The 72,089-nt window shown below is 39.0% G+C and overlaps 1 protein-coding gene across 2 annotated transcripts; it reads left to right on the top strand.

Annotated features, from left to right (window-relative positions):
- Positions 1-41,114: 41,114 nt before the first annotated feature.
- EGFL6 (EGF like domain multiple 6) lies at positions 41,115-71,635 on the top strand. 2 transcript variants are annotated; one of them, XM_068180055.1, is made up of 12 exons: positions 41,115-41,304; positions 45,278-45,387; positions 47,576-47,668; positions 50,467-50,586; positions 51,408-51,527; positions 52,222-52,356; positions 54,086-54,208; positions 60,962-61,288; positions 67,312-67,392; positions 68,565-68,651; positions 70,003-70,268; positions 71,454-71,635. In XM_068180055.1, exons 1-12 carry the CDS (start codon positions 41,237-41,239, stop codon positions 71,547-71,549), a joined length of 1,626 nt encoding a protein of 541 aa, XP_068036156.1. In that variant the 5' UTR covers positions 41,115-41,236; the 3' UTR covers positions 71,550-71,635. The 2 variants fall into 2 exon arrangements, with proteins under 2 accessions (XP_068036156.1, XP_068036155.1); XM_068180054.1 differs by lacking the exons at positions 41,115-41,304; positions 67,312-67,392 and having other exon boundaries at positions 45,074-45,387.
- Positions 71,636-72,089: the final 454 nt, after the last annotated feature.

Genomic DNA, 72,089 nt, shown 5'->3' with positions numbered 1-72,089 from the left:
CAGCAACACCCTAGAGCTATTTACTCACGTGTTCTCGAGAGGAGGTGATTATCATTGCTGGTGGCTCTCAGAAGAAATGTATGTGAGATAAGATCTAAGGAGAAAATAAACAACGGTCATTTGGAAACAGGCTGTTCTCTGCGGGTGATATTTTCAAGCAAGTGTTGACTTGTGGAGGTCAGTGAGAAGCTGAGTGGGAAGAAGGTTGGTACAAATAAAATACACCCAAATGAGAGGCTTGACTGAAGTTGAAAAGTTTATGGGCTTCCTCATAAAATTTCCACTGCTCCTTTACAGGCCACGTTGGAAAGATCATATGAGCAGCTTATGGTGAAACAGTTCATGTCACTGTTTTTCATCCTGGTAGAAAACAGAAGAATCCGTGCTTATTTTAAGCAAAGTTTTGAACCCAAAGACGGAGGGAAGTTTAAAAAGTAATATCTTTGAAGAGAATAAAAGAGAAAACGTCATTGCAGAGTGGCATTAAGAATGCATAAAACAGTATTTGAAACATGAACAGTTAATGCCTGTTAAACCAGGCATTCACTGTGGGTTCTTCATTTCCCCATTTTCCTTTTTGTATTAATCTCATCTGCATGGCTAGGGCCCACGGGGTGCCTCACACACCTGTGACGACACATTCATCCGTCCTCCTGTGTTCCTTGAAGGCTCAGCGCTGAAGGAGAGATGCTGCCTGCTGCCAGGACAGAAATGAAGGGGATGCCTGCACAGATGGGCTCCAGTCTCAGCCAGGACATGCACAGATGAGGGGCAGCCAGAAACTGTTCCTCAAACCCCATCTCAGCTGTGATTTGCCTTTCAACCCACAGGCAGGTAGCTAGCTCCCCTCTGAGCTCCAGGAGCTCTGGGAGGGTCCCAAAAGCAAGTAAAGGGATGTCATGGGCCTTCGGGGTTTGCCTAAGGCTACAGGTGGGGATTTAATGTTCACATAACCTTTATCAGCCTTCAACACTGCAGAAGGACCTGCCCAAATACCTTTGAATAAATTGAACAGTAAATTCACAGAGTACGTTATTTGTGTTTCATTACTGGGTTTGCTGTATTGCTGTCTGACATATTTCAGCCTCTGTGCTTCAGTTTTCCCCAGAAAACTGCAGAACAATATTTCTGTTCATCCTTTTTTTGCATATGGCATTTTCTTAATGCAGTTTTCAAGGATCAAAGCTGTGGTCAGGATTCCCAGTATGGCAGTGTTGTTTTTTTTGTTAAGTACCTGACAGCACACCTAGTGCACATTTGGCTAGGTTGACATCCGCTTTCTTGTCTTTTGTGGTAGAATATCAGTTTCATCCATGTGAAGCTTCAGGAAATGATTGATCTAAATGTATGTTTTTATAGAGCATGTGCACTACTGCAATATCCAGATGTTATGGGCAGTAATTAGGAATTAATTTTAACTAGTTATAGTAGAATTTACTAAAGAAATTACTGAAGTCGTTTGTAATTAAAGTAATATACTAATAAAATTTAAAAGATACTTTTGCTTTTATTTTAAAGAAACAAGCCATGGCAAACACCAAAATAATCAGCTTTGTTAGATCATCTTGGCTGTACTAAAACAGTAATTAAACCTAACTGTGTTCTTTATATCACTAATGAGAATCTTCAAATTAATCAGATACTCTTTTTTTGCCTGTTTTGCAATGCAAGCCACATAATCAGATTTTTGAAAACTGAAACTTTATTCTCTCTTTCAGTGGCAAAAATGGATACAATAAAGACAGATGGATTTTCTTAAACTGAAAAGTTTATTGAACACCAAACACTTTTTCAGCAGCGACACGTTCATATTTCCTGGTTGAGAGGTAGAAGCAACCAAAATATGTAGTAAGCCAAGCACTGTTGTTTTGTGAAGCTTAGTTGATTTGAGTAGGTTCTGTATGATACTGTTAGGCTATTTATGTGTAGAAATTACATACCCTGAGCCACTGCTTATCATATTTCCAAAAGTCTGGTTTAAACATAAGCAAAAGAAAGGAAGTACAACAGAGATATTTGGAATCTATCTATATTTTGGGGAGATTTTTGAACCTTAGTTTTGTGACAGTATGGACATGCTCAGGTCCAAGATGTTTATGAGCATCTTCATCCAGGATATCATCATAGCCAGGGAGGCAGATAGGAGAAGGAGACTGCCAGTGAAGAGACAGTCAAGCCTGTTCTTTTATTTAGAAGTGTTAACACAAGACAGCAGCCAATGTCTGTGCAACACACTGCAAATGCATACAAAAAAGCCTCTTCTGAATGGACTTCTCCTTCTTCCAGGGAAGCATACGTAGAAAGTAGGGGTCAGTATAAGCTCATCTGGACTCTCCATGACCAATGACTGTTGTATGACTGCAGCATCTTATGCTCAAGGACCATGGTAATGACCAGGGTAATGACCACATTTATTTGCTTGCTAGAAGAAAACCTTTCCATATTAAAATAGATGGCTAATTCACTGGGGCATGTTTAATGTGTTGGGGGAATTTGCCCCCAGTTGCAGCATCTGGAAGTTAACATTATGGAATAAATGAGACTTAGAGGTGCCTGGGTGTCTCTGCTGCCAGTGAGAGCACTGTGGGCAGTGTGACTGGTGCTGGCTGGTGCTCAGCACACACAGCTGAGAACTAAGTCTCCAGGCATCCATTTAGGTGCTTGTAAACAATATATTCTTCTTGCTCCTCTAATGATGGATGATTTCTTCTTCATTCTGCTAGAATAAGGTATTTATTGACCAACATCATCTTGTAAATGGTCCTGCTCATTGCAGGGGCGTTAGACTGGATGACCTTTAAAGGTCCCATGGAACCCAAACTATTCTGTAATTACAGGATTTACCTTCTTGCAAGACCTCCAGATTTGTGGGCATTGCAAAACCTTTATTAGAACTGCTCCAACTTGCAATACATTAGTAGTGGGCCACTCAAATTTCTTCTGTTTAGGATAGAGTGTGGACTGGAAGCCAAGGAGTGAGTAAAAGTACATTTCAGAACAAATATATCCATACATGTAAGTCAAGACAATTAATGCTAAGGCATAATCAATCCTATCTGATCAGTGAATAAACTCACTAAGCAGCTAATAGAGAAGAAACTGGAATTCCTTTATGCATACAAGAAGAAATCTATTGCATAGAGGTTATGGAGTTTTTCTCCCTTTGGGTTTGTGAGGGAAATAGCCTCACCCTAACTTCCCATATACTACTAAAGATTTTCTATTTCATTTACACATTTATATTCTAATCTTATATGCGACAGTTACCCTAGGAAAGTAACCCAAGTGATAAATCTGGGCAGAGAAACCGTAACCTACACCTCAGTTTTCTTCCCTAGGAATCATAGTGTTCACTGCTCTGCTAATGCAGGAGCTGAGCTGGAAAAGGAGCTTTGAGCATGTGTTTGAGATGATAGCAACCATTTGCCCTTGCTTGGGTCAGTCCACTCCTATCCCTGTATTTTAATAACTAGGTTTCCAGTGGGGCGGGATTTTTGCTAAGATAGAAGATCTTGTCCTTATGTTTGTTTTCCACATATATACTCACTTTTCTTGGGTGTTTCTTTTTAAGATGGCTTCACATTTCAATCACTACAATATATAAAGGTCTCAGATGATTTTTTTTTGGCTTCTGTATGAAATGGGAAAGACGTTGTTTGGTTTTGTTTGTGTGTTTGTTTTGTTTTCAAATCCCAGTTACATGGTGAGAGACCAGAAGCAAAGAGATTTTACAGCTCTGATTCTCAAACACAGTGAGCTGCCCAACTCCTACATGGCAGAAATTCCTCTGTGTGTTGGAGGGTCTGAGCATGACTTGGTTGGAATCACTCAGAAAACACGTGGCTGACTGGGGAATCTGGACAGTGAATTGGCCTCTTGTGTCTCCAGTGAAAACAGGCTTGGTGTGCACGCAGAAGCTGAGCTGGAAAAGGAGCTTTGAGCATGTGTATGAGATGATAGCAACCATTTGCCCTTGCTTGGGTCAGTCCACTCTTATCCCTGACTGGGGAATCTGGACAATGACTTGGCCTCCTGTGTCTCCAGTGAAAACAGGCTTGGTGTGCATGCACTGAACAGCCTTCCAGCAGCAAGAGGTGAAGATAAGTGACCAGAGGGGTTTGGAGAGGGTACTACATCTCAGCCTAGGTCCTTTAATGAGTCCAACCTGATCCTCTCTTTCAGCGTGGCAGTACCTTATGGCATGAATTATTAGATTGTACTGAGAGGAGGCAGTTCACTGGTAGAAATTAAATTCCAAAATAGAACTGCATTTTCAGGATTTGTGAAGCATAGAGAAAGGAAAGTGTGTTCATACCAAACATGTTTTAAGACAAATACATTGATGTCATTACTCCTCATTTCTGACTCAGTGCCCCTATGTGTATGAAGTGATGAATTTTTCCTGACTGCACTTGCTGAAAGAATTTTTTTAATCTTCATTTTAAGCATAAGAGCACATCTGCTACAGTCTTTACACATCTTGCTTTTCATTTTAGCCCACAAAATATTCCCTTTAAATTTTAATTCTAAAGACTACACTATAAGAAAACTTTTTAAAATGGGACATACTTTCTGGACATTTTAATGGAACAAAATCTTTGCTAAAAATCTGCTGTAAAGCTGGTCCTGTTTTATTTAGCAAAATAAGCACAGCATTGAATACCTAATTTTTGTTTTTTTCTTTGTAGCACAGATTTCTCAAAACGAAATTTTTTGAGCATTAGTGTGACAAGGGGGCAAAAATGCACCATCAGTCAACTGCTACCCATAGAAAACCTACAAAGAGGTTTATTTAAAAAGCAAACACCTTGCACTTTCAGAGGCAAAGCCTGAATGAACAACTGCAGTCTCCATAATGCCTTAAACTGAGGGGTTCTGCATTCTCTAGGTCCACTAAAAATGTGAATTCCCCAAAAAAATAAAAGCTCATGCATTGAGACCATTCTGCTACTAAGACACAATCTGCCCAAGACACAATCAGGACTGTTACCTCTGGGTCACCAGCCAACACAGACATTCATCCTGGTTAGACAGTGTGCCATGCACTTAATAAAGGTCTTCTTTCATCCTCTGCAATCTTGTGTAAACTGTCACTTCTCCGGAGCTTTGCAAAGTGTGAATTCAAGCATGCAAACTCCTAACAATACAACAGGAACTTGTACCAACACAATCTGGCTACCACGTTAAGGTCAGGCCTGGAGTTCACTGTCAAACTGTTGGGGACACCAGTCACCAGTAAACTCCCAAATAATGTGTTCATTCAGGGACACAATAAAATAAGGTTCACTTGAGTGACAGGAGATACCAAGATTTACATATATTCTAGTACTATCAAGTACTGAAACACAGTAAAAGCCTTTGGAAATGAGATATATAGGAGACTTTTCTCCACCAGCTGAGTCTGTGCTGAGGCGGACAGCTCACAATTAAGTCTGTGGTGGAAAGAAGAATAGAAGCCCTTACCTGCTGTGCCTTCCTGATATATAACTGCATTTGCTCTGTCCCTACACATGAGCACCCCACATCTGCCACTCTTACCCACACTGTGTGGGAAAAAGTAGTTGTGCCACTTGTGCTAGTTCATTTTGCTATAGCTTGGTATTAGATATATTTAGGATGGTAACAATACCCTAACACAGTTCTCTATTACCCTGCCCCAAATCCTCAGATGAGGATTTATTTATTCTCTGCTTGGACATGTTTACTCAACAAGTAGCAATGATTCTGCACTGCCAGCCATCCATGACATTTGTGACACTTTAATGGCAACTGGGATTTCCTTTCATGCAAATAAAGAGCTCTGGCAGCACAGCTCAGGAAAAGGGACCATCTTTTCTAAAAAAGAAACTGCCTCAAGAAGAAAATCTGCATTTTGTGATTATATTTGAGATTATTTTTCTCAACAAGAAATTCTCAAAGTTTTGAATTAAATAAAATTAAGACAATCAATGATAAATTTTGGGATAGACACAAGTTTTGTGCTTGTGGTATACAGCAAGGATATAAGAAGTCAGTGATTAGTCCTGAAAAAGAGACTTTGGATTCTGTCTTTCCTCCCTTCCTCTAAGTCTTTGCAGCCCTGTGTTTAGATCCTTCACACACAATACAGGAGAGTCATGTTCAACTCTTTGCTCAATGTATATTTACATTATTTAAACATAAAAAGCTCCAACAAGGGCAGTAAAAGAAATCTGACACACTAATCCCTAACCTTTGTCACCCCCCCCTTCTCCTCCCTCCCCCTGCCCCCAGATAATAGTCTTTGTGGTCAAAGTGACTTCTAATGCCCTTTGCAAACAGTGTCACAGCAAGTGTTGGATATGGAACTCACACCAAGCAAATGTGCTGTTCACCATCTCACGTGCCTGTAAGAGACTTGCTCCTATCTGGATATTCCAGCATGGAACAAAGAAACCCTTCCTGACTAAACTGACCAAAAATATTGACATGTTCCCATGAAACCCTTCTTTTGACATATGAACACTTTTAGTTTTCACAAGAGAAGCCCTGTGTCAGTTCTAACCACCACCTCTTTGCACACTAAGTATTAGACATGGCACATCTAAAGGGAACCCATCTTACCAAGAATTCTGATGGTTTCTGACTTTAGGGGTTGTTTTTTCTGTTCCCGCTGTAATTTTCCCCTTATCCCAGATGGGGCCAATTTCTCATTTCTCCTACCATCCAGGAGAAGAGCTTAGCTCCTGGGACACTAACACCCTTCAGCCTTTCACTATTGTCCCTGCAGGTGCAGCAGACACTCTGCTGTCACTGGTACAGGGACCTTCCTCCAGTTTTTTAATAAAAGCTTTGTTCACCCTGTCTTCTTGACTTGGCAGTCTATAGAAGACTCCTACCACTCTGTCTCCTTTGTGACTCCCCTCCTGATCCCATGAATTGTTGACAGACTTATGAACTTTTCCATACCAAAGCTCCATGCAGCTGATCTGCCTCGCTGTGTGCAGCACAACCCAGAGCACTGGAGTCTCAGGGGATATCTCACAGCATCCTGGCAGCAGCACTGGCTGAAGAAGCAGATTTGATGCAGTTTTGCAACTAGGCAAATGGTTCACGGCCCAAAGGGTTTTCTTAGAGGTCTCCTGCTTCTTAGCTCTGACCCAGAGATGATCATCTGGTAACTGGTTTGATAAAGCCATGCAGAAAGATGGCACTTTTATGCTTCCCTCTACATACAGAGCAGAAATCAACTGCTGTTAAGTTGCTTTTTAGGCAACAGCTCCTACAGCAGTTCAACAAATGGGAGATGTTCTGATGAAAAGCAGACTAAATTTGCTCATTCTGTAGCTAGTGGAAACGTAACTTTTCTTAGTTGCTTTCAGATTGTGAAGTAGCTTTTCAAAAGAGCATCTTAATCCACTGTTTGGCATTGCAAGTTTCACACATGGACCATCTGCCTCTTGTTTACCCTCTTCTCTCTGGTCCTTCTCTTTCATTCTCACCTCCTATTAAATTTCTGGCTGAAGATATGCTGAACAGTTGGTCTGAACAGCAGAGCCACCTGACATCTGTTTTCAGAAAACAAAGCTAATCAATTGACAACTCAAGGACCAGACCTTTTAGGTTTTTTATATACACTTCTGAGCAGCTACTGACAGCAGTGCTGCCAAAAAATCTGGACATAATGCTTTATAAGAGCAATGTCTCTTTAATCTGAGAAAACTCTTCATGACCCTATACTAAGCCCTCTTGAGCATTACAACTATCATACTCTTACCAGTATTAAGGACTATGATACTTCCTTCTTCATATCCTATAGAAAATAGCATTATGCATCAGGCATGGAAAACAAAGGTCATTTTACATCATAGGTGATACTGTATCTGTAATTCCAGTGTGCACACAAATGCATATCAACAGCTTTCTGGTCTCTCTCAAAACAAGTACAAAGGCATACATATATGCTATAGGAAAAGAGGCCTTGGGAAAGTATTTGGTCACAGTAGTTTTAGAATACATCTGAAATTTCAATGTAATATAAGGAAAAATATTCAGAATTTCCTAATGAGACATAGAATAGATGGAAGAATAGGAGAGTAGAACTTAAATTTAGTCCTAGGTCTGACTGCTCTGACAAAAAATTGCCTGCCTGCACAGCAGGTACTTCAACTACAAAGCTGACAAAATACTTGGCAAGACTCTTGGGGACTGAGTTACTTGGTAAGGCTCAAAGCCAGCATGAGTGCCATAACTACAGCTGGAGAGTTGCCTTCCTTTACTAAATTAAATATGCATTGCCACCTACTGGCTATATTGATATGTTAATATAACAAACTGGCGATTTCAAGGGTGGTACAAAATGAAACACCTGTGTTCTCTCCTTCTGAAAATTATAGACACTGATAGTAGAATAATTAAAAGTTTGTTTCCATCTTTTTAGTGAGGAAATTATACTTGACAGTTTTTTCACTTTTACAAAGTATATAAATAAAAACAGTTTGGTACATTTAGAGGTTCCATCATGTGGCCATATTTGGCTATGCTAGAAGGTATAATGTGACTGTTAATAAATGTAATTAGTGTTCTGGTCTGCCTGTACCTGCCTCTTTTCTTAGACACACAACATGTCTCAGGGAAGAGAATATATTTTTAGTCTGTTTGACTAAAGCAGAAGAGATCCCAGCAGAAGAGCTGGCTGGGTGTAGGTACTAGAAATATAACCAGATTTAAGCAAGGCTGTGGTCACAGTCTAGCTGAAGAATGGTCATGCATCAACAAATCTACTGTATAATTTCTGCTGTTAGCAATCAGTGAGTTAAACTGCACTAAAAGTGCTAGTGCTGCTAATTATCCTAATCTGTGAAGGAGCAAAGCAGACTGGCATCACATTCTGGAAAAAATATTATAAGTGCAGAGTTAATCTGCAAAATAATATAATACTGCAATAGTGGTTTTTCCAAGAAAATCCAAACAAGGTCTAATTCAGGGATTTGGTAAGTAGTAAAGACAAGTTTAATTTGATTCTGGTCCAACCTGAGCTTTGCCAATAAAAACCCAAAAACTGCCCAGGATGAAGAAAATCGCCTTCATTTACATTGGCTCTAAATTTATTCTGCCACCTTCCTCCAGCTGATTGATGCTGTATCATATAAATGTTATTCTACCAACTGAGCCAGTAAAGGGTTTTTTCAAAGCTTTGATGCAAATTACATCACTTAAAAAAAATAAAGTTCAAATGTGGTTTGCCTAAATTTATATTGAAACAGATCAGAGTGCTCACTGAACCTGCACCAATTGAATGGATAAAGGCAATAACCTTTGATAATGGAGGTAAATAGTTGCAGAAAGGAAATTTTTAGTTAAGTGTAACTAGAATCACAAGAGGATGTTTTTCACACTTCCTAAATTATAGCCTATTACATAGTGTTGTAAATTAATTTTACTATTTAGCTTAGTCTGCAGTAAACTGAAATATCTCTACTCAAAGATGAGATTTCCTAAAGAGGAGTTTCAGATACTGTAATCTAGATGCTTTGACTTTATCTGTTCACTTGATTTCCTTACATTTATAGACTGTTCCTGTGCAGACCACCCCATGTATAGCTGTGTCTTCAGATTTCATTAATGTCAAGCAGAATGCAGTGAAGGAAAATTACATATTCAGCAGAAATCTGTATTAGACAAGTGCATAAATGCTCACTTCAAAAGTTGGCAGCAGCAGTAACCATTTCTAGTGGGAGGTACCAACAAGCAGTCTCAAACAAACAGCAATTTGCCTTCCATAAACAGAAAACTGCTCAGTGCTTTCCTCCAATTGTTGGGATTTACTTTGAGGATTTCTATTGAAAACAGAAACTGTATTCTCAGGTTAAGAGTGCTCTGAAGCCATTCTTCAGAAAACACTTGGAGAATGAGCAGTTGATATCAACTTATCTTGGAAAGCATCTGTAAAAACATCTATGAAGGATAATCTCTCATGGGTCCCTAAACATTATTAGGTATTAGACCATCTCCTCTGAGAAGCTACAGTGCACTGAAGTACTATGCAAACATGGAATTACTCCAGCCTCACGGTCTGCCTCTCTGCCAAGTACCAGTAAGGTTCTGTAAAGACACCAGGGTTAGATTAGATATCAGAAAAAACCTCTTTACTCTGCAGGTGATGAGGCACTGCGACGGGTTGCTCAGAGAAGCTGTGGATGCCCCATCCTTGGGAGTGTTCTGGGCTTGGCTGGATGGGGCTCTGAGCAAAGTGGAGTGTCCCAGCCCGTGGTGGGAGGTTGGAACGAGAGGCTCTCTAAGGCCCCCTCCAACCCAAACCATTCTATGATCCTGTGATAGCTCTGCTGCAGCACTTAGCGTGACAAGCAGCAGCATCCAAAATACTTCTTTCAGGGTGACAAATTATCTATAATGTTTTACCCTGGGGGTCTATAATACAAGTTCCTTTTAATCTCTCTGTGCTGTACTTCTGTTTCAATCTTTTCCCTGTGCTCTCTTACCCTTTGCACAGCTCTGAAAGTTACCTGTGGTAGGCAACTAAATGTGCAGATTTTTGGCAGCTGGGAAGTTTAACACAGCGTGCAGCGTGGCAAAACAGGATATTTAAATTATGGTGAGGTCAAAACCTTTTGTTTCAGTAAAAACGCCTTTCGAAGAGAGACGGTGAAGGGAGCAGCTGCTGTGTGCTGGAATTCCCGTGAAGTCTAAGCTGTGAGCAGCCATGGGATGGCGATCTCCAGTCGCACAGGCACAGCCTGAACACCAGCCTGCTGAAAGACTTGCACGAAACAAACACACTTCCTCTTCAGCCAAATCTATGGCAAGTAATGCCACCAAGACCCACAGGCTGAGAAGTCTGATGTTTATCCACCATACAACAAGGGGGATTTTCCAGAAACATGTTATTAGAGACTTCAGAAGTATTCAAAGAGAATTTAATAAACTGAAAGAGTTTAAGGTGCATCCAGTGGCATAATGAATAATGGCACTTATAAAAACCAGCGATCAATTTTATATTCAGATTCTCTGTACTATTTAAACTCAAGTTTGTACACTTTTTTCTATTTCAGGTTGTTTCTTTTTTTTTTTTTTTTTTCCTTGGGCATCAGATTAAAGCCAGAGTAGCTACTGTAGAATAGATAAATTCATAAGTATTTTATCAAGGAGAGAAACTGAGTTGTATTACAAGTGACAGTAAAATAAAGGAAGATAATTTTTTTTAAAAGTCCAAATCTCATCACACAACCATGGTGATAACCTTGTAGTCCCCAAATCTGATTTGGATGAGTTTAATAAAGCAGGAGCTGAATTTTCTTCAGGCATGTCACAATCTGAGATCTCTGTGCATAAGCAGGGGGTCAGACAAATATGAATCACATCAGCAAAATCACAAAAAAAAAAAAAAAATAAAACCCAGACAATGCATCTTAAAAAATATTTCAAGTTGGGACTCTACATTCTGAAACCATACTAAGTTTTTTAAGTGCTTTCCATCTTCAGACCTGTTTGAATTCAAATGCCCTTTGTGGAAGACCAGAAGACATCAGTACAAGAAATGACAACCTACAATTGTGTGGGGACATGCCAGCTCTCATTAACTGAGTTTAGCATTACAGTATATTATACAAACTTCCAACTGAAAGCTCAAGCATAAAAGCCCAAAGAACAGGCAAAGGGGTCTCTCTGAGAGCTGTTGAGCACTGATTGTTGCCGGTGCTGCATTCAAATTTTTAGAGGACCTGCACCTTTGAGAAATGCTCCCACAATGTGTGTGCAGCTAATTCCACCAGTGGACTGGTTTTTACCTGTAGCATACTACAGTTAGAGATCATGTTGAAAACAGCAGAAAGGCTGAACTTCCTAGTCATGACCTGATGTTTAATTTTGTTAAGCTCACAAATTCTTAGAGAAGTATTATTTTTTGGCTTATTCACACAATAAAGTTAAAATACAGATAAAGAAGTGTGTGGATTTACAGCCTGTTATCCATTGGAGTCTTGGAGCAGCTCTCTCTATGTTCTAAGGTATATTGCTTCATACAACGCTCTGTAGGTGTTCAAGCAGAGAAATATCACAAGATGTCTAGACAGTTATTAAGTTCACAGCTTCATTTACTGTGCACTGACTTCTCTACACAAACAAGCTTGGCTTGAGCAAGAGCAGGAGAAGAGGGTGTCTAATCAACAAGTTACCAAAGAACAGGAAAATAATGGAAAGTAACAAAAGAGGAAGTTGCAACTAAGTTGCAGGGGGGTAAGGATCATCCTGTTGCCTTCTTAAAATGTATTTTTCATGGAGCAAGTGGCTGGCTGCTGCTTGGACTTTCTGACTTCAGTGCCATAAACAAATGCAAGAAAATTCCCTGATCTAATTCTTTGAAGCTCTCTGAAATGCAAATTATCCCTCTAACAAGCAAGTCAAAGGCTTCTCCCTTAGCAGGGAACTGGAGAGGAATGGAAAGGGGCAAAAGAGAAAGTTACAACTAACGCAAAACAGAGAAAGTTGCCCTGGTTCTCAGCACTAAGCATCATTGGCACCAGGCACAGAAATGCACATGCTGTTATGTCCTATGGCATCTCCTGTGTTTGTGGGGAAAGGGGAATAGCTCTGGAAATATTCAGAAAGGTTCAGTACAGCTCAGGCAAGTTAAGTTATGGCAGAGGCTTTCAACATGTGGTCTGTGAGATCAGGAAATAGCTCTGCAAATGTATCTGAGAAGAGTGCACTTATGTTAGGAGGCTGCAGCCTATCCTCAGGTCTGAACTTGCACTGGGCAAGCTGGTGACAGTCTGCAAAGCAGCACTCCATGGCTGGGGAGAGGTTCTTACAGGGCACCTGGACACTTCAGCAACTGCCTAAGAGTAACCTGTGAAATACCATAAACAGGACCTGCATGAATATGGTCAGCAAAGAAAAGCAGCTCTGTGTTTGCTGTGTGGGGTCATGAACACAGGCAGCAGCCAGTGCTTTACAGATAACTTCTCTCTTCTCCATTTATACCTTAACTTGCTCTCAGCTAACATCTACCCCTTGCAGCTTCCTCTGCCTGTATAGTTGCACCATTACAATAAAAATGGTACAGTTTTAAAACTGCTGACTTTGCAATCTATGCAAGATCCCTCTGACCAGGCAGTTCTGTGTCAATGGATAAATGGACTCACAGCACACATGCAGACTTCAAAAAAAGCTTCAAAAGGTTTCCGGGTAAGGGAAAAAAAGCAAACTAGGAAAACCTGAATATATGATACCTCTATTCATACATCAATTTCAATTTGCCATATCAGATTATGTTGCACCTGGATGTTTGATGTTGTCAAGAATGATTTAAATTAAAGTACAGTTTATCTGTTAACACAAACCCTCACATTCCCTCAGACTCTTCAGTGCAAAGATTGTATCTTTGACTTTCATGAAGTGCCTGAAAAAGAGCCCTAAAAAGCCATGAAAAATGTATTATCTTTGGAAAGAGTGATGTGATATATGAAGTGAAAAAACATTGAATATATAAGGGAAAATTCTCTATATTTGAGGACAAGATAATAAAAGCAAATAAAAACAGGATAATTCCATTTTCCCCCACAATTTCAACCCATACAATGAAGCTATATTTCATCTAAGCTGATGTCATGTTCAAACCATAGGCAAAAATTTTCAGTGTCAGAAAGTGAAACTGCAATTTTTAGACATTAGATTAAAAAACCGATACTGTAGGAAAAACTGATACTTTAGCTGATTAATCTATGAATAATGTTTTTGCTTGCTGTAAAAAACATCTCTGCTTTAATCTGGTGATTCTAATTATTAAAAACTCAGCTTTAGTATGCTTAAGTCATGTTGCCTGTGGAGACTAGGAAAAAAATCACACTAAATATTAATTACTCTTTACAATTGTCATGTTTCAGAGCTCTGGAAGCTTAATCCTCACATTAAAAAAAACCTGGTCTACCCCAAAATTCTCATCTTCAAGGCCAAAAACCAGAAATAATACAAGAACTCATGAACATGACATGAACATTAGCATATTTAAAATGTAAAAACTTTATCAGATGGCCATAGCAGATGTTATCAAAAACAGAGCAGAACAAGCTGTGTGTAGAAGTAATTGAACTAACACTTCCCTATCTGGAAGCAGTTGTGATTTGTAGAAAATCCATAACAGCTGCTTTAGAACAGGTTAATCATACTGCTAGTCCAGATCCCATCCCAACTGTATCCCCATGCTGTTATTTTGCAGTATTTAAAACAACAAATTCTCAGCAGCCCCTTCAGAACCTGCAATGCTGGACCTTTACAAGGAAACACAAAGAATGTTGACAGTGCTTCTCAAAGAAAGAATTCCACCACAAGAGTCCCAGGCTCCTCTTGACACTCAAAAATGCTGCTGACATCCCACGAGGCAGCTTCTTACACAAACAAGGAAAAGACAGACATTAAGTAGGATAGTATATCATCAAAAGCTTTTTGGCTTTCCATGTTTAATAGGAAACTTAATTGTATAAGTTATGCAGTGCATCAAAAATTGAATCGTAGAATATTACATTATGGGAAAGATTTTAAGTTAAGGATATTTTCCTTAAGAATATGGCCACAATATCATATTCCAAAATGTATTCAGGTAGTCTGTAGGGTGAAAGCACATAAAGTGAGAGGAAAGTATTTTGCTACCCTAGTAATGAACTAAAAATGTCTCATGGGTACTTGAACAGACTCATGCAACTTCTGGTAAAATCAGGAGTAGAAAGGAAACAGAGACCACTCAACCACTCCTGGAAACCTCCTCATTTTCTTGATTTTTGGTCTTTTTTTCTTTTTTAATAAGAGTGAAATTTATGTATTTAGGAGAGGCTATGGAAAGAACATGAAAGCAACAAGTGTCCTGATGATTCACACTAATCAGGGACTCTGTCTTTGTGGCCACCTCAAAGATGAAGGCTGAGGGCAGCAGCCAAGTCACATGAGATGTCATCATGCACTCACATGCTATCCCCCAAAATCTTCACTAAAGATGAATTCTTGTCTTCCCACAATTCTGGAAGGAGTGCAGCACTAGGCTTGCCTTGTAAAAATTGAGACTGAACTCAAGAAGATTTAAGATTTACCACCTGTGATTCTTGGTATAATTTTCCCTGAGGCATTCATGAATTCTAGAATCTCAGGCAATAGTACTCTTCTAGCCAGGAGTATAATTATCTGGGAGAAACATCAAAGGTGTTTTTCACTTCCTACAGTTACCTTCCAAGCAAATGACTGCTTCCACGAAAAGCTGCTTGTAACACAAGCGCCCTGCCCAGCCCCTCCATTGAGAGACTGAAACGTACACAGGGAAGAGGCACAGGACAAATCATGTGTGCTGCACAGGACAAATCATATGTGCTGCTCCTGCCTCTGAGCAGGAATCCTGGCAGGCACAGACTGACCACAGGACCCCCGGCAGGGGGAATGTGGTGGGTTCAGGAGTGGAGGAAAAAAACGGAGCTTCTCACAAAACGGCCTGCTCTTAGCAAAAGGAGAATAGGGAAGAGCAGGCAATGAGGAAGATCAGAGACAGGAGCCAGACCCAGTGTCTGACACTCAGAGCATCACCCTTCACATGGAGACAGTGGGATGCTGCCAGGGAGCTCGTGCAGTGGAGGCTGAAGGTATGCACAGAGTGAAGATATGCAGAGCAGGCTCTTAGCGAGCCAAGAAGCAGGGATGCATTTTGCTTTCTCTCAGCATGAGAGGAGGGCTGTAGCTGAGGTTATGTTGCCATGGAAGCACAAAAAAAAAACAGAGCAAAGCAGCTCTCCTATGAGATTGGCTGTTCTTTAATTTGAGGTGTTGGCCAACAGACACTGCTCTGTTGTACTTCCACAGCCGTGCAGCTGCTAGCACAGCTAGCTGCATTTCAGGAATACTCAGAACTCAATAAGGACTCCTGAGTCCTTCTCAGTCCAGTTTACACTGCTCCTAAGTGTGGGAGATGTGTTTTGAGATCTTTTTTTTTTTTTAAGCTACCATCTGGAAATTAATTTATTGCTTACTGTGCCTATTTAAAGCAATTGTGGCAATTGAATGCACTTTGAGAACTCTTGAGAGTTCTCACTTTTCAAAAGCCACATACAAAGCTCCTCACTGGAAGAAGGCCACATTTTGGCAGAGTTATCAATTGGTTAATGGCTTTGTTTCATCATAGAAAATGGGGCCAGAGACCTGAGATATAAATGAAGTCTTTTAATAGCAAAGCAAAATGAAAGCTGGGAATTGCTTCAACCCACTAGTGTGAAGACTGCATTTTTTTTTTTACAGTGTAATCAAACATAGCAAGTTCTATGCTTCCATTCCTTACTATGTTTTCTTTAGTCACTGTATTTTCAGTTACTTCAAGGCCCATTAGTTTATTTTCCTCTCAGATAATTTTGTTTCAGCTCTATGTCCTTCTTAGTTAGACACAGGATATTTTTAATCATCATTTTTGTGGACTGCTGTGGATGAACCCATTTAAAGATGGACAAACAAACCACTACCACTAGATTAATCCTCTAAACACATTTCCACTTGTGCTATTTCTTTCACTTTCATACATATCTATGGTCCATTACTACTCCTGACAAGGGAAATGTATCCACTACCACACCAAAAGGGTACAATATGCATATCTGTAGATTATTACTTTCTTTTCTTATCTAAAAAAGGAGTAACTGGTTATAGCGGAGTTAACTGTATGTTCATTTATTGATAATTCTAATATGCATGATAAATAACTGCAGCTATCATGGTTGACAAATAGCCATCTTTGAATGCAATAATGCACACATTTCCTAGATAAGGTAGAGCTAGAGATCAGCATTTTACTTTTGAGTACAGAGTGACCAGAATGAAGAGACTAAACAGCTCAGCTTCATTAACTTGCCTTTCATAGACCTTTTAAATCATTATTATGCTTTTATCACTATAAATTTTCAGCAAATCACCATTTCATTTAAACTGAAAGGAGCTGTACAAATAAAGAAAAATGACTTTTCTGAAAGCTGAATTGCACATCCTCACAGATGACAACAAGTGCTAACACTCAGGAGCTTCTTCTCTCCTACCCATTCTTTTTGATTCTTGCACAATTTTCCTCTTAAAATTGCCTCTGACTTAAGCTTAACTCACTGTAATAGTTGTTGTGGTTTATGCTTTGACAAGATGCAAGATTAAGATAAATAAGTTTTTCAGATCTTGTTTTCTGATTTCCAGATTACTGGTCTTAAGATAAATTCTGAAGTCTGAAAAGCAACCAAAAATTTAAAAAAAAGGTAAACTAAACAAGCAATAGAATATGAGCATTATTTCTCATAGCACTAACAAAAATGGATACAGCAGAAATTAAACTGACAACAGATAAGAGGATTTTTTCAGGACCCTAAGGGAGTCTAATTAACTTATTTCCAGAAATGGGATAGAAGCATGATACTGATTTTACTGTCAGATATTTGGCTAGAAATCAAGAGCTTCAAAAGACATTAATGGGCAAAAAGGTAATATCTGACAATATAGCAGACAGGCTCGTATAAACTTTGGGCTCTTTAATTTAAGAATTCCTGAGGACACACTGGGAGCAGACAAATTATGGGCTGCAAAAAGGAATCTGAAGTAAGTCCTAAAGATTAATCATACCAAAAACAGATTATCAGCAATTTCCTTTCCATGTAGTAAGAGCTACCAGCAGTCTGAAAAATGAGCAATAAGGCTCAGAAAATAGTTTGCAGGGTTTGCTCTAACCTGCTGTGGCTGCAGTAGGATTCAAGCCGTCAGCATTTCAGCATTGCATGTAGGTACATGAAATCATTACTGGGTAGATACACACAGACTCCTCATCTCCATTTATTACTTTTTCTGCCAAAGTCATGAAAAAGTACCTGATGAATGTGCAATATTCCAGATGATGTTACAACTGACAGAGCAGGCCACATGCAAGACATCATTTATTATTGCTAACCAACTGATGCTCTTTTCAGAGGTGAATTTGGGTTGGTGTTAATTTCTATGATATTCTACTTTTGATTAGCAGTGTTGCCAGTGCTGTCTCCTACAGCAAAAAATGGTCCATCATCTTCAGGATTTTAACATAGATAAGCCAGAAAACTTAAACCATGTTCATTCTTTTTTCCACAAAAATATATCAGAAGGGGAGAATGTTGTTAATGGAACAATACACAGTTCTCCTGAGACAAAAATCTTTCTAAAGGAATGATATTTATAAATAAAATCTACTGTACTATGCTAATTAGATCTGGTAAAGTACAGACCCTTTCCAAACATATATCTATATTCTCTAAGGAGAGTAGGTTTGGGGAATAGAAATTCCAAACCCAAGATATTTCAGAACTATGATAGAGATACTGTGGGTTTCAGCAATGCTCTACAAAGAAGCATGGAACAAGGACCACTGAATATTTCTGGTTTCAGCAGATGTAAATCTAGTTTTAACATACACAATTTCTAAATAGTCCTGTTGTTTCAACTATAGCTGCTATGATTCCAACTCTCTCTGTGCAAAAATTTTAACTCTTAGAGCAATCAAATACAGAAATTATGTAAAAGAGGATCCCTTGAGACCTACAAAGTCACCATGACTGCAAAGCAAAATTCAGAATGATACTCAAGGAGAGAACTTAATGCAAATGACCATTGTAAATATCAGAACATTTCAGTAAGCCATTATCTCTACATATCAATGTAATGGCTCTAAGAGAAGAACAGGAGAGAACACCCTCAGATAAAATCACTGTGAATGTAGTTTCTGTTTCAGGAAAAGGAGATAAAAAATGAGTATCACTACTGTCTTTTTTAAAGGATTAAAAAACAAGGGATAAATACCCAATGACTCTTAGTTCATTTATTCCACAGCATTTCTTCAAGGCTAGGATGGTATGCAAGATAATTGCAAGGAAAGTGGCTGACTACTCAGAAAAAATAAATCCTCTAACATCATCTGAGTGTTGTGAATTTGTAATTCCTCTCAGTCTGATTCTTCAGCACACCTACAGCATTTTTGGCAGACTCTGGAACTACAGACCAGCTGAGGAAACAGCCTTGAGCAGTGCCGTAACATTTTTTTAAACAGTGAAAAAATTAAAATATTATCCAGGTCTAGTACTGAGTGAAGCCATATAAATCCACTGTATGACTTTCCTCCTCTTTATCATCCTGTACACAGGACACGGGTTCCCAGTGACATATCCACAGTCACAGTACATCTTTCAGCAGAGTAAGAACCAAAGGCGACTCCTTTTCAATTTCCTTAAACAATGGTCAGTCCATTTTTACCAAGGCAACAAAACTGCAGTTTCAAAAGCACTTAGCCTTGAGCATCCCTGGACACACTGCTCTGCACCTGGAGCTGGAAGGTATTTGCTGTTCCAAAATGCATTCTTTCCAGGCTTTAAATTTCAAGATGATGTGAACAGTGATAAAAGATAAGAATGCATCTGTGAGTAACAGACAACCACTAACGTTACAGCTGCAAGAGATAAATGAACATTCATACATGAACACAGAGTTGAAATATATGCCATATTGTCCCACATGTGAAATATTTCTGAGTCCATTCTCACCCCTCTCCAGGATCCAGACGTGGTTAGGCAACAATATAAAGGAAAGATGAGACATTCACAGATTGCTGTGGGGAAATTAAATTATGTTACATTTTTCTAGCTAAACTACCAATGATCTTTCTAGTTACATGCACAATTCCAGGACCATTTTTAGATTTAGCTTGTCCACTTTATGCCAGAAATTCTTCTCTGGATTCCAGTGATAATGACACAGCATCTCATAGGGTTATTGGTATCCTTGCCTCTGAGCATGGCTCTGAATGAGCAGACTGCCAAGGTATCTGACAAGAATAACTAAGCAGGAGATGGTTTGAGTGTCACAGAGGTCACTATTTGGAAGCTCCTAAATTGCCATATCTGTGTCTTCCAGTCCCATGACCTGTGAGCTGCTTTCTGCAGTGCTGAAACCAAAGAGAAACAGTGTGGAGGTGGCTGGGAGAAGACATTCATTTTCTTCACGTGTGCAGTTCTCCACTCAGAGCTTGCACAGCAAAGCTACAGTTTCCTTATAAACTTGAATCAAAATCAACAAAATTTACAAAGAAGTCATTCCTCTGGCTTTAAGGATCTTTGGGTTAAGAAAAATCATTACAAAAGTATAAAATTCATCTTTCCAGATCTGATGACAGTCAGCTGGTCCAATAAACAAGAAACTCAAAGTATTCCGTTTTATGTGTTTGCACAGTATTCAGTCCCCATCTTGATGGACACCACCATAATAAGAAAGATTCTAATAAAATCTCATTCAGCCCAGTTATTTCACAATATGTCTGCTTTCTTACAGTTGCACAGTAAGAGGATACATGTTGTAAAGTGCAGTTATCTCCAATAGTTTGTCAAGTGCCTCTAGCTGGAAAAGAGGAAAGCTGTTTGGTCTTATCAGGTCATTTGAGAGACCTATCTGAAATCAGACTGCTGCACTCAGACTAGAAACAGGCACCAAAATGCATAATTCTTGATAATACCTATATACACACTAGCTCAGCAAGCTAGTGGGAAAGGCAAATGGGAAAGGGAAGGGTGAAAGTATTTAACTTCAGAAGAGATGTGCAGGTGTTTACATATATTTCACACCAGTGAGGAAGCCTCAAAGCTAAGACTTATTTTTCAGACTACTAATTCGAAAATATTACTAGTTGTTTTATAAGCTGGACAAAAATATTTTATCAACACTTTCTTTGCTAAAAATGCTAAGCTGGATCAAAGACACATCTCAGAGATTTATATGGTTCACAAATGAAGCACACTCCCAAATTCAGTAAGGGAAATTATTCTCCATGCTGAACAGTCACTTTTAATGATTATAGCCAGATAATTTTTTCTATAATGCAGATCATCATATTTTCTTTGTTAAAAATGCTCAGCACTACTGACATCTTCTCAAAGCATTTGATATGAACCATGATAACATGTTTCTTTGGATGTAATTCTGCTCACTCAGTAAAAGTGTATCTTTTAAATGTTGTAGTTAGAATTATTTTTCTCTGGTAAATTCAGCTGACAATTTCCCACTGCCCAAGCTGCTTTCAGGCAAGGACAGCTAGCCAAAAAAAGTATTCAGTGTCAGGTAGGTAGAATGTACATGTACAGATGTTGCTGCCATGCAATTCTGTAAAAGTATTTTCAAATAATTACAAAAGTTCTGGTTTCCCAAGCTCAGGAAAAATCAAGGTTTGTTGATTGTTTCAAGCATCTTTTCCTGGCAGTACTCAGTTCAAATGTCCTTTCTCTTCTTTATCCTGGTCCTAGACAAAAGGCTTTTTGCACAGTCTTTTGGGCTTTTTGTGCGCCTTCTTTTACTTTTTTGATTTTCCTGCTTCCCTTTCACAAGCTTTTACTTGCAAGCTAACCTGGACTCACTCACTGTCCATTATTGTGTTATATACTCATGTCTCACTGTCCATTATTGTGTTATATACTCATGTCTGTTTTTACTCTTGAGAATCATATTTTTTCAGATATTTTATACATTTTCTTGCATTTACATTTAGAGACAGGATATGTTCACATCCAATCTTTAACAAAATATTACTGCTGAAATAATGAGCTGAAGGCATACAATTGCAGGTCATCCTAAGGTTCCAGGTACTTCTTGGTACCTAAAAAGTCTATTTGTTTTTAAAATTTCATGATTGCCTGTCAAACAGCTGGCAGTAAAGAATAATTGGCTCTGTACAGACAGGAGGGCTTCTTATCTGGAAAACACTTCACAAATATCCTCAGATATTATGTTGCATGATCATATATTTTTGCTCATAAAATTACAGTATCAAAGTACTTTTCAGCAGTATATAAATTACATGTGAAAGCTGTGGTAGAAATATTAACATTCCTTAGCTAATCAGTGAGAAATGAGGAAATGTTAAAACCAAGACTTGTTCTTGCAGCCACCAAAGAGTATTGCACTGACAAGACAAGAATTTCTCTAGTTATGATGCCATGTAACACTACAGTTCAAATAATTGGGTTTACACTTCCACAGCCCAGCTCAGATCCAGCAGTTCCCTCTGAGTTTTCCATCACCATCTCCTTCCACTGCAAAGGCTGCTGCACCTATTTAGTGGTTCCCTAATCAATGTTCAAGCAAATTTATCTCATGTATGTCCCCCTATCCTAAGGTATCTCCTTTAGGTTCACAACAGTGTAAAAAAATGGCCTCCACAGCAGTTCATGTGGGTGACATGAAAACTAAATTAAATATCAGGTACATGAAAAATATAGAATTTTTGCATATTTTAATATAATCAAATCAAAACACACCAACAACCATTTACTCATAACTGAAAATAGTGACATTAGTAAAGATAGTTTTTTTCAGTAAAAAAAGAATATACTACTTCTGACATGTTCCCTGAGGACTATTTTAAGTATAGTCATTCCATTTGCCACTTGTTTTAAGAGTACATAAGTTAAAAGCTGTATTTTGAGCTACTGAAAATCCTAAATAACTCTATCACAAATTAGCTGAAAATGTCTGGTGCCTGGAAAACTGCTGTTCTTTGGGGAGACAGTAGTTCTTCATCAGTGTAAGTTTGTTGTATTTTATCAGTTAAGGTATATTTGGAAATATGTTAGGAGCCTGCTTTCTTCTGTGGATTTTGGTCAGACATTGCCCAAAGGGCCAGATGAGACTACTTCATTTACTAATGATCTGGAATATGATGGCTTGATTCTACCAGGAAGTTAGAGGTAACTGGTATGGGTAAAGAGGTGATTTGAACATTTTCTGTAGAACAGTGAAGGAGAGTGGCAGCTGAGAGTCGTCTGCCCAAGCTGAGGTGTCTGAAAGCCTTTGCACAAGGAAGTCATCCTTCCTTCACTTTCCAGCAAGGACCTAGTCATCTTCAGAGAACCACATGTCCCGGCCTTAGACTGGTCAGATAGAGTTAGATAAGGTAAATCTCATTTTTTCCAGCAATTATATGTTTCCATATAACTTCATAACAATCAAACCACCACCCATCATGCAGAAGTAGGGGCTTATTTAACAGAACATGTGTGGGAGCTCAATAACTAATGCCAGATGATTATCTGAATGATTATCTGATCATTCAGCTGTTACCTCAGCCAGCAACTTCCAAATACTTGGAAAATAAAGCCTCAGGAGGCCCTTTCTGAAGGCTCTTTCTTGTTGCAGTACAAGCAAATTCAAAGTTTTTCAGACTGTGCATCTCCACATTCAGCCTTTATTGTACAATGGACTTATGCAGTGATTTCCTTCAGCTGTGCCTTTGCTGACTGAACAATCTTGTCTTTAAGTGCATTGCTTAAGTGCTTGACTCTGCATAACTAATTTGCTTAATTTAACCTCAAAGCCAAAATGATGTGACTGAAAAGCTCAATATGTGCTCTTAATTTACATTTCAACAGAAGAAAGTAATTCCTATGCTGCTCCAGGGTTTTACATGAGTGGAATTTTTCAACAACAGAATTTCAACAGGCTTTTATCACCAAGACCAAGGGTAGGCCCTACATTGCCCATGGTGACTAACAAGCTTCAACTCTCTTTCATTGGCAGTAGATTTTTTTATAATACCTCACAGGCTTCTTACACTTACAACCAATTACCTATTCTCTTTACCCACAGTACTAAGGTTCAAGACATATCCTGACAAAGTATTGCAGGATTTGAGATCAAGAAAGTACTTCAGTGCTGCAAATAGTCACTTCTACTTATTGTCAAGAAAAGGCTTGATGAATTTAGAGCTATGATTGTAGCAGAGGGCACCCTGTAGCAATCACCTTGATTGTGATTCACTTACTCCAGCTTCTTTTCTAGCCACAGCTAAATGCTGAGTCAAACCCACAACTCAAAGCATGTGGAGCCACCACCAGATAAAAGCAAGTACCAGGTAGCAACTTTCACTCACCTCTTTTCAGAAAAACTTCTACCTATTAAAGAATGGTCTCCTCATACAATGGCTTTGCAATGGTATTGAGCTCCCTGCCTACAAGTTCTTTCAATCAGGGTAACTGGTGTGCATGATATATCTAAACCCAATATTTTTAAGGAGGGAAGAATGGTCTGTTAGGTTCCTTTCAACAGCCTTTTGAGCATGCAAGTCCCGCGAACTCTTCTGGGATACCAAAACAAGCCCTGGCAATATATAGAAGGCAAATATTCAGGAAAACTTCAAAAGCTAAAATAAATAGAGTTTTATGCTTCAGCATAATACAGCAGAATCTAACCACTATGGAGATGAAAAAGCAATAGAAACAGAAAAGACCAAGAAGCATCTCAAATCCCTTTTTACTAAGTTGGCGAACAGATGACTTCTCAGATGAGAAAAAGAGTGAGAAGCATTTTTTGGTTTGTTTTTTTCCCCAAGAAGTGGAGTCTCACAGCAGACACAGTATTGTTTATGTTTTTATCTCAGGAGGCTGGCCATACAGCCAGGTCTGAAAAACCTGTGTGTAGGGCCAAGTTTCTCCCTGAGATGGACATACTTCATTCCCATTGAGAAGACAAGCCGTAATACATCCAGAGTAGAATCTGATCCTTTTCTGTTCTCTGGTTTCTGGTTGCTATTAGTGGGTGGACTAGAACCAGAACACCATTTACTACTTGTCAAAGTTCCCTACTTACATACCAAATTTATGTGGAATTAATACATTTCAATGATAATACTTCATTTCTCTTTAAAAGTTTGCTACAAATTAACTCCTAATTTGGTGATACAAGTGCACAAAAGATACAAATACACAGACATCCTTAACCAACATCATAACATAATATCTCAAGAAATGAGCATTGCACAAAAGCTTTAATGCTTGAACTGGTTTCCATGAATTTTTATATCCCCAGCTCAGTAATGCTATGAACACACTCTTTCCTGTTCTGGTGCTTGAGAGAGGGTAAATGCTACCTTGAGACCTGTATTTTACTACAGAGACACAGAAACAGAGACATTTGTGATATTAAACATGTGCTCAGGTGCTCAGAATTACCATGAAACATGGTTTTCCGTGGCTGAGGGAAGCAGCGTCCCCCTCTGCAAAGGCTTCAATCACGAGACCCATTCAGAGCTCTGGCAGACCCTGACTGTGACAGGCTGAGTGTGGCCCAACAGAGCAGGGAGAAGCCAGGATTAACACAGCCATATATCCAATTTTATGTATATCACTGCACACAGTTTCACATCTGATGTAGTATCCTCCTCAGAAAGCTCAGTGTGTGCAAAGCAATTCTGTCTACAGCTAATGGGACTTGGGTCAGATTGAGCCTGAAATGTGTCACTAAGCTGATAACACACAGGCACTGTGGCCAAATATCCACCAGTCAGCCTAGCAGAGCCCAGGACAGTGGGTCCTTGTTTAGCTCATTGTCTGCAGGACATTCCCACTGTGCTCTGGACACATTGTCACCATGTATCCTGAAGGAAAAGCAGGGTATGTGTTTGCTTTTACTGGGGAACAAGAATACTGACAAGCTTGTAGGCTTTAGAACAATCATACTCAAACACATCATTTTATTGGCACATCTTAAAAATCAAAATAGATCTATGCTGCTGTCATTGTTCAGAAAGGAAAATTAATCTAAAATTCTGTTATAATCCCAGTTTTTGACATTTTTGGCATGATTCACCATTTGCTAGCTATAGTATTTTCTTACTATAAAAATAATTTAGATGCTAAGAATTGTAATCTAAAAAAGACAAGTTGATTTCAATTTTTAAAAGGCAGAGATAACATTTTTTTAGCACCGTGAGAGGAATAAAATCATGCAAATATCAGTGTGTACAGAATTTAGACATAATGGAACAGCATTTAAGCAACCATGCCGTTATCAACTCTTGGACCAAAGTATGGACTTCTGTTACCACATAATATGGGTAATTTTCTCATGTAGTGTTCTGCCACCATATAAGAAACATGCAACAACCAGGTTCTAAACCCACAAAATTTCAACATTTCAGTCCAAGAGCTTGAGAAAAATGATGCACCTCTTTTTACTAGACAAGATATGGGTTTGAACATCCCTTTGCTCGGAATTCAGATCAGATTCAATGTCCATTTTTGTAAGCTGCCTGGTCACAATTTCAAATTTTGATTTCTGTTTATAATATGAAAGCATAGGCTCAGTTCTGCTGTGGGAGGCAATTCCAATATGAAGAAAAAGTTATTTTTAAGATCTGTCTACAAATCTGGAAGCTAGCCTGTTGAGCTGTAAAATCTTTTTCTATCCTTTGTTTCTTTTTTCCATCCCTTCAGGTCTTTCTAGAAATAATACTCAAAGATAAGCAATAGAGTAGGAGCACATTTACAAACACACTTTCAAAATGTGCATATATTCAACATACATAATCCAAATTTAATAGATTATCTCAACTTGACAATTGTAATATTATCACTTTGATGTTATAAAAGACCTCCAAGTTTACAATGGCAACATTCACTATACAAACTCATTTTGCAAGGAATAGCTTTGTAGTTGTAATAATCCTCTTGACAGATTTAATGGTAAATTTCAAAGCTGAAGAAACAACTCTGTTTATTCCTTTTACTGTTAATTTGAACAAAAGATTTTAAAAGGGAAAAAAATGTATTTAGATTAGTATCTGTCAATTTCAAGAGTATTTTTTTTACAGCTGGTACCTTTAGGAAAACCCTAAATATGCATATTTGAGAGTGATGTAGAAGAAATCAGATAATAATAATAATAATAATAATAATAATAATAATAATTAGTCACTGTCACCCAGTCACTGTTACATCTAAGTTACCCCTCAGTGCCTCTCCAAAGTCAAGTTAATAACAAGGTTGTATCAATTTAAAGTGTGTAAATCCACAAAATGAAGCTTGTATATTGACAAAAATACATGCACATCCACCTTTTTGCTCACTAAGGGGGCCACAGGAAAAAAAACCAGATAAATAAATACTTTTAAAACTGTAGTTATGGTTAATTAAGACTTTCTATTTTTCTATACCGTGAGATTTTTTTATCCAGTTTTGGTACTATGGAAACAAAGAAAGTGTAAAAGTACACAGTTTTCCCCATGCTTCTGGCAGTCTTTTCACCATTTAATAATGGAGTAGAGGGAGTCTCATTTCAAAATAAACAAAACTAAACTTTGCATATAAATATATTGGAGCAGAAAACTCATTAATCTCCCTCTCAGACCTGACTCTCTGTATCAATACCTCACAGGAAAAAAGCATTCAGATTCTTGTAAAACAACAGCACAATAGAGCAGCTCTGAGGTGAAAAATGAGCAGATGGAGATGGAAAATGCTCAGTCCAAAGCTGCAGAGAGAAAAATACACATCAAATTACAGTCCAAAAATTCTCCAAAAGTTAGAAACCTCCTATAAGCCTGAAGGGGTTCTGCCCAGGATTTGGGGCATTCTTAAGTCCTACAGCATCTATGCAAGCAGGTTGAAAAGAGAATATGACCTGCCTCTAGTGTTTACCTCATTTAGTGAACTAAATCCCAATTCCAAAATCCTGCCACCTTTTGGATTTCTGTATCCTTTAAGAAGAGCATGTGACTTGCAAAATTTGGACAGGAAATTTTTTTTCTAGGTTTGAGCATCTTGGATTTCTTGTGCTCTAGAAATGAACCATGCCAAGGTGCTGTCTTTTGCTAAAGACAAGTGACATGGCATTGAGATTGCAAGCTCATTTGTGTTTATGTGCATTGAGTTATCTCTTTACATCCATAGGTATATGTAAATGTATGTAAAGGAGTGTCTGGAGTGCATGGAGGCTTGTCTTGGAACAGGTGACAGAACAGCAGAGAGATCTCACACTGAAGCAACCTGATTGTTTCCTGTGAAAAGGCAAGTTACCTTGGTGGCTGGTCAAAGCACAGCCTTTGCCACAATCCCCTGATCAACAAACCAGTGGCCAGTAAGGCAAGTAGGAGGTTGGACAGAGTGGTGTCTCAAGAAGTTGTGATGAGTAGTGCACAGTCCCACTGGCAGGCAGTAACCAGTGGCATCCCTCCTGTCAATCAATCAATCAATCCCATTAACAGAAACACACAACTTATATCCAAGGTCTGAGAAAGGATGGCATGAGAAGAGGTAAGCTTCTTCCAGAATAAAATTTGGGGATTATTATTAGTACTAGTAATAATTTTTTTCTCTGAAGACATGCAAAAGCAATATTCAGTTGTTCCCTACGTTCTCATTTTAATTTTTCCTTCTTTCTCTGAAACAAATCTACTGTAATTGAAAGGAATCATTTATGATTTACACATCTTATCAGCAGGGTGTTGTGGGAGGACAGATTAGTGAGTTTTATTGCTGTGTTTCTTATGAAAGAATGAGACAAGAGAAATAATAAGCTAGAGCTTTCACAGCAATGGAGAAGGAGATAATCTTCAGGGTGACCTGTCTGGGGATTCTGAAACACGTAGTAGAGGAGAGTGCCCTTCTGAGCTGTGAGTGCCAAACATAATGCCATTTCTTTATTACAAGTTATTTACATGCATTGGGATTTATGCCAGTTTTGTTTAAGGCATTTACTCATTCACTGTTCTGTGTGCTGTGCCATCTTTTGAGGGAAATAAATTCAAAAATATAAACAAATGTTTTATTGTCTAGAGGAGAAATTTCCCATGTTACCAAAACTTATTTCCACTTCTTCTTAAGTCACCACTAACAAAGCCATTGTCTCAGAAGGAAAAGAATGCAAGTTTTTCAGAATCATACCAAAAAATCATCAAGTTAGGTTGTATTAAATCAGAGAAGGTAGGAAAACACCCATTAACATTAAGACATGCAATGCAAGGCAATTTCTTCATCTTTCAGCAAGGAATGTAATTTAACAGTGTGATGCAGAGAGACTGTTTGGTGTCATCATGACCATAAATGTTGGATTAAGTTGCCTATTGAAGGCAATGGATCACTTCTTGTTTATCTTTGATATGTTAGTGATCCCAACCTGTAAGTCAAAATCAATACCTTTTCCAGAAACAATTAGAAGGTAGTACAGACTGTATCTGCTGGTTTGTGCTGCCATCCCAGCCCCGAGTATCTAAACACCATTATCAGGGAGTACCAACCCAAGAGAGGAATCCAGCCCATGCATAAACTAGGTATCATCATTCCCAGCTTGTGGATGTTTTTGTTATCAATTACTTCATCTTGGCGCTATGGTGCTGCCACCTGTCAAATTCCAGACTAGCACAAGCAGCAAACTTGAGGAATGGTCATGGTGAGATTTCTCCTGCTGGCCTGTCTGAAAAAACCTTCAGATACTGTAATTGCCACAGCAAATGGTAACTTCAGGGTGCCTTCATACCTCTAACAACTTGTTCCCATCTTGGTTGCCCACGCTGTGTTTATACTCAGAACAGCTGATGACTGCTGACAGTTGATGGTACTCTCCCTAAATACCAAACTTCCAAACTGAGCATGTACTACAGGTCATCAGCAATTTAATTTTGTGGTTTTTTGAGCATGAGGCTTGTTAGAAGAGACAAGGAGAATTTCATATTCTCAGTCCCTGCAGAAATCCTTCTCAGCCAGAAGTACAGGTCAATTTAATCCTCAAAGGGAAAATAACAAAAATAAAAATATGTGAGAAAAGATGAAAAATTATTTCTTCTGATGAGACACTTCTTCAGTAAATTACTTGCTAAAAAAATCCATCATAACATTCCTGTATGGACCTGAGTCGTGAAATCCATGCTCAGCCACTTGGCTCCTGTCACAGACCAGGGCTTAAAGGCTGAAGTTTCTGAGGAATGCCCCAACATACAAGAAGTGACCTACTCACTTCTAAATCAAGAGCTCCATTCTAGGCAAATAAAACACATGGAGTTATGAAAGAGAAAAAAAAATGCATTGTGTGCACAACAAAAGAGCACAGATTTTGCTGTGAGATGGCTGGGATTTCTCTACTTTGTATTTCCTGCCATTTTTCCTCACATGGGGCTGTTTTATCAATTAGCAGCACATGTGAGAAATAAAGGGTCAATTAAATGGGGAGAACAAGCACAATTATGCACATTAAACCACAGAAAGTTACTGGCATTTATTCAGTATTATAATCTGCCTCCAGAAAGCAATGAGCACTCTGTGACACAAAGCCATGCAATTGTTTCTAAAGAAGAGATTTTCTCCAGAGACCACTATTGTTCAAGGCGGGAGATGCAACTTTGCTCTCTTAAACAGAGTGCTGTGGAGAGACAGGGCACTGCCCATTGGTTTCCACTTCCAAGAGATGCAAACAAAAGTTGCCTTTCTGTACATTATTAACTGCTCAGACTTATGCCATAAACAGCATTAATTTCAAGAACAGGAGAGTACATATCCTACATAAAGGTCAACGAGAAAGACAGCCCTCTTTAAACACTGAAAAAAAAGGGTTTTAACACTCTAAAGCTCTTACTTGTTCCTTCCTTTTTCTCAGCAAGATGCACTGGGCAGTCAGAAGTTCTGGGTCACAACTCATCTTTTTACTTTTAATCCTCCTTTTCATAGCATTCTGCAGCTTGCATAGCCCACAGAGTCTACACAGCTTCCACTGTCACCGGGGCTCACCATTACCCCACTAATGCACTGGATGCCTTCCACAGGCCAGACTCTCCTTTTTAACAAACTGTGATTTATATCTAAGCTTAATAAACATGTCTATTTTACTGTAATGGTGTTGGAAAGGGAAGACAGCTTTCTGACAGACTCAGAATAATAAAGACACACTTTCATTTGCTACAAATGTGATTTCAAACCATGGTGTATCAATTTCTGCTATTTCTAGTGAGATGATACTTAATTTTTTCATTGTGCTGTTTGAAATTAATGATAAAAATATTCAAATCCAAATTATTGAGCAAGGTAGAAGATTGATTCGACTTTCTGGAAAGGAACAGTTCACCTATTTAATCTTCTATTAGAACACTTCTGTCAAGATATGATTGATGGACAAAGAACTCCTACTTTTGGGATTTTTTTTTCCCAGAAAATGGTGATTATTTAACTCAGGTAGTGGTTAAGGTGCAGAAATGATGGCAACCAGTCATAAAGGGCAGAATTACTTGGAAATGTATAAATATACTTCAGATTTGCCCTTCACATACTCACAGAAACATAGTGTGAAAGCAGAATTGAGACTGAAGTACAGTGGAAGCTGAAGACTAAATAAACTTTTCCAGTCCTCAGTTTCATCTTGAAAGCTTCTGGAATCCCTGCACTTCCTCTCCAACATCTTCTCACCATCTGCCTGCAGGAGGTGGCATTTAGAAAACACTTGTTACAATCAGACTGACCCTACCCTACACATGCCCATGTGGATCCACAATGTTTGTAGGCATCTGTTTGCTAAGGAATATCCCAGTGTCCAGTCTCTCATGGTGGTCATTTACAAACACAAACACAATTACAGAGCAGTGACAAAGAGTCTGTCATTCCACCCAGCCTAAACTGGACTTTGTTTAGCAAGGCAGGATTAGCCATCACTCATAAAACATCTGAAGTTACTACCCATGGTCAGAATGATGATACACAAAATACATGGTGCCCAGTAAAAGCACCCCAAAGCAATGGTTGCAACTGCTGATATTAGTCTGGTTTTGTTACCAGCACTGTGGAGCTCTGCAGATTACATCATGCAGATGGTTTCTACACCTGGCATCCATTCAACCTGCACATATACTTATCCACCTCCACCTGTCTGCTTAGCCAAACCAGTAATGGAAAAAAAAAAAAAAAAAGCCAGGCAGCATATAAATCCATCTGCACTGAATACAGAAAGTTAATATTAAATGCTGTGCAATGGAGAAGTACTTTAGATTTCAAAATGGAAACACTCCCATTTAGAGAAGCAGGGTATTCAGTCCACAGTTGAAAAAGGAAAACTGAACACTCTTACATGTTCAAGCACAGCAGATACCAGCAGGATACAACATTTCTAAACAAAACCAGCAGGTATGCAGCTGTCTACTCAATCCTACCATCAATCAGTGTTGTCTTGCACTGTTATCCTGCAATATCTATTTTCTTTAAATCTATGCTCTGCGGTCCTTACTTCCTCAAACACAATGGCATCAAGATCTGAGAGTTTATTGACAGGTGATATAAATGAAGATACATAGGAAACACATACTCAGTTGAAAAAGTAAATTAATTTTTCCAGAATAAGAATTTTGTCATGGGCCAGTGATAAATATGTTTTTTAAAAAATCATTATACTTCAGGGATAATGGTTTCATTATTTTTATCTTCAAAAGAAAGATAATCCTCAAGCAGAAGGGTAAAAGCTTTCGCAGTCTTGGCATTATGACACATAGCCTGGCAGTATTTAAATGGGACAGACACATAGCCTCTCCTTAACAAATTTTATGCAGCTATTCATAGGAGAAGGTGTGTGGGTTTGTTACATTCTGCTTTCCTATAAGCTTTAGAGTTATGCATCTTCCCGAGTTGTGTTGTTTGCCAAATTATGTTCTTATCATGAACCACACACAAAGAGAAAAGCACCAGTTATTCCCACTGCCTAAATCCTGCACAGCTCTAATTCCAGGGTTTTCCTAGAACTGTAACCAGGATGGAAAGACTTGTAACCAAGGTTTTGAGGTTGCTAAGAATTAATTATGAATGGAAATGTGTGTGAGAAAAAGCGACAGCACGAGAAGAAAACAGCGGAACAAGGGTTAAAAAAATAATGTAAGGAACAAGGCAGTTCCCAGTCAATCACACTGAGGAATGTGTCAAACCCAGACAAGACACATTGTGATAAGAATTCAGCAGAAATTACTCGTTAATGTAAGACATTTTGAGAACATAGCAATGGATGGCAACAAGGCTGCAGAACATCATCCACACCATTCCCTCTTCTTATCACAGCAGGAGAATAAACACTATTCCTAAATGGACATGAAATACTTCTTTAAAGATAATTCATCACTGCCAACCCCAGTGAAGAACCCCAGAGCTGTGACAAGGACTCAGTAGCCAGTTTCTCTGGCCCTTTGTGTCCCACACAGTGTCAGACCACTCAGGCACACTTGGTGCTTGTGGTAAGTGGAAGTAAGAAGGAGTGTGAGTAAAATCAACTTACTCAGAGCTTTTGCAAGCAACTTTCATCTTTCCCTTTAGACCTAATCTATTTTGCTATATCACTTACCAACAAATTTCTCTGTATAACATCTATACTAACACCATACAGCCACTTCCATAATGATGACCTGTCTTATGAGGTCTTAAAAGAGTTCAAAAGACTTTTAAGCAGATAATAAAATAATCTAGAAATTAATATTCATCAACATAACATTATTAACTTCTTTTTCCATTCAGGATTTTTTTCTTATAACACATATTCCACATTTCTTGGGCAATGGGGAAAAGGAGAGCATTTCCATCTTCCTGAACTAAGCCCACAGGTAACTGTAGATGAAATGAAAGAACACCTACCAAGCAGACTGAAACACCAATTGCTTTGAGCTTTTGTTCTCTGTCTGGACTAGTTGAGAACCATACTGTGCATTCATGGGAACAAACTGTTTGTTAAGGCTGTCAACAAGGAAATTCTGAAATATTTGATATATTTTGAAACCACAGCTATTATTTTAAGAGCAGTCATTTTCCAGTTACTGTGGTAAGCACCCACCCCATGTGACTGAAGACTGCAGAGAGTAAGAATGGCATGTTTCAGGAGGTCAGGCTTCCAGGCAAGAAACTGAGCATCATGACAGAGCTGCCAAAAACCTTCTGGAGAGTTTATGGTGAGAAAATAACAAAGCTCTTCAAGAAAAAAACTGGGAGGTCTTCTTTCTCTGAATGTAGCCATGCAAAAGTTAAACATGGAAACTTCCTAATGAGCACTGTTATTGTTTTCTGTTTGACACAGAGAATAACAGAAAGCAGATGTTTTTGGGGAAAGGGGAAAGGGGAAAAGGAAAAGGGGAAGGGGAAGGGGAAGGGGAAGGGGAAGGGGAAGGGGAAGGGGAAGGGGAAGGGGAAGGGGAAGGAGAAGGGCACGGAGAAGGGGAAGGGCAAGGAAAAGGAAAAGGAAAAGGAAAAGGAAAAGGGAAAGGGAAAAAAGGAAAAGGAAAAGGAAAAGGAAAAGGAAAAGGAAAAGGAAAAGGAAAAGGAAAAGGAAAAGGGAAAGGGAAAGGAAAAGGAAAAGGAAAAGGAAAAGGAAAAGGAAAAGGAAAAGGAAAAAAAGGGGAAGGGAAGGGAAGGGAAGGGAAGGGGAAGGGGAAGGGGAAGGGGAAGGGGAAGGGGAAGGGGAAGGGGAAGGGGAAGGGGAAGGGAAAGGGAAAGGGAAAGGGAAAGGGAAAGGGAAAGGGAAAGGGAAAGGGAAAGGGAAAGGGAAAGGGAAAGGGAAAGGGAAAGGGAAAGGAAAGGAAAGGAAAAGAAAGGAAAGGAAAGGAAAGGGAAAGGGAAAGGGAAAGGGAAAGGGAAAGGGAAAGGGAAAGGGAAAGGGAAAGGGAAAGGGAAAGGGAAAGGGAAAGGGAAAGGGAAAGGGAAAGGGAAGGACGAGGGAGAAAGGCACTTGGACAAAAACACTATGCCTTCAGAGTACGAATTTATTTACAATATGCACACAGCTGGGAAGGGGGAAGAAAAGCAGCCAAATTATTTTCCAAGAGGGACTTAAGGTATACACTTAAATTTACACTGCATATTAGCAGCAGATAGATGTTAAACAGATGCTTATTTTTTAAAATATCTGTAATAATACATCTCCACATATAAGCTTAGGAAATATATGGTCGTGCAAAATTTAGAGGCGAGGAATACATGCTGAAGGAAAAGGTTCCAAGACAGAGTGGTTAAAACCAAAGAGAGAGATGTCTACTCAGAAAGGCAAATCACTGAATCATAGAATGGTTTGGGTTGGAAGGGACCTTAAAGATCATATAGTTCAAACCCTTCTGCCCTAGGCAGGAACACTTCCCACTAGACCAGCTTGCTCAGAGCTCCATCCAACCTGGCCTTGAACAGTTCCAGGCATCCATAACTTATCTGGGTAACTTTTTCCAGTGCCTCATCACCCTCACAGCAAAGAACTTCCTCCTCTCCTAATATCCAAATTAAATCTCACCTCTCTTACTTTTAACCTCTTCTCCCTTGTCCTTTCACTATCTGTCCATGTAGAGCATTGCTCTATTTATCTTCTTCTTTTTTAGGATCCCTCTTTGAATATTGGAAAACCCCAATGAGGTTCCTTGGGAGCCTCCTCTCAAATGCAGAAATGAGATTTAAGTGCCACCTGGAAGAGAGAGGGACATGGAACAAAAGTGAGGGACATGGAACAAAAGTGCTGAGTGGTGAAAGATGTCTGCATCACCCAAAGAAAGTAACAGTGCTCAACTCCAAAAGCCTGCAAAGATTTCTAGCTCTTGAAACAAAATAGCAGATGAGTTTCAAGAGGACAGTTCTGATTGTGCAAGAAACACAGCTCAAAAATCTACCTGGATCTCAGACTGGGACCAAAACCAATTCTAGCAGTTTTAAAAGCACAAACACACAAAAAAAAAATGAAATGTGTGCACTTGTAAATATGAAACTGCATCCAGCAAATGTTTATGTGAACAGTCAATACTGAAAAATAAACTAGGTTTTATAAAATATTGCATATTTCATATTTTTTTCATTTGACTTAATTCTGCATTACTTCTATTTTTTGTCAAATCTTCTCTGGATTCTCTTAAGATGTGTATGAGGGCAAGAGTATTCATAACTTTTGTGAGACAAAGAGTTAAAGGACACTGACCAAATGAATTCAGGGAAGTTGATGAAATTCAGGCAGTTCAGCTGAAGAGTAAGAACATGCCCTGCAAAACTTTCATTTGGCATTTCAGTATCATATTTGACTGAACTCCAGAATCCTCAATGATTCCTGTATGGCTGCTGGGTAGTGGAAAGAGCAGATGATCACTATAATAAAAGCCATATCTAGATTATTTTGGCCAACAAGAGAAGCAACCAAAGAACAAAATAATTTCTCATATGGTAAAAGGCACTATTTTGTGACAAAATGTGAAAACAGACTAAAATGTTCATCTAGAGGTTATCTAGATATGAAACACACTTTTTACACATGTATGAGGCAAGGTGGTTCTTTTAGGAGCAGAGATAGGAGGGGAATATTTTCAGAAAAATTATACTGCCACACTTTTAAGTAATGAAGATTAAGGTCTAGGGAAAAGAGCTTATGAAAAATAAAAATAAGTGCAGACAGTCAGATAAAAACTTTGAGTCCCTTTGGAAAGACTTTTCTCCAAAGAGCCAGTATTTATTTGTTATAATCCCAGTAGCGTCCATAATGCATTCACAGGTGGTGTTTCTACATCGGCATTCTAGTTCAAATCAGAATTGCACTTTGGAAGTAAATCTTGTGGCTAACTGTTCAACATGCTTAGGTTCATGGACCATATGAAAAGGACTTTTTGGATCTTAGCTGAAACTTTAAGATGCTCTTCAAAAGCAGACCTGACACAACAGAACCAGTAATGAATATCCATGCCAGAGAACCAAATGACAGCAACAAAAAGCTTGAGTAGACATTTCCATGCATATATAAATCTATGGTGCCTTCAGATTCTTCATTAGTTCCATGCTGTCTTCTTTTCGTTTAATGACCTTTGTCTTAGCGGCCAAAATAAACCTCATCAGCTTTTGTTGAGTTCTTCATGTTCTCCTGAACCAGCCATCAAACAGGCACATATATCCTTCATCTCACTTGTTTCTGCCAAATAAATTTATAACTTCTCTTGGAACTCCAGGCTGTGGAGTATAAACCCAACATGTGAAATCTGTTATATGTTTAGAAAAGTGATCTCCAGCCTGATGGTATAATTTTACAGGCTCTTGTTCATGCTGTGTTAGGCCACCCATTATCTTGAGTGTTTGATTTTCAATTATTTAAACATAATACAATACAAAGCATTTCCTAAACACTGAGCTTTTATGCTTGCAATTACTTTTGAGCAGAAATAAGGATTCCCTCATAGAAACCATGACTTGGTTAGATGTATACTGAGCCCTTCTTAAGGATATCTGGGATCCAGGCTGATCCTGTCAATGGATTCCTACTCTCTGCTACACAAAGGACAGCAAGCATTGCCCAATGAACCACAGGGCTGAATTTAGCCATGGTAGAAATCTGAAAAATGTTATCAAATATCAAAGGAATGTAAACAGACCACTTCTGAGAGTATTTTATAGTGTCAGCTAAAAAAGTAGGTTGAGGTTACAACTAAATTTTCCTAGTAGCAAAGATTTGTTAATCCTGGTGCTCTGCCTTTAACAATCTAGTCTGCCAACTTTTCCTCACATGCATAGTCTCAGTGAAGTAATATTACTAGGTCTCATAAATCTCGGGGGTATTTGATAGTTTTCCTAAAGCCTCAGATCATAGTTAAATAATTTCAAGAATTTCAACTTTAAACCTGATTTTTTACTCAAGATATCCTGAAGCAATACTAAGCAAACCAAAGCAAAAAATAATCTCAATTTATTTTATAATCATCATTCTATTCAGGAATTCTAATTCAGAAATCCTATTCATGATTTCTTACTGTTTCAAAATAGTCTGTTAAAGCTGATAAAATTATTAATGAGAAAAAAAATTGTTTGCTTTTATTTCTGTATTTATTCTCCTCCTTGAAAAACCTATAAAACAACTTGATCTGAAACTACTTGGCAGTATAAATTGAACTTCACTAAAAAAAGGGATATAGCCATGATTGCTTTTATAGTAATATTTCAGTCCTTAATGCTCTGAGTTATTTTTTACTCTATCTATGCTTAATGTAAATCTTTTAGCTGAAGTATTTCTACTTCAACTTCATCAGTCCTTTGTGATTCCTAAATAGAGATTGTATAATTAATATTTACAGCATAAGAAAAGTAAGAATCTTACATCAACACCTACTCCAAAAACCAAGACACAGAGAGAACCTGAACTCATGATTGTAGAAGTATAATCTGAGAATTCAGGACCAAATACCTTTGTGATGTGAAGCCACAAAGATCCTCCTACTGATTCCATAAAGTCACACCAAGTGTGTGCTTCCCCACTAGGCTAAGGTTTCTGCTTTGTTACTGAGCATGCCAGCACTGAGATGCTCGAGGGAACAAACAAGGATAGAACCTGGATGCAAACAGAAATCTACTGCCATTTTCCATACAGTAATCTTGAAAGGCAGCAGCAAATTAGCAAAAGCTGAAAAGTAGCAACTGTGGGCCCATAATAAGTGCATGATAGATCCAGACTCTACCTGGTTTAATCCCTAATTTTTTTGATTATTTTGCCACCTGCCAACTGTTACATTTTGATCAATTCAAATAAAAAAGACAAACTGTCAAAGGTTAAAGCTCCAAAGCACCAAATTACAGAATAGTCAATTAACATTTAACATTTATTGATATGAAAAAATAAAAGTATAGATTACATGAACTTCACATTTTTTAAACAAAATGTGGCTGAACAAACTATAAAATCACCAAAAGCTACTAAGCGGCACCGTGTTATTGGGCTACCATATGGAAAGTATTATATATAAGAGGGTCACCAGTGACTGAATTATTTTTGTTATAGGCTAATGTAGTCAAGCAATGAAAGATTTATGTGTTAGTATGTAGGGAAATTATATGAGGGGGAAAAAATGTCTATATCTTTTTGGCAGGAGACCTGAAACTAAAGAAAATCACATCAAAAGCCAGGAAGCTATACTTATAAAATTCATCCCCAAAAACCACACAGTGGTCTCCTATTACATTCATTCATAAAGCTGCTGGAAATGGCAATCCCCGATACACACATGGATTGTGTAGGTATCAATTAAGATAGACCAGGTGGGAAAAAAGGGCCCACATAGGGGGAATTATGTATTAGCTATCTGGTGTTGGGTTCCTCACAGGGGACTTGCAGAACTTTTCAGCTTTCAAGGCTTAATTTGAAAATGTAACCCCTTTATTTCCATGGGAAGGGACACTCAAAGTGTGGAAAAGAAGGGCAAATCTAGTTCTCTTCCACAACCTTGTAGACTTCTTCCATTCCATCTTCCAATCCACCCTTCCATCCCTTTGAGTATTAGGGTTACAGACTCAGAGGAAAAAAACATATTAAATCATGGTGCAGCCAGAGTTGTGTCAGGGCCTGTACTTACTGTACTTTCAGCAAGCTCTGGAGACTGAATCTCCTCCTCTGCATGGAAGCTCCAGGCTCCATGAGTCTATGGAGCTATTCCACAGTAACTTTCAGAGAGAAAGCACAAGTGAGACAAGTAGGGAAAACCCTAAGCACAGTATTCCAGGTATGCCCTGACAAGTGATAAATAGAGAGGGCCAATTACTTCTTCATCTTTGCTTGCTGGTGATGCTCTTGTTGATACAACCTGGCATGTCAGGCAAAGGAGGAAATGAGGAGGGATGAGCAGGACTCATCCCCCCTAGACATAAATACAGAGCTTTTATGTCCATTCACCCCAAATGGGAAATGGCATCTTCAGAGGGCAAAGCAATCTTATCATGGGGCCTCACTTTGGTCCAGAGATGAAAAACTGGAGTCAACACATAGCTAAGACCCAAAAACGAGGGACAGCATTTAATGAAACAATAACAAGAACTGCGTTCAGTTTAAAAATCAGATTTGTAATTGTCATCCCACTAATATCTCATTTTGCATTCTAGATATCAAGAAAATATATGAACAACAGCAGCCATGAGATGTGCTTTGGGATCAGGATTATATGAAGTACAGAAAGGTTTTCCTAAAAGCTGAGGGACATTCCTGTAAGTCATGTTCTATATGACCCTAGCAGCCACAGGCCCCTCTTATATCACCTTGGTATGAAAGGGCTCCTGTGAAAGCTCAGAGCAAGGCTGGGAGGATAGTCCAGAAACTGCCCATTAGCTTTCACTTGAGAGACAGCCATGACTACAGCCTCAATAAACATTTCCCTAATAAATCAGAGGGAATGGGGGAGACCCAGGGCCAGTCCCATTCCAGCAGGCAATGTGAAATACTACTTAGGGACCACCAGGGCAGACAGACCTATCCACAAGTCACTCTGTAAAAAAAAAATTCTTTTTTTTTTTGAGGATATAATTATGGCGCATAACAGGCTACATGCATCGCAGTTCAGAAATTATTTGTCTTGTGACCAAAAGAACTTGTCTTGAACACTAATCAACATTTTAGTGGCAAGCTCAGACTCAGTTGATACACTCATATCTATTTGTTGGAATAAATGTGCATAATAAAAACCAGGAGTCTTTGAATTCAGTTTTAAGTAAATAATATGCTTTCTACATGGTGCCGATTTAACTAAAATCAAAAGACTACTTCTCCCATACAGGAAGACAAGTCTAATGAAGGGAATTGGAGAGTCTCAAGGTACTGCTGCATTTCAGAAAGACAGCAGCACAGCTGCAAACCAACAATGGCATTTGTGTCAAGCATCCAGGACAAAAAAAGTCTTTACCATCCTGTGCAACACATAAACAGTATTGCACAAGTTTGTTTCTTTTAAATAGATTGAATTTTAATCAGATATCATTTGAATCCTGGAGCTAAATTTGCCATCTTTTGGTACCTCTGACTTTACACTGCTCCTCTCTACAAGGTGACTTAAATGTACTTTGGAGGAACATCTGTACTTTCAGAAGTCTGAAGAAAATCAGCAATACATGTCAACAACTTGGCAGAAGTTTTTTCTAAGGAAGATTTTTCCTAATATCCAAGTACTTAGCAGCTTGGGAAAAGTTTGTTCAGGCACGGTCCTGCAAGGCAGAGCCTGGAAAGCTTTCGATGCAAATGCATTTTCCGGTGATGGACACCCATCGCAGCGCTGCCACGGGGGCCAGCGGGTGCCTGCGAGGCAGAGCCGGCGCACACGCCGGCTGTGGCACTGCTAAATCACCAGCGGCCGGCCTCGGGCCGGGCCGGGGCTCGCACCGGGTTCGTACCGCCCGCCGGAGTGGCACGGCTTTCCGCAGGGGAGCATCACCGTGGCTCCGGGGCCGGCTCCGGGGCAGCCTGCCCTGCTCCGGCCGGGACCACCCGCCCCTCTCCGCCGCGGTCTCTGCCCGCCCCGGCTCCAGGCGGGTCCGCCCCGCCCCGCCCGGTTATACGGCCCCGTCCCGCCGCCCGCCCGCGCTCCGGCGCTGCCGCCGCGCCGCCGAGGGACGGCCAGAGGGACGGCCCGAGGGACAGCCCGAGGGACAGCCCGAGGGACAGCCAGACAGCGCAGGGGTCGCGGCCGGGCCGCCTGCCCGCCCGTGCCCGGGCGATGGTGCCGGCGCCCGGGAGCGCCCTGCTCGCCGCGCTGCTCGCCGCCGGGCTGGCCGCCGCGGGCAGGTGAGCGGGGACGCGGGCGGGGTCGGGGGGCCCGGGCACGGCGGCCCCGCTCCCGGCGGCTCCGGCCGCCCGGGGCAGGGTGCCGCTGCTCCCCGGCGGTGTGTCGGGCTCTCCCGCCGGGAGCGGGGCTGCGCGGGTCCCTCCCGCGCCCGTGTCCGCCGGGCTCGCCCCGCCGGCAGCCGGTCCCGGGGCCGTGGTGCTGAACGGCGCCCGCCCGGTTGGTGCGCTCTAGCGGGCGTGTGTGAGCCTCTCCCCGAGCTACTCCCACCGGGGCTGGGGACGCGAGCTCTGGGAAAAGCGGCAGCTTTAGTGGCGGTTCCAACGGGGGAACCGCTGCACCGTCTGTGGGAAGGTGTGAGCCCCCCCAGCTCTTGGTCTGCCAGCATAAACGGCCCTTCACCAGCAGCCAGTCATCACAGATGCTGGGTTCTATGGAGGCAGGTATGCTTTGGAAACAGAACGAGATTTTGAGAGGGGATCAAACCACTTACTCCAGACCAAGCCATTTCAGTGTTCCCTCTCCCAATTCTCCAGAAGCAGAAGTGCTGCAGCAAGGGAATAGCTCGTAAAGGGAGAATTCACAGCAACTGCATGAGAGGCCTTCAAGATGTTTTGTGGTTTATTTCTTTAATACTAGATCTGTGAATGGAAACATTTCATCAACAAGTGGCAGTGTGCTGTTCCAGCACATGTGAGGCTGTTGAGTGGTTAGCTCCTCAGGAACTGGAAGTTCATGAACTCCAGACATGCTCTTATGTCTTAGGGAAAGCACATTTGTTATTCTATACCACCTCACACCATTGTAGAGGGCAAGGGAAAAGGACTGTGCCCCAGGAAGAAGGGGTTCCTTCCAGTCAACAAAATGTGGTGGAGGGAGCCTGTCCAGTCTATTATTGGGGTATTATTGTGTGAAATGTTTCTTTTCTTCTACCTTCTGTCATTAGTATTGTTGCTGTTACTGTTCATTTCCTAATCTCATTGCTGTTTCCAGCAAATTGTTCTTACCTCAGCCTGCAATCTTTGCCTATTGTGCCTCCAACTCTCAACTCCATCCTGCTGCAAGGGGAAGGGTGAGGGGAAAATCGGGGAGCAAAAGAGTGTGGTGTGTGGCTGTGGAGAGTGTTGGTGTGGGGACTGATTTGAGAAATACCATTCCTAAACCATGCTAGCAATACAGGTTACAGCAGCAATGAAACTTAGTCCCACTTAGTTTAAAATGGTGCTAATGGGTCACAGCAATCTTGTGACAGCTAATGCAGCCAGCTCTTTATTTCAGTCACCTCAGCTCAGGCGGTCCTGGGTTGCTGCGGTTACTGTTCATCCTCACTGTTCTATGCTAAATGTCACAAAGTGCTGTCAGCAATACCACAACCGCATAAACGCAATTACTTCTCTCCTCCCTGGGCACCCTGGACTGCTAAGTAGCCACTTACTACCTTTAGCACCAGTGCTGCCTCTCAGAGTTCTTCAGACAGCACTCTTTCACTGACCTGGGCTATGATCTGACCTGCACAGTGTGCTTTCTCTTGCCTTTCTTTTTTTGGTCACATTTTTTGGCTGCAGATTCTTCAAGGCCAGGAATTTTTTGCACACTGAGCAGACTGTGATAAGTCCAGCCATCTCACTCAGGTACTTTAGGTAGTTCCTCTGAAATCCTACAGGAGTATGAAAAAAGGAGGGGTCAGAAGTGCCCTATGCCTCCAGTCTACATAACTTCTTCCCCAATATCCAGGAAGGTTCATGTGACATTCTCCCAGAAAGGGTCTGCCTGCCTGAAAAAAATCTCCTTTTTCTACATTAAAAAAAAATGCTGAACTCCTGATAGAAATAGCAAAGCTGATGGGTATTGATTCTTCATGGGTGAGAGGGACTAACCTGGCAAAATTGGTTTTCCTCCCAGATTTTGGAATCTAGTTGATCTTTTCCTCTGCCAAAGGTAAGTTTTATCTTGATGCTTCTTGTGAAAGTCATAATAAGTTTTTCAGCCTTGTCCAGGGCAATATCTATAGAGTTCAGCTATGTTAATTTATTTTGCAGCTCTATGGAACATTTCCCAGTTTTAAGGAAAGTTTGTTCTGAAATCTTGAGAGATACTGTATGCTTTATAATTTTTTTTTTAAAAAAATAAATTATTAAATAAAACATTACTGAATCCATTTTTCCTGTTAAAATGAGCACCTTTTGGAAAGGAATGAGATCCTTCTTCCTCCAGGCTTTAGGCATTTTAACCTTCCAGGGGAGTCATAGCACTATCCAGATGCATTCAAAGGGATTTTCTGGGATGCAAGCAGAATGTACATTTACTATCCAGGCAAATTCAAGGCCACTTTCTAGTCTGCAAGCAGAACATATTTTCTTTAACTTGTATACTTGCAAGCGCTGTAAGGCAGCAGCATGTGGATAACAAAATGGAAAAAGGTTATTTTATTATCTATAGGGTGCAGAGGCAGGGTGCTGATTTGTCACAGGCACAGAGGAGTTAGAGATGTTCAACACACTTTTCCACCTGTCTGAAGATGTTCACGCACAAGAACATGAACTCCTGTTAACTGCATCACTGCATTGATGGCAAAGGCTGGGTGCCTTCAGAACAATTTATTCCAGTACTGAAGCTTATCTACTTGCCAGGTGACATGCAGACCATCTCTTTGTATAGAGTATCTCAGATACACGAGCTTATGCATTTCCTCTGAACTCCCTTCTAGTTCCAATGGTTCAGCTACTAAAGAAGACTCTGGAGTAACATCTTGTGTCTTTGAAATGGATGCATATATATGTTCTCCTATTTTGTCTCAGTGATGTTTGCAGGAACTGTTTTGACGTGAGTGAGACTGTTACAGATACGCACAGGAGGATACATGCAAAGCACTCCTGTAATGTGAAAAAATATTACCTTTTTTTACCCCAGACTAAAAAATGCAAAAGTTCATGCCCGATGGCATTTTCTACCATTTTTTTCCCCATCATGAGATTGCAGTGTATTGCAGTGCAGATTGCAGGTTGCAGTGTATTGTGCCCCCTCAGGAGCCCAAATCACTTACTACAAAACTCTCACCACACAGGAATTTTCTGGGTAAAAACCAACACTTTGGACTCTCTGAGGAAAATGCATTTTAAATTATGACTTGGATAAAGCAATGGGGACAGAGCATTTTGGATAAAGGAAAGAATTTCATAAAGGGGACAGGCATGTGGTAAACAACTTAAGTAACAGCAAGGAGAGGGAGAAGAGAACTAAAGTCACAGCATTCACAGAAGAACAGAGGAGGTCTAGAAGATTTACACAGTTGTGCATTTCCATCAGATTTATAATTTTGGCAACTAATATGGCAGGTCTTCCAACTCTTGCAGCTGTTGATCTGCACAATGACTTTGAACCCCCTGGGCTTATTGGCAGGTGAAATTAACATTAATGTGTATGGTCAGGGAGTCTCATTCAACCAGAATGCTTGGGACTGACTGCACTTATGCAATCACTTTGCATGTATGCAGAAGCTATGAACCTGCAAGTTGCTAGCTTTTATGGGGCTGACTGATGTTATCAACATGTTTTTCTGTAGAATCAGTCTTTCATCATCCGATGCAACAGTGCTGTCAGTTATGGCATCATATATTCGATCCAGTTGTTCATGTGACACAAACTGAGGCAGCCCTGTTGACTTCATTGATGTTAAGATGATCCATTCTAGCAAGGGAGCTGGCTGTATTTTTTGCCTCTCCATGTTTCTCATTAGAAAGTGTTTACCTTGCACAGTTAATTTATTGCAGGTGAAACGTTCCCATCATCCCAGTTTCTCTGATCAAATGGAAGTTTGCATTCCTGTCTAGGAGCACTGCTAGACAGTGTTCCTGTTTGGTGAAATGAAAATGGCTGACAGTGGATAAAACATAAGAGAATTGTACAAAGGGCTATGCAGAGGAATGGACTAAAGCATTTTCCTGCTGGAGCTAGTGTTTGTCCTTCCTTACACAGCTCAAGAGCTCGTGGGCAGCTGGGGGCTGTGAGCCAGCCTGGGGTGTGTCGCTACGGCTCCAGGTTGGATTGCTGTCCTGGCTGGAGAAAGAACAAGGGCCACTGCCAAGGTAACATTAACTTTCTGCTTGTTTCCTCTCTGCTGCTGCGTACTTGGTACTAATAAGGAGGTTTCTTACATGTCTCCCAGAAGTTACAGAAGGAAAACTCCTGAGGAGTGAAATCTCCTAACTCTGTGAGAGAGCAAATAAAACATTCTTGAGAGACTATCTCCTCAAAAAAAAACAGAGCTTTGGGTAAATAACACCAAACCATAACTTGCACATTCAGAAATTCTTAGATCCAGAAGGCACCATCTGTTCTAATCTCCTGCACAGCCCTGGTCAGTGGCTACACTGTTTCAGCTGTTGAGTACATACCATAAATGCAGTGTTTTCTAATGCTATATAAGGAGCCCTAAAATGATTTAATATCAGTTGGTATCCTTTATCTTCAGATTACACAGCCTCTGAGAACCAAAAGGTTTTAAATTTCTAAAAATATAAATAAAACTCAAGCAATAAGTGTCCCTGACTTGAACTTGGGTAGCCAGCCAGCATTCTGGTGTGTGGATCATTTGCTTAATGAAGAGACAATGACTCTTAGGACACTTCTAATTTGTGAAAGGTCTACATATCCCAAGAAGAATACAGTGTGGAATCTCTCTCTCCAATTGTACTTGGGCAAAACACAACAAAATCATAAAATATATGTTTTAGATCTTTTTCAGATGTTGCACTTGTTGTCCCAGAGAGTTTGGCCTTTTATATCTAGTGATTTTGTATAGAGGCTTAAGATTATTCATTGCTGAAAATCCATATACTAAAAGGGAAAGATACTAAAATGTCTCTGCTCTGTATCTATGATATGTCATTAAAAAAAAAAAAAAAAGAAAAAGGGATTTTTGTAGTATTTCTTGCACTGCTTAATTGCATTTTAGTTTTGATGCAAATTAAGACCTGAAGAGATAACTGACAAATGTAACTTTTGATCAGCCAGTGGAGTAGCTTGTCTTGTTTTAAAGCAATAGGTTTTCATAAAATTTGAAGACTGTTCTTTGGCAAATCACTTTAAGCCACCTATAATGTAATTCTGCATTGTAAATCCAGATGTGGTGTTTTTCTCTGCTTCAGTGCTAACACTGCAAGCTGGTCTTTTGCAGTCTTGCATCCCCTCAGTTACAGGAGAGAAATGTGTCCAACCCAAGGGAGAACATCCCAAGCAGGGATGCTTTGGATCCCAGGGGAACAAGCTGGTCTTGCAGTGCGCCACATTGCATTCAGGACTGGAAGAAGTGTAGAAAAATGCCTCAATCTGCAGAGTTAGTACCTTCAGTATATCTGAATGTATCTGTTAATGTAGGGAGGATACTTGAATTCAGAAAAAGGAATTTTAATATTAATTTTACTATATAGTAACTAAACTTTCCTATAGTTTGCAGATCAGCTTAACTACATAAGGAATTGAGACTCATATCCTGGTGCACACTCACTGTTTCCTCAGAGGCAGCCCTGATATAAATACATGTTTGGTTTGCTCTTCCTGAATAACCCCCACATTGACAATTAGAGTGATTTCAGAAGCCTTAAGGCTTGTAAAAGTCAGCATTTAATTTCTGATTGATGATCCAGAGGACTTAGAGTTGCTTTTTAATGCATCCAGGTTTAATGTAGCCCTCTCAAATTATTGTAAACATGATGCAGATATACACGCTGGGATGTGTGCTAAGCACAGTTGCCTGATGACAGATGTGCTCTGGATGTTCCACCATGGGATAGACACGTTCCTCAGCTGTAACTGAGGAGATCCAAGACTGTAAACTGCTATAGGATTATGTGTCTCCTTTGGCTCTAGGAGAGTGCTGTTGCCTCTTTCCTGCTCCAGATGCCAAGCATAGCAATTCAAGCTGCTGGCCAGCTGCTTCTCACATAGGCTTCCTAAAAAAAAAGGAAAAAGGCAAGAGTACAAAACTAAATGTGGCTTGTAAGCATTGCAGGAAAAAAAAAAAAAAGAGGGAGAGAACTTTTGTCTTTACAAACCTGGAAAAAAACAAATTCTTGTAATTAATTTTAGTGCCACTATTCTCAAGCCCAAATAAAGTGTTAATCAGTAGTTACTGTGCTCAGACTAGAGGGAGAGGTGTGGAGGATGCTGAACTTGTGCAAAACCTTTTAGGCAACTAAGCAGGGCAAACGTTCTAAGATAGAATACTTCTAACTTATTATTTTTCTCTCTCCTTTCTATGCCTGCCTCCACCAGCTACCTGTGGACATGGTTGCAAGTATGGCGAGTGCATGGGACCAAACAAATGCAAATGTTTCCCTGGATTTACAGGGAAAACCTGTAATCAAGGTTTGTGCATATGCTCCAGAAGGGAGACTGTTGGTTTTCTGTTTCCTTATCTTGTACTATGGTTTTTGTCATCCAAAGCAGTAAACCAGGATGTTTTCTTGTTTATATAGAAGAACTTAAGAATTTAACACTTTTGCATCTCCAGCATCCCAGGCAAGCTCTAAGTCTCCTTCAGCAGACAAAAATTTGAACATATATTGTTTATCTCCTATGGGCTGATGACAAGGGCAAACTCATGTTTATAGTCAGAGGATTAAGGCATGGAGAAATCATATTGGAAGGTATCAGAAGAGATGGGAGCCAATTCCAGAACTCATGCTATTTTCTTAACTAGCAGCCCATATTTCTTTCTAAATTAATCTTCTAGTCAGAAAGACTTGCAATTATACTGTAGATGTGTAATTTAGCAATCTGCCTGGGCTGTTTGTATATGCTGATGGCATTTCTGAGAACTAACATTGGGAGTCCTTAGAATCGCATTTTCAGAAACTTTAAATGTACCATTTTCCCCCCATAAATTTGGAATTCAACAAGGAAATATTTCAGTGAACACATTGGTAAGAACTCAGCCCTTTTTTTTCCATTACAAAATATGAGACCCCTGTCTTGGATCAGATGAAAGGAGCAGATCACTGTGCATGGAGAGGCAAATGAGTGAACTGTAGATGCTATGATGGAAACACGACATAAAGGCCACACAAATGACTAGGTCTGTCCTTGCTACCTTCCTAAGCTCCTGCAGACTTTGCTTTAAAATATTGCATTGACACGCTAAACACACATTTTTTGTAGTCAAAACAGCCCATTTATTACACAGTATCTTTCAAATAATATGCCCTAAAGATGTGCTATTAAGTATTTTGGAAAAATCCATCTTTTGCTGTTTCTCACAGGAAAAGAAGTTAACTCCTTAGTACCACTAGAGAGGAAAGGGAAACAGCATCTGTGGTTATATGTAACAGGTATATAAGTACCACTTACAACTTCGGCCTCTAAACACGGAAGTTTAACCTCAAAAATTATTTGGCAGCTTAAATGATGCTAAAAGGCAACAGAGAAGCCCTCAGCTTTCAGGTATTTTCCATGCAGTAACTCCATGTGCATTGGACATGCTCTCCATAGGCAACCTGATCAGTTCTGTGCACTTCAGCAGATTCCAAGACTGAGGCTTGGAGGAAGCACTGCACAGACCTACACATACAAACTCCCTGTTAGCTCCTGGACTTTTCTACCTTCTGAAGCAGGAGCAAGATTTTTTCAGTGGGATGGTGGCTGGTACAGACCAGAAGCGTCCAAGAGCTGTATGTTTCAACAGTGTAGCTGTATAGGTAGTCATGTTCCATCAGCCAGGAATGCTAATACCCACTTTTAATTTACTGGCAGATGTAGCCTTGGTCTGTCCTTACAGCACAATGTCCTGATGAGCAAGCTCAACATGAGCTAACTAAAATAACAGAGATAAGGGGACTGTATTAGTCTGCCACCAAGTCTGAGCTAAATTAGCCTGATCTCCATAGGTTCTTTTTTAGAGCTGTGTACGCTATTTGTGCATTGTGAGAGATAGGTACAGATAAGCACTTTTGAAAATGTATGGTCTAAGTGGAATAACTTTTGTTCTCCAGTTTTCTCTGTAGTTTCTTTGTTAAGAGAGTCTTAGTTATTTAGTGGAGTCACAGTAGCACAAAAATCCAGTGTGATTTGCAAGCAGACATGTTGTCCTTTTTCAAACAGACCCTGCGAGTATAGTAGAATACAACCCTCTCTCTTCCCTGGACTGAGCTGTAACAAACACTTGTGCACCTCCACAAAGTTTATGCTTTGAATGATCTGGAGGTTTTGTTCCTGTGGTCTGCAGGGTGTGACACAAGAACAGATGCTTCTCCCATTGGAAGTGGCTTTGCACAAGCTCAGAGCTTGCCTGGAGAGTTGCGTCTTTACTGAAATTATATTATCAGTCATATGTGCTGTTAAACACATATTGAATGGGCTGCATATGCTGGTGCATTCTATAAAAGAGTTCTATCTATTTACTAATCACTGCAAGAGGTAGAGGTGTCAGGTCATGGAAGTAAAAAACACAGATGTTGTCCCCTTGTCATAGGCCAAATATCATTGTCAGCACTACTCACCCTATACCACACAAATAAACGTTTTAAAATTCTCATTTTCTCCCTGTGAAGGATAGATTTGGGGAATTTGAAATTGATTTAGTTTCCAAAAAGCCTTTAAATCCTGGATTTTGAGAAGGATTTAGGATGTTTTATTCTCAGGATTTTCAGATTTTTGAGATCCTTTTAAAGTCACATAATTATTATCATAAATTGTATTTCATTTCGGCTACTGATAACCTTGGTGCCAGTGTTTAGCTCAGAAAAATTAAAGTAAAAATCTTTGTTTCACTTTATCTCAAACTGCTTTGCTGTTGTTAGCCTCATGTTTTTGCTTTTCTAATACAGAGGTCAACAGGAGGGCTAGAACCAGAAAAAGTCCATTAAAAAAACTCCCAGAAAAAGATTAGCTATGATTCTCTCCATCCCTCCACTTCTTCCTAACAAGATGCCAGATGTGGCCAGAGTTTGCATTAATTTTTCAAGTGTAGGGGTCTGTGTATGTTGGTTTTACTAGCAGTCTTTCAGCCAGATGGTCTGCTAAACTCTCATCTTGCAAGGGACTGGCTTATTTTCCATCCAGACGATTTCACTCTGGGGAACTCCACACATTAGGCAATATTATCCATCTATATGCATGAATATATGTATAAAAGCCCAACACTCACTCAGTTCCAATGACTTCTGCAGATCTGAATGAATGTGGACTGAAGCCACGTCCCTGTGAGCACAGATGCATGAACACACATGGAAGCTACAAGTGCTATTGTCTCAACGGGTACATGCTCATGCCAGATGGCACTTGTGCAAGTAAGTAACAGAGCTAATGGAACAGGCACATCAAGATCATCTAATTACACCTAATCCCAGCAGATTTTCTTCTTGTGATGAACTGATTTAGTTTATTCAGGATAGGGTCTTTGCCCCTGCTCTCTGGTATTGTCACAGCTGAAAGAGGCTCCCTATTTGGATGTTCATGGGTAAAGTAAACTAGGCCATACTTATGTTTCGGTCTTCAGAGGTGTTTTGGTCCTGAAAGAAATAAAAGTCTTTGAAAGTGTTGCTTCAGATGAAGAACAGCTAGTATGATCTCAATGTATAGTCCTGCCAGTTCATCTGTTGAATAAGGATGACCAAATGTATTCAAGCAAAGCACCAATATAGATTACTTTTTCCTGTGCTGAATTTCATGTTATTATTCCTTGCTTTACCTTTCTGTGCTCCACAACTGATTTATTTTATCTGTGTTAATATGCTTTCAACAGTTGATGAAAACTGCTCTTGCAAACATTTGCTGAATGATCTAAGGCTTATCTAAACTTATGAAAATAGGTATTTGTACCTATCTTCTTTGTCTTTAAGCCAGCATGAAATGAAAAGCATTCTGCTTTTTTAGCCGACCTGATTTTTCAGACCTGGGGAAGCTTCTAGTTTTTAGGTGACAGAGTTTTGTTTGTAGAAAATATCTCATGGATTCCTGAATTTTTTATATGTTAACTCATAAGCAGCTTTATTTATAATGAATGGATTTTTGATGTTCTGAATAGTTTCTGTGTTTATTCATATCCAACTTAAAATTGTGTGATTTCAACCTAGAATTTTGCTCTTCTTATTCTAAATGTTGTTTTCAGGTTCTAGGACATGTGCCATGGTGAATTGTCAATATGGATGTGAAGAAGTCAAAGGACAGGTGCAGTGTCTCTGTCCATCAGGTGGCCTTCAGCTGGGACCAAATGGAAGGACATGCATTGGTATGGTTAGAGAGCTCACTCTCAGCTTCTTTTCTGCAGGATCCCCATAAGAAGCCATACAATTCTGGGGAAAGGATAGGGAGTAGTTAACCCTCCTTGCTGGCTTAAATTATGCTACGTTACTCACAGTGTGATAAATAGTTTTCATACTTTTTTTAAAATATTTTTTTCTTGAATTATTTGCCATGTAATTCTTTGGATAACCCTCATTCCCCAGTAAATAACTCAATATTTTGACATCAACAGATTTAGTCATCAACAGATTCAGTTTCTCCATATTGGTAAGAGGCCCTTAATTACTGTGCTTTGCCCGCAGGAAGCTGCCCCACTGACATAATGTGTTATAGGATTTGGGCATTAGGTTTGGATAGGGCTTTCTTTTATTGTGATGACCCACAATACAAACTTCTCAATTTTTCTCCAGAGGCCTCAAAATTACCTGTGAGTTTCCTGTGATGAAGAAAGCATTGCTTATAATATTTGGTACTGTGTTCTTCCATAAAGTTAGTTCACATTTTACTGCTTCACTCTTAAGAACACGTGCGAAAGCTATAACCAAATGTGAAATTATAAGATTTATTTATTAAGTTTATTTGTGACAGCCAAGAACAAATAATTCTCATGCAAATCCCAGTGAGTTCTTTCCTGTTTTACCTTCTCATGGATCTGACCAGCATCCCTTCTCCTGCTGTAGACATCGATGAATGCTCCACGGGCAAAGCTGTCTGCTCGTACAACCGCCGATGCATCAACACATTTGGAAGCTTCTACTGCAAGTGCCAGCTGGGATATGAACTAAAATACACCAGTAGCCGCTACAACTGTGTAGGTAAGAGCTAGCCCATGGATGTTCCTTCTTCATTCTTCTTATTCCCACAGAGTGCATCTTCCCTGTGGTTGTCCCCAGCACATTGTCCTGTCCTGGGGATGCTGCCTCAGAAATGGGTAAAAAGTGTCACACTAAGAATATTCTTGATGGGACTTTGAATTTTTCTGTGGTTTTTTTTGTTTGTTTTTTTTTTTTTGTTTTCTGTAGCCTTATGAAAAATCAAATCACTGGCACTTAAAATTTAAATTGCCTCATTGTGCTGAGTCAAGATGTGCAAGAGCTTGTTCTAAGTTGACTAAAAAAATGCTGCTGGTAAAGGTTCAGTTAAAGAACCGTTTTTTGTTGTCTTGGTTTCAAACTGTGATGAATAAGCAGTCCCACTATATTTTTTTCCTTTTTTCATGTAATTAATGATGAATGTGAAGTAAGTGCCTTCATGAGTGTAAAAACAGTTATTTGGATGATTTGAACAAAACTTGAGGAAAAAAAAATTAAATAGTAGGTTTCAATTACTTTTCAGGTTTCTCTTGCATGACGAAGTTTCTCCCTAACAAAAATAAATACAGGCAAAAAGTTATCTTGACATGCTCAGGTGTTAGATGTCAAAACATGCTTAACTCCTGTTTCAATCCATTAACTGGATTGAATGCTGGAAGAACAGCAAAATAAAAGTTACTTCAGCAGGTGCTGCAGGAGTATTGTTCAAGCTGTTGACTACAGAAGGGCCTGAAAGTATTGGAACTACTGCACATGCATAAAAAAGGAAATGATTGGGATTTGTTTATATTTAATTGATATTGGAAGTGAGGAATGGGAGAAAGACCATAAGGCAGGTTTGGAGACTTAAGTTTACATTTCATGTCTGCAAACCCTGAGAGACTTCAAGTGGAAAAAATATTTTCTCATACAATATGTGTGCACGGGAGAAAAATTGGAACAGTCTCAGTAGTGAGAATTTTATTTGCAAACCTAAATCTCACTTTCAGACACACCAGACTTTTGAGTCAGTCTTCCTGCCACTTGTTTGTTTGTTGACTTACATTATAAGAGGACCTGTCAGCTGCTAAAAATGATGCAATCTGGATAAAATGTGAGTGCTGCAAACATTTGTGCACCAACATGACTCCCTCATGTGGAATAAATCAGAAATGTCTTTGTAATGGAGCAAAATCAAATACTCTTGGTGCCTGTACATTTTGTTGTGAGTTGAATATAGTATTTTCTGTTGAATTGTCCTTATTATAGATTTTTTCATGCAGGATCATATATATGCTGGAATGTGAGAGGTATCTTAAAGATCTTGACATCTTGGCATGCTCAGGGTTACTTTCCATTGCATTCTTTCTACAGTGAATGAAAGAATGAGAATGTTTTGGTGAGCTCTGTTTTAATTGTTGTCACCCATTCTCTTGGTGCTTTGTGCATTTTGTTAATAGAAGAGTGTGTGCAACCTATAGTTTGAATCCTGTTCTCAGTCAGAAAATCACTGCATTCCCCTTGTCTTTACTGGGATGGACGTTTTCCATGGATGCATACACCAGCATACATATGGAGCTGACACCAAGCATTCTTTCCTAGTGTGAATCCTTCTGCCTCTGATGGTCACTGCATTGTCTTGGTCTGACATTAGTGCTTACAGTACCTGGATGGAGATGGGTGGCACAAACAGGCTGTCAGGAGCCTTGGCTTTCAACACAGTTTTCACAGAAGCGTTTCTATCTTCCCCTAGATGTAAATGAATGTGTGACAAATAGACACAGGTGCAACCTCCATGCAGAGTGCCTCAACACCCAAGGATCCTTCCAGTGCAAATGTAAACAGGGCTACCAAGGAAGTGGATTTGATTGTGCTGGTGAGTACCACTGGATGTCAGGAATAGTGCTGTGTTGTTTTTCTCCAGTAACTGATTATTCCAAGGCATGTTCTGAGAAAAGTCATGCTGAACAGTGCTGCAATACCAATAAAGCAAGACCTCTCCACAAAATAAGACCTCTCCAAAAAAAAAAAAGCAAGACCTCTCCACCTCTCCAAAAAATTAACTGCATGACTTATACCATAGTCAATACAAGTATCCCTTGTTCAAATTATTTTTGCCTTTAAGTCTTCAAGTCTCATCTCTAGGAATTGCAAGTAGAACAGAGAAATGAATTTGCCTTGAAGAAACAGAGAAAATAGTTTAAAAGAATCTACTGTGATTTCTCTATGAATTCCCAAGGTTAGCTCCTTGAAGGGATGTGCAGTTCCTCCCAGAAGGCTAACTTAGCAAAATTGAGAAAAGGGAGAAAAGCTGTGACTTCTCTGTTAAATTGTTTTCACTTTGTTTGTCTATTGAATATGGAAGATGTCCTATAAAGATGTCATTTCTCACTTTAACTGAATATGACCCTTCAAGAAGGAAGAAAGAAAGAAAGGCCATCCTTGTCTTTATATTTAAAATGAACCTTTTAATTTATACCTTTATTAATCCTGGCAGATGTTTCTCCTGCAACATCATTAAAGATGTTTTCCTCAAGAGGACATTTGACCTCTGCTCAAACATTTAAAAAGTTTTTGTCTGTAGCAGATGAAGTCTACATAATACATAAATCTTTTCAAGTAATGCTTGATCAGATATGTCTTATGATTACACTTCATGGTCACAGATGTTCTCTGAGTCCCTCTATTGTTCATGTTCCTACTCCCATTAAGGTAGCAATTTAAACTTACAATACACACTGATAAATTAATATTTTCACAGATATTTTGAATCACAAGGGATCCACTAATCCAAATCCTGACCCTGCACAGGAGAGCACCATTTTGTAAAGTTTCAGCTTTAAGTAAAAGACTGTTGACTTTTAACATATAACAAAATAAACACACAAAAATCTAGCTGTTACTGAATGGTTTGATATGGACATAGATTACCACAGCTGAACTTGTTTAGAATATTCTTCTACTCAAATTCAATGTTATGAGCCAGGTTCCTTGCTAGACCACATCTCTTGTGATATGTCACTGCAGCTCATTGAAATGGAAGGATGCATTTGACTGGATATCAAAGCAAACTGAACTACAGGTGAAATGTTAAACAAATACATCTCTGAGAAAAATAGTCTGTGGGATTTTTGGTTGTTAGGTTTTTTTTTCCATTTATTTGCCTTTTTAATGAGAAGGTAAAAAATTTCCAGGGAAATTTTCTTTTTGACTAACTCCATGTATAAAATATTATTTCATCAAGCAAAAACAATTCAACAAGAATGATTGCTTACTTATAAATAACAGAAATATTTTCACTTGTGGAGAGATTTTTTTTTGATGTCTAGCCCTGTAAAAAAAAATCAGTTCTGAAGTCAGATGAGTCCTGTCTTCTCATAGGTGTTTCTCTTACATAGTTTGCCCTCTGCATACTTCCTCCTGTCATATTTCCAATTACCGAAATCCATTTGTTGTTTAGCACAGGAAGGATCCATGCCATTAATAAACTTAATAGAACACACTAAATGGAAAAGAGATTTATTATAAGAGAGGATAGAAGAATAACATACAGTAATGAGAGAAATCAGAGCCACAGGCAGGTCAAAAGTTGAGGCTCCAGCTAGAAAGTTGTATACAACAATAGGGGAAGATTAAAATACAATCAGTGGTAGGTGAACACTGAAATGTAGAGATGCTAAATAGAGACTGGTTTCTCTGGTGGCAATTCTCCCATATATAGCTTCTCTTTTAAAGGAAAGTGGAGGAGATTCTTTTAGCTCTGAATGTTTCAATAGTTGACTTTTATTGCAATCCTCAAGAGCATCAGACCAGAGTAACTCATGGGGGCAGGACATGTCTTGCTGCTGGGGAAAATGTTTTTTTCAAACAGTGACACAAACAATTGGATGTACCAGCCAACGGTGAAACACTAAGTGCTCTCCATGTCATATGGCAATTGTGGAAAAGCTTTGCCTTTACTGCAGACAAAAGAAAGTTTGCTATTGGGTTTAATGGGATGAGGAGACCATCTTGGGCATTTAGGAGCTGAAGGCTGTGGCTTCACACTTTTGGTGACAATGGCTACAGTTCCTGTGGCCCATTTCAGTTCCCAGAAGGGCTTGTGCTGCAGCTGAACAAAAACCTTCTTAAACAAGTCTCCAGTACTCCACATAATTATTCCCACAGAGATGGAATCCTGTTTTCACAGGGAAGCATTAGTTCTTAATAGCAATTGTCTCTAGTATAAAAAAACCTGGCTACCATGGAAGCAGTATTTGCTTTTTAAAAAAATGAAAACTATTTTAATATATATAACTTAATTTTTGGATTATGAAAGGAGAGCAATTAAGCACAATACTTATAATGAAATTCCCGTGGCTGCATCTCATGCCATCAAATAACGTAAGTGACGTAATATATAATTCATCTTTGCAATGAAGGTGATGGAAATTCTTTCATTCAATTTCTATGTCAATATACTGACTTGGAGAAAGCTGCTGAAACACTTTTGCTGGTATGGATATGACCTATGATTATTAAGGCCCCCTTTTGCCATTTAACACTCCTGTATGTATGAAACATTGGAGACAATTTCTGAACTGTCTGTAGCACACGTTTGAAAATCCATAGAGGTGGTTCAATTTGAACAATCCCTAAAAAGGTCCTACTCATTTCCACATCTGGCCTCTATCTTGCTGCAATCTGTTGCTGTTCTCAGGTTCATGTATTTCCTGATTTCCTATTGTGCATTGAAAACCCTCATTTCCCCTGCCACATGCTTTTATGTGTATTTCAGCTTTCATTTAAGAATAGAGTCTCACAAGGTTCCATAAGCAATTAAGATTCCTGGGGAAAAATAAAAAACAACTATTTTTATTCACTTTTTTTGGTCCTACAAAATAACAGGAAAAATATTACTGTCTTTAAGTCTACAAAATAATTACTGTCTTTAAGTGATGTAAGGCATCACTCTAAGGAGCTCAATGACACTCTTGTTATTGCCCAGCTAGATGCAGAGGTTACTCTTCTTCATTATGCTTTGCTGGGTATCTAAGTGTCAATAAAAATTCATGTTGGCTCTCTCTCTGCCTCTTGTATTACTCATTCTTTTTTTGCTGATAGGGTAACCCTTAGACCCTATATATAATTTCGCTTTCTTATAAACTTGCCAATACTGAGAAAGGTTGTTTTGACATAATAAAGTTTCAAAGCTTCAGAAACTATTGTCATCATATCACTGGTGATATTCTTAAAGTCTAATTCAGTATGGAATCAAATACTGTTGTCACTCTTCAGTGAGTAACAGTCACCACACATTTCTTACTAGATGCCTTGCTGGCTGGTGTAGTCATGTATTAAGCACAGTCCAGCATAACAAACTTGCCCTGATTTCTCAAAGTATTCTTCCCTAAATAAGACAGTAAAAATTTTAGAAATCAAATGGGGTGGCATCACATATTGGTAGATGATGTTCCGTGGTGCTTAGAAGAAAATAATAGCCCAGAATCTTTCTGTTATCTATGAAAGCTTTCAGACTCTCTTAAGAATATCTAAAAGAGGTTGATAATTTTTAGAATAATTTCTGGAAGTATGTCATGCTGATCTAATCTTTACTCACATCTACAGACTCCACCTACACATGGTAGATTGTTGTTTGTCTCCCTCAACACTTCTGCAACTCTTATCTAGAGAAGCTCTAAGGGAAGCTACAAAAGGATTTGTAAGCCAGCCTCCTAGGCTTGTCTCTCACCAGGTTTTTAAATGCTCTGTGAGGTGTGAGGGTGGAAGCAGTGGGGTGCCTGCTGGAGTGCAGAGCAAGCTGTCTCCTACTGCATCCCCTGGATGGTCAGGGCCAGCACCAGCTGTAGTCTCAGGGTGTGTGGAAGGAAAACAGACCCTTATCTGTCCTTCTCCCGTATCATCCCCTGAGTACTTCCCTTTACACAATGCAGCACAGAGTCAATGGGTTGGCATATACTCTTTATGTATTTTTTTTCAACTCAGCTTTCACAACTCGGTCATTAGATATCCTACACAAATCCGTTTCTGCGTGTTTATAAGTTTGTATAGCAATTGCAGACATAAAAGTTTTACTTTTAGCCCTCAGCTACTGTTTGTATTTGTTTTTCTATTTCTTGCATTAATTCTCTCTTATTCAAAGAAAGAAAATACCTTTGAAGACTGAGATATTTTCTTGTTAGGGCAATAAACAGAAACTGCATGAGCAGGAGGCATTAATCTGCATGCTTCCTGATCAAAGGTACGTAAGGAAGAGCTGAGCTAAGGTGGAATGCTCTACATTTCTTTGCACTTTCCAAAACTCTCTGCAGTCACATGGATAGATAAGTGCACAAATGTGACCAACATGTCTGTATTTATCTACATATCTTGAGGCAAAGGGTCCTGATAAATCACTGCCTCAGGTATAGCACTCCAGAGCGCCAGAGAAGGTGAGCTGCTCATTCAGACAAGTCCACAGGCCATGGATTCAAAAGAACAGACTGAGTTTAGGTGGTGGTGTATCCTTACATTGCATTAGTCCTCCTGCAATTTATGGCTAGATATAAATAGCCTTACATCTACCCCTCTGGCTACTCTAAAGATGAATACAAGTTGTAAGGAAACTAGTGCTGTGTCCTAAAATATGCTTAGTGTCTAGAGTCTCTGTCTCCACAAGCATGGAGATTTTCATAGTGCAGCAGTGAATTGGAGTCTGCAAGCACATGGGAATTTATACCTTTTCATCCCCCTATTTTTGTCACTCCTGTCATCTGATTTTCCAGTCTGCTAAATTTTGCACTTACAAGGAGATTGGTTTTCCGACACCACAGAGGTTATTATGTTGAACTGTAAGAATTTTCCATTTCATGAGGAAAACTTCAAAGCAGAAACTAAAAGCAGATGTTCAGGTTTTCTGAGCAGTCAATCCTGTGCCCTTGAAAATCCCCATAGCCTCTCTGTTAAAAGCATGAAATTTCTTGTTACTGATAGTCAAGAGGAAATTTGTTTGGAATTAAGCTTTCCTGATAATTTTTATTGCTGAATTCTGAGTTTAGACCTTGGGAACCTTACCTCCTTCATGACATCATCCTCCAGAGGATATTTAGTGCAGTATTAGTAAAGAGCTTATTTGCAAGTATTTGACAAGCAAGCCTATAAGTTTTATCAAAAAGAAGGAAGAACAAATCCTCAGGTTTGACTTTCATTTTATTGGCATCTGTTTACTTCGACAGCAATCTCAAAAACACCTAAATGCCACAGTGAGCACACCAAGAGTCTGATTCTGTTCCTGACATACTAAATAGCATGTAGCTGCATTTGCCGTAAATAAAATGTGACAAATTCACAGTGATAGGATTGTATTTTCCAGAAGTGAATATAAATTCAGGGAACTTTCCTCTTTTTCTACTAGACTGCAGTTGTATTTTATTTACTGGTGTTTTTTCTTCTACTGTGTCTCCATGAAAAGAGCCACAGAGAAAATAGTACTACCCAAGATTCCAAGTCCAGTCCATCTGTCTCAAAGTACTACTATAAAATTTTCATAAATACAAAGTGAGGAGCAAAACAGGAACATATTCTTGCCCAGATAATATAATCATTAAACAGCAGAAGCAGAGGGAAATAAAAATAGCTGTCTTCCACCATAATTTTTAATTCTAAAAGACTGTAGGCACTGCAGCATCAATACTGATTGAGAATCAAAGGTGGGAAGCAGTACATGAGGCTATTCTGATCCACTGATGAAAATAGTTTGTCTTTATGAAAGAGCTTTTTTATAGCACACTGGAACTGCTGAGCATTCATTGTTTCCTCGGTGGTTCACATAAAAGACTCAAACTGTCAGTAGTTTATGACATGGTTGTGCACAACATTTGATAGTAGTATCCAAAAGGATAATTCCAGAATAATTAAAATAACACCACTTTATCCAAAACTATAACTTACAGTATTTCATGTCCAAGAGGAATCATAAAACAGTAAATTCTCAGGAAATGTTACATTTATGTTCTAGTCTGTCTTGGGATTGCAAGATGGTAACAATTTGTTATTCTTGGATGCTTCTCTGAATTTTGGTTTTTACCTCTTACAATTAAATAAGAGCTAAAAGAAATATGATGGAGGAGCTTGATGTATGTCGTCTCAAAATATCCTCCCTTTCAGTAGCTTTCAGCCTGCCATGGAAGGAAAATTAGACTAGAGAAGTTCACAAAAGATAGCCAAGAGAAATGCTCATTATTATTAGGCTTCAGTTGTTGTGGAGGGGATCCCAGCTCCATGGACAATGTTAGTCCAAAAACTGAAGAAGGATTTTTGGGGTTTTTTTGCCCGAGCTCCAGTGTAAAAATAATTTAAGTAAGGGGTTCTATGGCCTGTGTTACTCCTTTGTTACACAGGAATCCAGAGATCATTTCTGAGGATTGCTTTGGTCTTTTCACTGTAACTCAAACAGAGTTGTCTGTAGAACAGAGCTGAACATGTGCATGTGTGTTTGGTTCTGTGCAGAACTGAAATTACATCTCTTAGTAGAGAATTTAATTCTATGGGTCTCTGGACCTTGTAAAGGACACCACGGTCCCATTTGAAGACATTGTCATTGCTGAATGTTTCCTTAGATTAATATTTTCTATTTTCTTCTTGGTTCTAGTTATCCCTGAAAAGTCAGTGAAGGAAATTGCAAGAAGCCCTGGAACAGCTAAAGACACAATTAAGAAACTTCTTGCACAAAAAAGCAGTGTGAAAAAGCATAAAACAATCAAGAATGCAATCCCAGAAGCAGCTGTGACCCCACCTCCTAAGACCCACTTGCAGTTGCTGGACTATGAAGGTGGTATCGATCTTGGTGGGAGATACAGTGAGGAAGAGAAAGAAACTGCAGCTGCTGCAGAAGAGGAGGCAGAAGAGTCAGATGAAGAGGAGAAGGAAGATTTTGAAAATCAAATTGATGAGCGAAGTCTTAGAGGGGATGTCTTTTGTAAGTTTGTTTGTTTTTAAAATATCTGGCTTCAATGTAAATATGTCTGAACACTAAAAAAATCATAACAAAACATTACAGGCACTTTATCAGAATTTACTTGTAGAAAATGAACCATAGAATCATAGGATGGTTAGGTTGTAGTTAATGCTTTTGAAAATATGTTTGAAGACTTTGAAAAACGCAGCAATAAATTGTACAGCATATTGGAACTAGATGATCTTTAAGGTCACTTCCAACCCAAGCAATTCTATCATTATAACTGGTTTTTAGTACAGTTGTCTCAGTCAAATATTCTTCAAGGTAGTGGCAAAAATAATTATGTATGAAGAACATATGCTGTCAATAGTTCATTCATTACATTTTCTCTTTCCAACGTATAGAAAAATAATAAATACTATCCCACAGCAATTAAAATTATAATAATAAAAATGGAAAAATTAAATTAACATTCAGATTATTGCTATTTAACCTGGAAAGAGAGATAAGATTATATTTTTTAAAGGAAGGATCATTTTAAAGTCCTCTGAAAAAATGGTCTGTAACTGTAATTCTGTAAGACAGCCAAGAAAAATGTAATTATTCACTTAATACAGTGGAGAATACAAGCTTCTTTGCCAAAGGCATGTTCCTAATATTGCCTTCTTTTTTATTTTCAGTAATTAGCCTGTTTCAGTTTAAGTTAAGGATATAGACTAATATTGCTTCCTCAAATTATGCTAGGGAGTTGATAGACAGAACAAAAGCAGGACTTTGCTCGCCAATCTTCTCCCTTCCTGCCAATATTAACAGTGAGTGCTAATGGCATGTTTCAAGTTTGCTGACAATACCAAAATGGGGAGAATGACCCATTAATTGAAGGGCAGCACTGCTATTAAAGGGATCTGGCTAGGCTGTGGAGGAAGACTGACAGGAACAATATAAAGTTCAACAAAAGCAGATGGAAAGGGAGAGAAAAGCCTCGTGCAACTTTACGGATTCGGAATGACTGCTTAGGAAGATGCTTTGCAGTAAAAGGCAAGTTTTGCACTTCCCACTACAAGACAAATGAGGACACACTGGATGGATGGATGGATGGATGGATGGATGGATGGATGGATGGATGGATGGATGGATGGATCTCAGACATTTCAACAGGTGTCTTTTTCGGCCTGCTTGGACAGGTCAGGAAGGATTGCCAGGAATACTGCCCCTAGGGTAGGGTCAGCCTGGGTTTTGGTTAGAAGGACAAAGGGCTCTGCTCTCTCTGCCTGGCGATACAAGAAGAACTCGGTCTCCTGTACCAGGCTACGTGACCTGATGCAATTGTGAAGGGGGGATTATGCAACCTTCCAGTTGAGTACTCTGTGCTACACTAGTTGGAATGCACTAATTTTCCAGATTTCAATTTGAGTGAGAGCACACAGGGAAAATCCTTTGTCCATAGGAAAATCCAAATAATATATTGTTGTTGTGATGATTGCTGAGATTCTTTTTCAAAGACCTTCCCAACCAAACCAGGACATTTGAACACTATATACCTGGACTAGGCAGAGAGGCAGAGTCTACTTGTTGCTACAAAAATTACCACTACAGCTGACAGCAGTAACAAAGAATATTACTGATTGAACATATTAAAACATTGTGGTTTATCTGTATTTTTGCCTATACTGCCTTTGTTCCAGTCACATCTGGCTGGAATTTCCCCTTATAGATCTAAGAGATTAATATGCTGAATTTGTTAGAGAGCTTTTATTTTGCTAGGGGATTCTGGCAGAAAGTTGGCGTGCTGCTTCATGCAGAGAGAGCAGCATGCCCAAGATGTAGTTTCACTAAGTTTGTGAACTCAGTATAATTTGTGGCTTTCTTGTTTGACACCAAGTGTGATTCAAGGAGTTAAAGCATTGTGCCATTTTGATTTCAGGATACATTGCTTAACTGTGTTTTCTTCCTTTTAAATTTCCTTGTGCTGTACTTGATCCTTGTTATCATAAAAATTCAGTCATGATTCAGGAGCTTAATTGCTTGAACATTTGGCTTTAAAAACACTTTCAATTTTCATTATATTGAGTGATCCTTCAGAGACTATCATTAGCTCAAATTTACAGCTCATAAATTTGTACATTTTTTCCTTTCTTTGCTGATGTCTATTCAGCAGATTCCTTTACTACAACATTAAATTGCTCCATATAATCCCCTCAAATATTCACATAGCATCTGCCTTTTGCATTATTAATATTGGTATTGTTTGTCTTCTGGGAAGAGTAGTTAATTAGGAAAAAATAGAAAAGTCTCTTTAAATTGATGTATTATTTTATCATAGTAGTTTTACTACATAATAAATACATAGGGAGCCACAGAAAAATATTGTAGGAAATTATTAAAATAGGTCCCAGTACCAAAATAGTGGACCTTCATGAGACTTGCTATTTACCAATTTTTTTTAAAAGCCCCACACAATAGTTAAAGACAGCAAAGTGAAGCCCACAACATGTAAGAAATGTCAAAATTAAGGTCATCAATGAAAACTTAAATTTTTTTCTTACATTTCTGTATCTTATGATACAGTCTGAAATTACTTCAAATTACTATTTTCCATGGGATTCTTGCCTTGTCCAATATGAAGGAATGACCTGTCCTGTTGTGAAAGGTGCATTTTAATAAATAGGAGTATTAATTTATTGATAGACTAATTATTTATTAATATGACTATTCATCATTATTTATTTATTCATCAAGATTAAATAGTTTAATAAAAAAGAGCATAAACCATACTATTGGGAAGCTCTTTATTACATAAGAAGTACCCTTTCTGCATATGGGAGAAGACACAGAGACCTGGGCCACAGTACTTGGTTATATAAGCAAGGATTGCAGAGATGCTTCACTCAAGCTCCACTGAAATAATTAAGCACGACCTTAATTCTGACAGTTTCTAACATTTTATTGCTTTTTGGCATTAGTAATTCAGAATGATATTGCCAGCTGCAACTAAATTCTATGTTCTGTACTTCATCAGTTTATGAAATTCACATTGTGCTTAGAACTCCTGTAGTATGGTGTGGCCATGTCATTACACAAAGACACTTCCTTTGGTAGCATCAAGAATGATAAAGAGGGATTGGTATTTGGCAATACTAAAAGTGGATTGTTTCCCTTATGGCTTCACAGCTCTTGATGCTGAACATGAGAATTTCTTCAGTTAATCATGATGTTTGCTCTCATTCTTTTCTGATAATTACACTACTCTGTGAACGATTAATGCTCAGACCACAGCTCAGTTCACAGCTATACATGTCAGATTTCTGGTAAATGTAATTCTTTCAGAGCAGGACGTGGTAGCAGAGAAATGGGATATTCCTGTGAGTCCAACCTAGTGGTATACCATACATATAGGAAGCTCATCTTAAATTTACTACATCTTATATTCTGCTTGATTTTTTTTACAGTTGCCACTCTGTTTTTCTGGGTTTTGTTTTTTTAATGGGCTTGATGACATCAGTGATTAAGAACATGTGTCACCATGATATGAAGGGGTCTGTATGTAGAGATTGCATATTAGCTGTTGCTGCATAGAAGTTGATGGGAGGGCATCCACATTACAGAAAGAAGGATGGACTCTGCTGTGCCTAGAGTGGGACATATCTCTGCTTTTGTTGCTGAGAGCTTGTTCTTAAGGACCGTGAGAGGAGACCTGCCTTTCTACAAGACCACTTGATAGCAGAAGAGCTAAAAAGATTAATTATGACTCCTGCCTATTACTTATGAGGGAGTAAACTTTGGATCCTGGCTGTGTGTGAGGATGATCTTATTAAAATATAGGCACTTTTTGAGCAGTAAGGTTTCTTTGAAACCTTTCTGTAAGCTGAAGCTTGCAGTTTCTCATAATATGCAGCTGATATCTTTCAGTGAGTGCAAAACCTGACTGTAATGCCAGACTAAAAACAAAACTAGATTTGGAAACAAAACTGGACTCTCTTTCTGTCCATAACAGTTCTTCACTTGATAGCACATGGCTACACCTGCACATATCTCTCTCAAGTGAATTCAAGTGTAATTCAATAACTTAGCAAATAAATCATTCTGGAAGCTGTTGTCTTCTGTTAAATCACTCCACTCTTCCCAGAACTGATCATATTTTAATAGCTGTCTTCATTTTGGCAAAGGTTTTCACAGTCTGAGCCTCTTTCACCAAGTACAAGGCCAAGTTTATGGCTTGAGAGTAAATTTAACACCTAATCTGGATGTGCCTATTCCTAATTGTGTATATGTAAACAAAAATTAATTTGGACAAAGATGTATATTAATCCTTTCCTTAAGTATGAATATTATCCAGATGATCTAAGCAATGGACTGGGTTAGGGGGAAGATACAACGACAACAGAAGATGACATGCTCCTGGCAATTCATCAGAAAACTCTTAAGATTGCATTAATCTCCTCCAATTCAGCACTTCTGGAAGTGTCTCTGGGCCTCTTTGTTAGTGTGTGTTTTCACTGGTGTACTCAGAGCAATGTTTGACAGTTTCGAAGGAGAAGAAAGGTTAAGCGGATCGCATAGCCTTTGTGGTGCTAGGAGGCTCTGGATTGCAGTTGCTTCTGAGTATATTCTTAAAACTGAGTATGTGTGAGCATGTTGGAGTATTTAAATGGAAAGCCCTAGTTCAGTCAAACTCATGGGAAAAAAACCTCCCCTCTGAACAAATGTGCATCCATGTGAAAATAATGACTTTTAAAATATTTGGCATTTGCATATGTGATGCAATGCTGAGTAGGGAAAAGTAATTTTCATAGCATTTCTTAACACAGCTGCCCATGGGGTGGGGCTGAAAAGTGAACTTCAGTTTCAGGCTTTCCACTATTGCATTCTCTAAGAAAAATCCAAAGGCTTCTCCTTCACTCCTCTAAAATGGCACTTTTAAACTCCTCCTGTTTTCATAGGTGGTCATGAATATATCACAGGTATCATCTGCTTATGTGTTTGCAAAAGATGGAACACCAGTGAAAGCTGATCTTTCCCTTATCTCATGTGTGATTAGTTACTTATTGCATAAAGTATGCATAAAGAAGTTGAGACTTATGATTACTTTTTTAGTGAGTGCACTTAACTATTAATCACTTAAAATAATACAAAACAAACTTAATCATAGAATTTTAAAAGACTTACAGTAATTTAGAGATCACTTAGCATAAACAAGAATATGTAATCTTCTATCTCACCAGACAGGAGAGGATTTCCCTCGGTCTCTGAGGCTGAGAAATAATGCTTCTTAAGTAACCACCTCTTTCAGGCCAGTATCTTAGAGAATGTCCCTAACATTCATTGGTGATGCTTTACTGACTCTTCCACTTTGGCACAAGTCACATCAACCAATTTTTACAAAATAGTTTGCTCAGGGTGGTTGTCAAAACATCAGTGTGTGCGTACCAGCTGTAGCAGGGAGGGTGAGGAAGAGGCTGGAGCCTGTCTTCCCAGCAGACAGCAGAGCTGATCAGGTATGCAGGAGACATGCACCCTAGCAGAGAGTGTAACTTCAGAAAAATAATTTTCTGGGGCTTCTGTTACAGCAGCACCAGCTATCACTGCCCTAAATACAGATCTGTGGGCCTTTGGTGCCCTAATGTTTATGGCTTTTACAAAGTCAATTTTTTGACATTACCCATTTTTTGAGGCTGCTGTTGGCAAATTGCTGCCAAGTCACTGTCTCTGCTGTCTGGTAGAATTCAGTTCCATTTGATCATTATATCAAGAAAGCAGATCAGCCCACTGAAGAAAGATCAACATTTTATGACCTCTTGAATCTGTAATTCAATGGAGCTGTAGCTCCAGTGCTTGTAGGTTAGAAGGCTCAGTGCTGTGGAAAACAGCAATTTAAGCAAGTTTTTATAATTCAGAGTATCTAACTGCAGTTAGGAATATGGGTTTGGTGATGGAGTGGAAAATGCATATCTTATTTAAATAAATTATGTCAACTGGTATAAAGGAATAAAGTTCCATTTTCTGTTCCTGTCATGACTCAGTACTTGACAAGTTGTTTTCCCTAGTTCCCAAGGTAAAAGAAGCAGCTGCCTTTGGCCCTCACCTGGCACAGAGGAAAATTCCAGTGTCGAGACCAGAGCAAGAAGGTGGCTTATTTTTATCATACAGTATTTATTTTCCTGTGTATTATGTCTTTTTGTGACCACCTGTGTTAGCCAAGTCAGAACTAGTTTAAAAGCCTTTAACATGAACCAAAGATTTTGTGAACACATTAGAAACAGTATCTGGCCAAACTCTGCTACCAGTTCCAACGTGTCCTTTTCCAAGCATGCTTTTACTGTTTATAACCCATGCATAGAAAGTTTCCCCACATTAGAATTTGACTTGGAATTGAATTTCACTTGAATAATTTCATAGCCATAAAAAAATGTAGGTTCTATTGTCTATAAAATGAAGGTTCTATTGTCTATAAAATGAAAACATGTTGCATAGCACACAATAATCTTAAACAAATAAAATAGACAGATGTGCTGGTTGACATTTTTTTCCTATTTAGAAAGCAGTAGTCTCAGGAACAATAGATTTAGAAAACAAAGCTCTCTAAATGCCATGTACTGCGTGTCTCTGTCTCATGATAAAATATATTAAAATAACATGAAGGATGCTTCTTTCTGAGGAATTTCAGATGGCTGATGTATTACTCTTAATCAGATCTGTCATGCTTGCATTGCACAGTGTCTCTTTGTGTGCATAATGTTTTTCATCTGCACAGTCATGAAGGCTGTGGTGTGCTCTGGCTGACATCTTTTTCAGGGTGCTCTAAAGGTCAACTGATCTGGGCTATTCCCAGCTCCATGTAGTTGGACTATCAGGTGCTGATGTAAGGGATTCTTCTCCTGGGAGGCCAGTTTCTCTCAGTGGGTAGAACTGGAACTTGAGCTGATTGCAACTACAGCAGTGTAACAAATGGAGAATGGAGGACTCAAAAGCTGGCAGATCTCAAACAATTCCTGATGCTAGAGTTCAACACTAACAGCTCCACTTATACTTGGGAATTTGCAGGCCATCAATTTACAGAAGTCACAGCATATAAACTCATGTGCAGGTGTGAGTAAAAAGACACTGAGCAAAAGAAGGAATTACTACATAAATTCCAATATTTTGATTTTTTGCAGTTTCACCTAGGTCAACACTATCTGAATTCAGATTACAATTTTAGAATGATCTGTACATTAATAACTGTATGAATAAAGAGCAGGATGTTTTAACAGTACTTAGGATATAGTGCTCCTATTATCTTTGCCATTTTTTTTTTCAGTTGATTGCAGCTTCAGTCGAGGAGTTTGTGACTGGAAACAAGATGCTGATGATGACTTTGACTGGAATCCTGCTGATCGAGATAGAGGTATTTAGATATGTGCCATCTAGATAGGCTTTGATTTGATGGCTTATCCCCTCCAAAAGAAGTGGGGGGGGAGGAGAAACAGAATCCAGGATTTTTCTTTTCTATCAGTAGGTTATCTTTATAAAAGAAGAAAGAAGGCAAAGGATGCTAGAAGTGGATATTGTTTCTTTGAAATGTCCAATATAAAATAGTAATCAGCAACATATTTCAACACAAATAAATTAAAATGTAAGAAAAATTATTAGAACATAACTGTTCAGAGTTGCAATCTACAAGGCAATGGAAACCTTATCAACTACATGTTGTGTCTCTCCAAGATTGGTAGGACATTTAATCACACATCTGTCATTTAGATGGAGGTGGCAATGTAGATACCACATGGCTTAAATATCACTGGGATACCTGCTCAGAAATCCCAAACTCTGCAAGACAAACTCAGAATAAGCCAAGGGTAAGGCTTCAAGAACAACCAATACATGAACAGGTACCAATGGGAGCCTGCTGAAACCTGAAAAATAGTTCCATGAGAACAATGTGGGACTGCTGAGTGGGTGCACATAAAAAGGTGGGGCTGGACAAGTTTCTTTGAAAGGATCTTTCTCTCCCTGTGACACAGAAATGTTGCAGAAGTTGCTGCAGTAATGACCAGTGGATCCTACAGATCCTGCAGGCTGCTTACACCAGATCCCACATTCACATCCTCTTCTTTCAGAGTCTTTACATGTTAGTCTTTCTTTACTAATCCTTCCTCTCCTGCTCCATATAATTCCCTAAATCCCTTCTCTGTGCTGTCACTTCCGGGAAAACCTTACCCTGGCCTTATCCTGTCTCCCTGAACTTACATCTGCTGATTATGACTTCATTTATGGCCCCAGATGTTTTATTCCTTTAAGACTTTGTGTATGTCTGTCACTTCATTGGTCTTCCAGGACTTGGGAAATAAGCTGTCAGTTCCCTTGTGAATTTGTCATCAATGCAGAGAACAGTGGAGAGAATATTGAGCTAGCTCAAGCACTGAAATATTCTGACCACAGAGGCACAGCAGCATGTTTCAGACTTGCATTTAAAAAACAGATGGTTTTGCCTTCAAAAGATAGTGCAAGGATGAATGACTGTAATTGCCAGTGAAATATGAACTCATCTCCTCTGTAAACTGATCTGATTTCCAACAGTACAAGTTTATTCCTTGCTAAGTGCACTTCCTGATGCTTTTCTCCAATGGGATTTTAAATTATTCAAGTGAACTACCTTCAGCTTCCTCTTATTTTGTTAGCAAACATGTATTCAAATTGCTAATAAATAACACAAGTACATTAAAGATGATTTAAAAAAAATATTTTCTTTTTACAAGGTGATGGCTACTACATGGCAGTTCCAGCTTTTGTGGGGCACAAGAATGATAGGGGGCGTTTAAAACTTCTGCTCACTGACCTCAAACCAAAGAGCAGCTACTGCTTGATTTTCAGTTATCGGCTTGCTGGTGAGAAAGTGGGAAAGCTTCGAGTGTTCCTGGCAAACAAAAAAACTACTCCTGTCTGGGAAGAGAACAAAGGAAAAGATGAAAAGTGGAGAACTGGAAAAATAGAGATATTTCAGGGGGCTGAAACAACCAACAGTGTAAGTATAACACAGTTTATTTGCCAACTACCGTAACTAACACGCCGGCTTTTTTTCCTAATTCTCAAGTGTTCCACCAACTGTTTATAGGCATCAGCAATCAAAAAGCTTATCTGAAATAGGAAACAGGAGCCCACATTTTAGGGGGCATAAAACTTATCACCTGATTGTAATTTCAGAACTGAATCACCCCAATTGGTTAGAATACTGATGCCAGTAATTCCGTCATTTTGTAAAAATACTGCATCACATCATAAATGAACACAAGTAATCAAAATCTGACCTCAATATCTCATGCAACAGAAGCTTACATACATGCTTAGAAAAATGAAAATTTTTCATTTTTCATTTTTCATGGAAGAGGTTGCTCTCAAACCACACTAAATTAGACCATTCAAGCAAAAGGAGACATCATGTATAATCAAAGGGGGGCCATCACCTTAGGAGCAGGACGTACCAACAGGGAGCACTGTGCACTGATGTATGCCTGAAAACTGCCTCAGTCAGGACTTCAGCCAGTTTCTCCTCGAAATTCTGGGGCCTGCTTTCCATTTGTGTAATGGAACATTTTCTGTGCTGTGTAAAGGCTTCTACTGTATAATTGAATACAGTGAATGTAAAGGAAATGCAAGCCCTTTTCAAGGTCCTTTGCACAGCTGGAATGATGTAGAAAAGCCCTTAAATAAATGAGAATCAGACTATAAAATAAAAAACCCAGACATCCTGGTCATAAAAATAATCCTCCTCTTTATATATAGTATATATACTATACTCAGTACATATGAGAGATTGTAAATATATATAGAATAGGCACACAAAACCTGAGGATCCAAATAAATAAAAAATGAGCAGTTCTGATGTCTTGAATAAATGAAATGCATGAACATCACATGCTGTGATAAAACTACATTATTATAAGAGGATTTCACTCAATTTGCATTTTTTTTACAATGAAAGTAAATAATCTTATTAAAGTAATCCATCTGGTATTGTAAATCTGTGCAGAGGATTTTAAACCTAGTTCAAATAACGCACAAAAGCTTTAAAAATGGCAAAGATTCAAGTCATTAAGTCCTGTGTTGTAATAAAATATTCTTCATTTATAGCATTATAACTAATTAGGAGTTGCTAAATGGTTGAATAAACTGCATTTTCATCCCTAATACATATCTTTTCTTATGACAGGTCACTTTTGAATCAGAACGTGGGAAGGGTAAAACTGGAGAAATTGGAGTGGACAATGTTATACTAATTTCTGGTCCATGCCCAGAAGATACCTGATAATGGACATTTAAGTATACCAGATTGAATCCTATTTTTCACATTTTATTAGTAGTGTATTTTTTGTATTCTTTTTTAATTAAAAAGCAAAAACAAAACCAAAACAAACCTATAAAATTGTGCCTTGAATTTCATGCAACAATGCAAATAGAAAAACTGATGTGCAAGATGCAGATTACACTTTTTTATGAGTTCTTCTAATTTTAATACATGTGTTGAGTGTAATACTACTGTATTTTATAATTCAAGGTCAGAGTTTCTGAAGTATTATTTGTCAAGCTTTTTTACAATTCTACATGCTTTTATTTCTTAAAAATCTTCTTGAGGCTATTCATTAGTCTTCTATTTCATTTCTTCTACTACATAAGAACATAAAGCAGTCTTTAAGAGAATGTTGCTACTTCTGGTGACATAATTACCTTCTTAGGGGGTATGGTGTTCCAAAAATCAGTACGCATCACACTGTGTGCAGTAAGGCAATCACACACAGAGCCAAGGTGTTTGTTTATTTAAATACTTGTGCAAAGATGGGTTCTAAGT

Source organism: Anomalospiza imberbis, chromosome 2 (assembly GCF_031753505.1).
Source record: "Anomalospiza imberbis isolate Cuckoo-Finch-1a 21T00152 chromosome 2, ASM3175350v1, whole genome shotgun sequence".
NCBI lineage: Eukaryota > Metazoa > Chordata > Aves > Passeriformes > Viduidae > Anomalospiza > Anomalospiza imberbis.
This window is presented reverse-complemented; position numbering and strand designations above follow the sequence as displayed.

Bases quoted from the DNA above. Each gene is read 5' to 3' on its own strand.
- EGFL6 (XM_068180055.1), top strand. From the start codon at position 41,237: ATGGTGCCGGCGCCCGGGAGCGCCCTGCTCGCCGCGCTGCTCGCCGCC. The intron at 47,669-50,466 runs GTTTGTGCATAT...TGACTTCTGCAG, and splicing joins AGGGAAAACCTGTAATCAAG to ATCTGAATGAATGTGGACTG. The intron at 54,209-60,961 runs GTGAGTACCACT...TCTTGGTTCTAG, and splicing joins AAGTGGATTTGATTGTGCTG to TTATCCCTGAAAAGTCAGTG.